Raw genomic sequence first — 72,089 nt, 5'->3', positions numbered from 1 at the left:
AAGGATCAATCAATGACAATCAACAACCAAAGGTTGTATTATGCTAATTGATGATCTAACACACAACCTGTATTATTTCAATTATAAAAATAAAACAATATAATGCGGAAACTGAAATAACACAGACACCAAAAATTTTGTTAACGAGGAAACCGCAAATGCAGAAAAACCCCGGAACCTAGTCGAGATTGAATACACATTGTATTAAACCGCTACAGACACTAGCCTACTCCAAGCTAACTTCATACTGGACTATAGTTGAACTCCAATCAGTCTCCCACCGATACAAGGTACAGTTGTACTCTACGCCTCTGATCCCAGCAGGATACTGCGCACTTGATTCCCTTAGCTGATCTCACCCACAACTAACAGTTGATGCAACCCAAAATCGCAAACTTGATAATAAACAAATCTGTCTCACACAGAAAAGTCTATCAAAGGATAAATCTGTCTCCCACAGAAAAACCCTAGGTTTTGTTCCGTCTTAATATATAAAATCAAGGTGAACAGGAACCTATTGATAATCCAGTCTTACATTCCCGATGAACAACCTAGATTAATCAATCACCTCTCAACAATCCTTCTTGACTACACAAGAGGTTTGTCGAGGAATCACAAACAGTGAGACGAAGATGTTTGTGACTTCTTTATCTTGCCTATCGGAGAACTCTCACGATCTCAAGCCAATCAAAGATTGGACTCTACGATAGAAGATGATGCGCGTCGTTTACACAAAAAATTAACCAAGATATTTCCCACTAATTAACCGGTAATATAGCGGTACTAAGAGATCGTTCCCACAGAGAGTTGTGTAATTGATAGGTTATTTAATTCAGCAAAAATAAAGTAAAAATGGGGGATTGGATTGATGAAAGTAAAATAAAAAGATAATAATAAAAGAAAGATGATTAAGGAATCATTCGCCGTCACTGAAAAGAAACTTAATAAAAGTACTTGCTTATTTCTTGTAGAATTTCCATTATCACCAACCGTAGAATAGCAATAAGCTCTGTTATCCCCGGAATTCCTGTTGTCACTGGATACGGAAGCGTTCGACTATCAGATTCTATCCATCTGAGCCACCATGAATAAGCTCTCAAGGTGTAACCCACCGAATGCATTACGTTTTGTGAATTAGGTTGATCCTAGCATCAGACGCATAAGCTCGGTCTGCTTACTAGTGTCATCTCTATACACAATTGCTTAACAGAATCCCTCTGTCAGCTTTTGCGATGTACTACTTGTGTATGAAATTGAGTGACTATTACACGTATCACCAATCCCAGTACTAGTAGAAGAATTATCAACGGGTATATTCAACTGGCCAATTGAATAACCCAATAATAATCTTAGACACTAAAAATAATAGAGACAATCGACAAGAAAATTAAACTCAAAATAAACTTGTGAAAAAGATATAAAGTTCCATAAATCAGGAGTTTGAAATCATACATTAATCAGTAAAATTTATCTAGACTCAAAATCGGTAGTATTTATCCAAGTGCCGATTTGGTGTATTAGAGCGCAACAAAGAAATATAAACACGACTTCTCATCCATTTGATCCTATGATAACTCCATATAAAGCTTACGTGTCTTCTTCTTCATCGTTGGTATATCCAACGTCGATGCTCCGCAGTACACGCAGTCGTTACTATCTCCAAAACGCGTAAAGATTTCTGCAAAAGCACTGCAAACATGGTCCCATCACACGTCTTCTCTCTCCGACACGTGCTCTGCCTCATTCTCTCTTCTGCTTTGTACGTGCAAGTCATCATTTCTTCTCTTTCCCTGAACACAGCTAACCCCCAACAGAACTCAATTTCCTCGTCGAGCTTCACTGCGTACTGTCATCATCATTCCCTGCTCGACCCAACTTCCATCAAACACCATCAACTCTGCTATTCCAGCAAACTTTCTCGAGCAACAATCATCATCGCGAATAGTTTCCTACTTCAACTCGATCATTAGTCATGATCAATCTCTGATCGAAACAGCAGCAACTCATTCTCGATCCTCGCTGACTTGAATTCCTTCACCAAGCTCCTTGCTCTTCTTCTCTGCATCTTCACCTCGACCCATGTCGTCATCGTCGAGTTCAATGGAAGCAAACGAATAACCCACTGCCAAATTCGAGTATGAGTGATTCATCGAAATCAGGCTAGTACCCAAGATTCCTATAATCTTCAATGACCCACTGATGTCCGCCAAATCTCGAATATCACTTTTCCAAAATCCATCACCCCCTTGATCATCATGATCATCAAGTTCCGATTGTCGTCGCCTGCACTCCATTTTGCAACAGTGAAGACGAAGTGCCCCGAGTAATGAAGGCGGGTTCCTTCATCAGATTTTGAATTCCTGCTTCCCCCTTTGTACAAGACCGAACTGCCTTTAGCAGTTCCTTTGATACTTGAATACGCCTTAGCAGAGTGACTTCCCTTAACGTACAGTGGGGTTTCCAATAACACTTGTCCTGTAAAATGATCATTCTGCCCTTTAGTCTTCTAAGTTCTTGTTTTGCTCACAACTTCTTCATATGAACTCAGAATGACTCCGCTCTTTCGCCATTGTCTTCGTATTCTTGTCCTGTACAAAGTGATGGCTGGAAACCCTCCATTTTAACGAGTTCCACTGGGTCTTTGGCCCTTCTTCATTTGTGACTTCACTTTTGTAGCTATTTCCACTTCTTTTTGGATGATTCATCTAATGAAACACAAATAAAAGAAAACAAGCATAATATACAATAATTTGCAAGAAGATCAAAAATTACTAGCATGGAATTGACACAATGTATGTGAAATATGCACTTATCAGAAGATGCAAGATCAGATCACACAACTACGATAAAAGTAGTATCGGTCTGGCTTCACAATCCCAATGAAGTCTTTAAGTCGTTAACCTGGTTTTAGAGAAGAAAACCAAAGGTTAAAGGAGAATCGACTCTAGAGAGCGCACTAGTATCACACGGACGTGTGGGGATTAGTTTTGCACAATTTTAGATGTCTCCTATATATAGTCTTCAAATCAGGGTTTTGCCTTAGTTATAAAGCAATCCATATTCACTGTTAGATGAAAACCTAATTTAGATTCAAGCTAATATTTCTCAACCGTAAGATCGAAAACTTAGCTTGTCACACAAGCTTAGGTAGACGTTTACTGGGTTTGTGAAAACCATGCCCAAACGTGTACATGTATGTTGGTTCAACATAGTAACCCAAAAGGTTAACCATATGAGCATTTCATATTAACCTAGTTCTTCTTCACCATAACTAGTTCAATTTACTCAAATGAACTAGTTAGAGAGTTGTTCAATTGTTATGAGATCTTATGTAACTACACAAGACACAATTGAAACAAAGATGATTCGATTCGATGAATCAGCTCATGAAGTTTATAACCACGGTTTGCATAAAGCATTCCTTAGTAATTTAAGTTTCATGTTCAGAGCACATCTTTAGATCATAACCACTTAAGCTCACAAACAAGTTCGCGGACTTAAGGCAACCGACAGAGTTTTCCAAACTCAGCAGAAAATCTCGGCAAAGAGACTTCCGCCCGTTCGCTGACTAAACACGCAAACGAGTTTTTGGAAAATCCCAGCAGAAATTCTCGGTAAGATAACTTCCGTCAGTTCGCGGACTTGGAAAAGCCAATTCCTCCGGTTTCTCTCAATCAACAAAGTTCGAAAACTTCGGATTAAGGAATACATGGTTATGTAATCTAAACTCTCATTCCAATCATTGAGACATTCTCAGAGGACGTTATATAGTCGTTATTCACAGACCGTTTCACGTCAGAGCAATTCTCAAAGTAATTGAAACTTTTCATGACTTTCGTCACTAGGTGAAGATAAACTTAATCAAAGCGAAACGCTTTACCAACATACGATTTGGAGAAAAAGATAAGTAGTGAATACCCAACTCGAAATGTCAAATGTGTATGATCCAGTCTATATAGCATACGACTTTTTGTCTCATAATAAGTAGGAGATAGAATAGATAGACTTTTGAGTGATAGATAAGTTCAAGTCTCCACATACCTTTTTGTTGATGAAGTTCCACGATTCCTTGAGTAAATATTCGTCGTTGTATGATGAATCGCCATGAAGTCCTTGAGCTCAACTACACTTTTCTATCCTAGTCGAAGACTTATCTATAATAGAGTAGAAATCAAGACTCATAGTTTTGATCACTAACATTGACAAACCTGCTTGATATAGCAACACATGCGAGGTTGACCGATCTATGCTCTAACAGTTAATTTCAGAACAAAAGAAGGAGAAGTTGATAATTACCATAAAAGTGAGAAATCATCAAAAGAAGAGGATGCTGGGATAAAAATGGAAAGTGAAGAGGAGACCAGCATTAATAAAATTCACGTGAAAGCAATCAAAGAAGCAAAAAGGCACGAATACGTGAAGCAATGCAGCAGGGGAAAGTTCCAACCAGGAGAATTAGTTATGAGCGAAATACCACCATATCACAAACAAGGGAGAAACAAAGGGAAAGTAACATGGGTTGGACCTTATGTGGTGAATAAATATGTCGGTGATGGGATGTACAAGTTAATGGAAAGAGATTGAAGAAACATGGAGAAAATGGAGAGTAGGCTTTATAACAAGAAATACCTAAAGCAGTATTACAGATAGGATGCGCGACAACATCAATTCAAAGGTACTACCTAAATGCGAAGCAGGTGAAGAAGTAAAAGGGTTGGAGTAGCAAATAGATTATTATAAAGTATTAGTAGGATATCCCTATGTGTGCGAATAAATAAGAGAAAAAAAATCAGAATTGTACCAGCAAAGGTTATTAATAGAAAAATTATATTTCTTCTACAATACATACTCCTAACATACAAGTAGAAGAACGAGGAAAAAATAAGACCTCGAATAAGACCTTACTAGGGGGAAATAAAACTTAAAACCTCTAATTAGGGAGGCTAGGTATCCAATTGTGGCATGCAACCTAGTTCGCACTTGTACAAGAGGCAATATAAATAATCCATAACGCGCGTCATTTTTTGGAAAAAACCTAGTAATGCATGGCTCAGGAGAAAGCCATACCAACCCTGGAACCTGAGTCATGGATATTGGGGGCGAAATAAAAGCTTATCCGGTAGAGACTCCTCAATCGAAAGACTAAGGTACTAAGTTCTCTATCATGGAGTGTAGAAACTCGATCAGGGGGTCGCGGTACACGGTTGAGTCAAGATTGTCGGGGGCGTATGGAGCGTACCTCGGTCCCCAAGATACCCCACTTAGGGTGCTGTCTCGGAAGAGACCGCGAAAACAACTGGTTGCTGCATCACTGGATTGGAGGAGCCCACCCCAACCCGGTAGGGGTACACCTCCTTGAAGGGGAAATCAGGGGGAAGATAAGGACGACACCCTCCATTACGGAGCTGAATTGTGTCAAAAGAGTTCAATATCATGGGACTATATCTCAAACGAGGGTATAGACCTGTCGTATTGGCGCGTAAAAGCATCCTGCAGAGGCAATAATATGAATGATGATAAGGCGAGATCAATGGGTCAATGCGCGAAAGCATAAAAACCTCCTGCGATTTCGTCGCGCGACCAGAATGAATACCCTGGGGCAAAGATAAGTCCTATTAACAGGGGAGGCTGATTAACATTCGTGAATAACCACAAAAGACCACACTAACATTATTTTTGCAGGGAGAAATAAAAGCAGCTATAAAGGTATGATCAAAACACAAAATACAACAATAAATGATTTAAAATTACAAAGGTATTATACATAATTAAGGATCTAGCAGAGGCAATTGCACTCTCGCGAATAACAGAGGCAAGAATGGGATTTTACACAACAAGATTATGTTATTCGTGTTAGCGCGATAGCCTTGCGTTAAGCATAATAGAGGTAGATAATTCACATATATATGATAGACTCATGCAAATATTGTTATATTCGCGCCAGTAAGTTACTTCTGGAATAAAATACGTAAATTTATTAGAAAGGAAGATGCTTTGCTTTTGATAAACAACCAGGAGAAGAGTAAAGAAGCTTAAATAAGAAAGGGAGACAACATCTATTGAAAATCTGAAGAACAACCAGTATATGTACAATACATAGAGAAAGAAAGGAGAAAGAAGACTACTTTCCGCCAGCGTCATCTTCTCTAGCTTCAGAATCATCACCTTCCTCATCGGTATCTTCATATTCGACATCGCTATCAGAGATGTCAGAAGTTTCTTAATTATCTGAAAGATCCTTAAACTCATAACGTGAAGGAATAGGAATATGATGTTCAACACAGAGCTCGCCCACTTACCCTTTAACAACCTCGTCACGTATGCGAATTGCGTCTTTGGTTAGATTGGAAACGGTGACTTGGAGCTTCTTCTTGAGTCTGCAGTACTTGGTGTCACGAGCAATAAACTTCGCCTCCAGTCTTTCAATCTCGGCAGAGGACTTCGCTTGAAGACTTTCAATATCCTTCAGATATTTCTTTACCTTTTCGAGGAATTCTTTCTCGAGAGCTACAAGGAGACAATGAAAAGGGTCAAGATCGCCCATTAGTAATTTAAGAAACAAGAGCAGGGGCAGAGTTATTAGCGAAAACAATGAGAAACCTTCTTTTTCGGAAATGATGGTTTTAACCAGGGATGCATGGTCAGATTCTAAACTAACATTTGTAGCCAGCTCCTGCCTAGCATTATCAGGGACTTTAGCATCCCATTCAAACTCTGCATCATTCTCTATCAGAAGGCGAGAGCGAAGTTCATTCTCACGAGCGAGAAGAGTATTCTTCTCTCTTATGGAACGGGCCCTTTCTATCTGAATCTTGAGTTGAGCTTCGTGAAAGTGCTTCAAAGACTTCGCAGAATTAGCAATTACTTGATCTTTCTCAGTGATAAGGGTATTCTTTTTTTCTTCTACAACTCTAATTCTCTCTTTATCCTCACGGGCGCGACGTTGAAAGGTCCTATTAGAAACTAGCATTGGTCTATGATCACAAATGATGGATTCATATTTCAGCCTCAACTCATTCCAACTAAGATTCTCTAAGCCACGCATGGGAAAATTATCCAAAGAAGCATTAAGAAGCTCTAAAAGGGCATCATTATCATCAGGAAGGTTAGCCGCCTCTTCGGTCAAATTATAAAGTTCTGCAAGTATAAGTAGTTGAAAAAACATGAAGATGAAGCAAAAATCATAAGGTGTAAGGGAGCGAGAAGAAACACACCAATTAACTGATTATTCCTTTGGCGAAGTTCATCTGCGTCTCGCGTTTTACGCGAAAGCTCATCCTTAACCTTCTGACACTCATCCCCTAAGGAGCTAATTTTTCTACGCGAGTCAGCGGCAACCGCATGAGAAGCTCGCGCAATCTATAAAAAATAAATGACAGGAGAATTAAAAGTAATGAAGATGTGAAGAGGAGATATGAACTCAAAACAAGATTACAGGGGAAGGAAGAAACATACCATAGAACCCATGGCGAATAAGAATTCTGGAGGTATGGCTGATGAAGATCCTCGCAGAGATTCATGACTTAAAGAAGGAGCATCACATATGGTAGATATCATTTCACAGGTGCGAGTTAAATCGTCGTCACCAGCGGAAGAGAGGGAGTTTTTAAAGATAAGGGATAGCTGAGCCATGGGGGAAACTGAGGCAGGGTCATCAAGAAAAGGTGGCTCTTTCCCATGAGAGCAAGAGACAAAAGGAGTAGGAGAAGAGGTAGTGGAAGAAATCTTTCTTTTCTTCTTGAGATTCGCTTCCTTGTTGTTATTCTTCGCAGTAGACTTGGAAGCAACGACTTTGCCCTTGGACTTTGTGCGAGTAGGAACCTCCTCCTCATCCTCAGAAGAGTCTTCATCACTAGCGCCGCTAATATCAAATCCGTCCACCTTCGCACACAGATAAAGATAAGAAATAGAGGCAACAATATTGTTAAAATTTTGAGTCAAAGTATTTCTTACTACATCAGTGATCGAACGTAGAGCTTCTAGTGTACCTTGCCTCTCATAAGTCTTAAAATCTTTCTTCAACTTGGTAATCTGGAGATAAGAAAATTAATGAAACAAAAAGAAAGAAAATAAATAAAGTGAAGTTGGTAAACAAGCGAAAATTAGAAAAACATACCACAATATCTCTCTCAGTCCAACTGAACTCCCAAGGGGAACAAGAAGAAAAACCCTCGGGAAGAGGATTAATCGATTTATCATCACCAAAACCAATAATATAAGGACCCTCAAAGAGGACTGGATAAACGTCCCAGCGATTGTCATTAGATCTTCGTGCGGTGCGGTTAGTCTTATCGTGAAAGTAAACATCTCGCATAATCCTTCTGTTTTCCGCGATGCCATCCTTCCTTGCCAAACGAACAGCCCAGCGGGATGATTCATTCTTCATAATAACAACTTTGTAGTTAGCGAAGAAGCTGTCGACAGTGTAGTCAGAAGGGATGATTTCCAAATCAGCACACGCTTTATTTTTATATTCTTTCGGGTAAAGGTATCCTAATCCAGCTGCACGGCGAGCGAACTCCACCATGATCCTGATAGAATCCCCACTCAACTGAAAAATCTCACGCTTGAAATCATCATGCGATAAAATTTTATAAAACAAATGAATTCGCGGGTCAAGAAGAGGAATAGGGAGACCGACGAGGAGTTGTCCTAGGGAAATGATGATCTTTTGATCATTCCATTGATCAATCTCAAACCATATAGGGTTAAGTGTCAAAGTAGGTCCTGATAAAGGAGGAACAGAAAGTTTAAAACCTTTATCTCGGAATTCAACTTCAAGCCTCTCAAAATCCTGGACCATTTTCCACCCTGCTTTGTGCCCCATTGATTTTCTTATAGAATGAGATTGTAAATATCAAGTTAATTAAGATGATCAAGAAGGCGAAATGATACGATGAATGGGAGATTGAGGCGAAGAAGAGTCAAGAATTAAGATTAAACGGAAAAGCAACAACAGTAAGAAAAGAAAAGTTGCAAAGGTTGAAGGAGAAGGAAGAGAGTAAAAGAGAAGAATGAAAACGAGGGGGGGTGATAAAGGATTTTATTTTTTCCCCACGAAATCCGCTTTTATGAATGCATTAATGGGTGAAGAGAGATGAAGCGACAGTTGCAGGGGTTAATCGCAACGTGTCCAAAGATAAGGCGATAATAACAACACGTGGAGCAGTTAAGACCGGGATCTCGAAATATTGTCAGTTAAAGAATGTGAAAAGTTGATAGGGTGCGGCAAATAGTGAGTACATGAGCGAAGAGGTGTTTAAGAACAAGTTCTCTCATCGCTCTTTCTATAATAAAGATCGCTAAGAGAAGAGGCAAAATGTAGGGGAAAAATATCGCGTACCAAATAATTATGCGAAGCAACTATATTACAAAGGAGCGAGCAGCAATCGCATGTAGCATATCCCAAATGACGGAATCAATGACGTCACAAAGTCACAAGTAAAGTATGGAAGTTGTGCGAAGAATAAGAGCACGTGCGAGAAAATACAATTTAAGCGTGCGAAAACGCCGCGTAAGATCCGAAAATAGGGGCTTTATTAGTTGTCCTCCACTATGTAAAACTCCTATATATAGGACCAACCACCCTTGTGTTAGAAGATAGATCTTTTTCGGAGAGTTGAGATAGAACCTTAGAAGAAAAAGTTATTTACTCCCCGAATTAGGATTTTATCTTCTTTCTTTGTATTGATTTCTAAACGTAATAAAAGTTCATATTAATGTTCTTCATGATTTCATAGTTTATTCAATACATTATTGCAGGGGTGTAGTATTGGGATTTCTCACTACTGCACATATGATATGAGATAGCAATACTTTTTTTTGTTAGAGAACTAAGATCCCATAGATTGATTAAGGTAATATGGGCCGGTTAGCATCAATGTAGGTGTCTTTACATTTAATAACTAAGATCCCAACATAGCTGACAAAAAAAGTTTCCATGAGCACCACACCTTTACTTAGGGCTGCACAAAACCGATTCAACCCACCAACCCAACCCACACCTTTCTGAAATTACCCGCACCCGACCAACCCATTTAGGAGCGGGTCGATTATGGGTCACAACATCAAAATCCATCGTATGGTGGGTCGACTGTGGGTGACAACTTCCCTCACCCGACCCAACCCACCCACCCACCTAAATATTTCTAAATTAATGCTAACCACTAGATTACCTATCCTAGATGAACCACATCCATTGAAGTGATAATATATAATGCCTAAACCTAATCATCGGTAGCTTCTCTTCACTGAAGAGTCTTCAATCAGTTCCCTTCAACGGCAGTCTTAGAGGCTCAGTTTATTTTTTCATTTTCTCTTCGCTTTGTAAATCAAATCACAGCATCACCAGCAACAATCAATCAACATCGTCACCAGTAAACCAACAACCAAAAGTGGGACTAGGAATCATTGTAATTTGTAAATACTAATTAGGGTTTTGTTTCCTAAGATTGATTTTGGGTTGGTTTATTTTAATTGGGTTCTTAATGTAGTGTTCATTGTATTTTATGGTGGGTAACCCACCACCCACCCGATCCAACCCACCGTAATGTGGGTCGGGTAAAAATCGACCCATTGTAATGTTGGGTTGGTTGCGGGTGACAACTTTTGTTACCCACCATCAGTGGGTTGGGTGACGGGTGTGGCCAAACCCGACCCAACCCGACCCAACCCTTACTAATTGATCTCAAAATCTTTCCGGTGGAGTAAAGGACGTGTTTAACTATACATTTAATATACACATATCATCTTTTGTTGTTTACTTGGTCATTAGTTTTAAAGGATTTTTAGAATGCGAACTTATCAGATGTCATGAAAAATGGGCATAAAGTTCACTTTGAACCTCCCTCAGTAGTTGGTAGTTTTGTTTCCACTAACTTGTTTCTGTTTCAATTGCTTCGTTTTCTAGTTAATTATAATGGTAGAAGAGTACCAATAAAACCTGTCCTCCCAGCTTACCCTACATACCAAATATAGATACTTGCATTACCTAAAAGAAGTCTTAATCAAATGAATTGAATCCAAAGAGATTTTTGTTGGAATAACGATAAGGTCAAGAGCAGCAGAGGATATATTAGAGCTTGAACCAATATGTGCAAGCCTATTTCTGAAGGCGGGTTAGGAATTCAAAAACCACACCATTTTAATATATCCCTCCTTACAAGTAGGCTAATCACAGACAATGATCAACTTTGGGTGCAAATCCTAGCAGCTAAATACTTCCCAAACTCGCACCCTCTAGAATCTACTAGAACTTATTGTCTATTTTGTATCTGGACAAGTATACAATAAGGTCTAAACCTAATCAAGGGTAATTTTGTCTGGCCATTAAAAAATAGAGCATCTGAAAAAAATTAGGAGGACCGATGGATACCAAATGCTGACATAATTACCCAACCAACCATTATACAAGAATCAACACCAAAATTGGTCCAGGAGATGATAAAGGAAGATAATACTTGGGATCAATAAAAACTGGACAAATACTTTAATCCAGACGTCGGAGCGAAAATTCAAGCAATAACGCCGAAGAGATAAAAACAAGAAAAAAAAATCAAATGGAAGCATCATCATTTAGGAAATTTCACTGCAAAGAATATCTACAACTTTTTAATCTACCAAGATCGAGAAAATGATAACTTAACGGACTTTCCCTGAGAATTTTTTTGGAAAATACATGCTATCCCAGGAATAAGATTATTTATGTGGAAATTATTGCAAAAAACGCACCCCACCTCTTCCAGGCTTGGTGCCCATAATTCAGCTATAAAACCCTCATTGTCAGATGTGCAATTCTCAGGATCATGAAACTAAACTAAACAACATCTTTTCAGATCTTGTCCTTTTGTTAGAGCAATATTGTTCGATTTATCTTTAGAAGCCATTAATACTAGGAGTAGCACAATCTCGATTAATGATTGGATTAGAGAGGTTGGTTATCAGAACCTAATTTGTCACAGTTTTCGGAAAAGATAACAACAATCCTTTGGTTTATTTGAAAACATGGATGCTCGGTAGTCTTCGAGAAAATCAATCCCAAGCCAATAAAATTGATGAATCAGATTAATAGATACCTAAACTCTACTCCTAAGGTTGTCCAAAAGAAATTACCCAAAAGAAAGGGACTTTAGTTAAGAATAGTTGGTCCGACATAAACACAGATTGGATAATCTTTATTGATGCATCATTTAGAAAAGAAGGTTCTTCTATGGGTTATACTTTTTTACTGTTCTCACTGGATCATGAGACTTTCAGGCACATATCGACGGGTTCCGAGTGGGCTACATCAGCTTTTCATGCGGAAACAAAAGCCTTACTAAAGGTAGCCACCTGGTTAAAGGAGAACATTTTGTCCAGTGTTTCCTTAGTTACCTACTGCAAAGCTTTGGCAGACAACATCAATAAGGTAAGTACAGAAGCCCCTTGGACATCAGAAAACACTTTATAAGAAGTCAAGACAATCTTATGAGAATTACCCCAAGCTCAACTAAAGTAGATACATAGAAAACATATGCAAAGGAAGCAAGAATAAAAGGCAAGAATAAAACGTCTTCCATATATATCTACACATTTGCAGCGAAGAATTTAAAAATCTGGCATTTACTCCGATGCATTGATAAAAATGAAAAATAATAAATAAATTTTTCCATAGAAAAAGAAATCTTAAAGGAGAAAAAGAGAAAATCAGAATGTCCTCGGGTTCTGGTTGACTTTAATGGCAGTCTAAGACTTTGGCCCCCAAAATATTTGTGTCAACAACTCCACCACCTATAGACTTTAGGATCAGGGGTTACCTTATTAATCAGGAGTCACGTGCCATGTGTCGTGTCGTGTTGTGCCAACGATTTAAATGTGTTGTGTCGTGATGTGCTTTATTAGTCAAAAGCTAGGCACATCACAACCTACTGGCACAGCACACGAATAAACGTGTTATGCCGTGTTGGCACACGTGTTATAAACAATTTGAAATCACTTAATGTAAACATTAAGTCGGACATTATCTCGAAAATTTAAATAGACAACATATCATTTGAAATTATTTCAAGTAAAATTAACAAGTTTATTCGATAAAAGAAATAGCCAATCAAATATAAAATTGGATCATTGTCATGTAAATTAACGTTCAAGTCAAATATAGGTAACGACATTATAACAACGATATTGGAATATATTTTCCAATATTTAGGTATTATATGTGTTGTTATAAAAATAAGGCAACATAAAATGTCAAAAATTAGGTAGAGTAGTGACTCTTTTGTGAAATACACACAAAATATGATGTATTATGCTTTGTTATCTGGTATATTTGTGCATGCTATGACGTGCTTTCTTAACGTGTTGTGCTGGGCTGGGCCACGTGCTTATCCGTACTGCGTGATGTGTTGTGTTATTGAGCCTATTAAGCTAACCTATCACAGCCCACGAAACTAACATGCTGGACCATGATGTGCTAAATCACGTGTTGGACTGGGCTGAGCTCAGATCTTAGCGTGCTGGGCTGGACTGTGCTCGTGCTGGCACAACCAAATTTACATCTCTAGGAAACCGTTGGGATCTGGGCGGTGGACTCTCTCTTCATGCGTATACTTTATCAAGTAGCACGAATCCCTAAGTGGTGGTTTGCGGAGTATAGGTGATAGGAAGAGGACCACCAGTCCACCACACTTCACAAAACCACCCAAAACACAGGTTTTAGAAGCCCAAAGTGCACATCTGACATCACATGCGGATACCAACGCAATAACATACATAATACCCCAAATAAATCACTTTGCTTCCCAACTTTTTTTGTTTGTTTTGTTGCCTTGACACTGTAGTAATTTCCTTGGCAAGAAGAATATTCAGTTCGCATTTTTTGTTTCATAGTTGTCCTGGACCTACACGGTGCCCATGTTAGCCGAATTTGCCCCACAGTCGCAATTTCGAAAAGGCATTACGCATTTCGATCAAGATAATATGAGAATGGATTTGTCAATTTGGGAGATCAGAACTGTCGAGGGACACAGACAGGAACTTGATCATCCCCAGCACATTGTAGTGGAATACAACTTTTTTGCTGACAGGAAAAATTATGCATCGAGATTTTTATGAGGGGCACACAAGGTTTCTTAAGAGGATGCAAAGGTGCACAAACAAGCAAATGGAAGTTTCTAAAGCAATTAAAAATCAAAGAAGAAATCACACAGATTAAAGAGTGTCCAGGACCTTTTGGATAGAAGTACCATTGAACCCCATGTTAGGGACTGGCAGCATCATTGGTCGACCAAAACTTAGTCTCACATTGAATGCGCAGAGCACCGAGTTAGGGATAATTAAGAAACCTGTTTTGAGGCATACTGATTTTTTTTGAGGCATACTAATTCATTATTCCATCTAGGGTGGATTTATAAGGGGTGTTTAAAGATAGCGCAATTACATATATATCCTTAGACAATTTAAACTATTAGAGTGTCCTTATCCTCAAAAGCCTAAAATCAAAAATCAAAATAACCTTTAAACTTAAACATCTTTGACTTCAATTCAACCAAGCAAAGGAAACATGAATCGAAGTGAGCGACGTTGGAGTGCGAAATAAAAATCTCAATTGCTCTTAGATGTATTTGTAACAAACCCATCTTGTTTTTGATTGAATTTATTTTGTTTGATCGATAGATTATGATTTCAAAGATGAAATTAGGGTTTTCAGAAGATCAGTTCGGCTGATCTTGGAATATCAATTTTGAGCCGAACCTAGTATATGATTTAGAGAAACACTATGTTCGGCTAATGCGATTTTGCTAGATTTTGTTCGAATCAGCCGAACCTAGCCTTCTTCTTCATTTTAAATTTTCAAAAGATCAGTTCGGCTGATCTTGGAATATCATTTTTGAGCCGAACCTAGTATATGATTTAGAGAAACACTATGTTCGACTGATGCGATTTTTCTAGTTTTTTTCGAATCAGCCGAATCTAAAGTACGTCAGTTACAGAGTGATGTTCGGCTGATAACTTGTCAGTCGAACCTCTGTTTTTGAAAATATAACTAGGTTCGGCTAACAACTAGTACATTTTCAAAAACAGAGGTTCGGCTGACAAGTTATCAGCCGAACCGTTCATCTCGTCAATAGATCTGGGTTTTAAAAATTCAATTTTTTGACAGATTCAACTTATAAAAATGGCACTAAACCTCGTATAAAAGTCTACCTCTAATTTGAATCACACATTTTGGTCACTTCTAATCACTTAAATCTAAAAACCCAAGTTTTTTTTCGCTTCTTCTTCTTCTTCCTCTCAAAAATCCCAACTCTCTCACATAAATTTGATTTCTCTACTAATGTACCACTAATAATTTAATTTTTAATCAATCCTTAAAATTCCTAATTAATCAAATCCAATCATAATCATTAACACTAATTATGTAAAGGTAGTTATGTCATTATCAAAAAGGGTGGATAAGGGGTGATGTTGTTTTTTATTTAGTGACCCTATTTTGGCATTATTTAGTAGGGAAAATTAGGCACAGGCCCAAAAAAAAATAACATTCTCATTGTGAGGCCCACAATTAATTTTAGGTACCGTGACACCCATAATTATTTCTGTGACACCCATAATTATATGAAATTATTGAAAATGTCTGCATGATGGATTATGCATCCGCATGACGGATTATGCATCAAGGGTATAATTGGCAACGCAACTTGGATATAACATATCTAAAAATCCGCGCCTTGGAATTTTACAAATTTTATATCGTTGGAAATCTTTTTAAGAGAGCTACGCAACGAGTACAAACAAGAATATCAAATTTTATTTTTTCACGAAAAAATCGGAGGTGATCATCATTTTAGGCAAAATTTTCGAAAACTTGATACATAACCATTATGCAGCCACCAAAAAAGATGCATAACACATTCTGCAGACGCATAACGAATTATGCAACTATTTTATCCACTGCATAACAAATTATGCATTTGGATAACAAAATTATGCATCTATAACAAGTTGTGTAACCATTGTTTTGGTTGATTTTAGTGCGTGCATAAAAAAAATGATGCATAATGCAGTATGCATCTTTATTTACGGATGCATATCAGGTTGTGCAACAATTGTCTCGATGCATAATGTATTATGCAGTCATATTTTCGGATGCGTAACAGGTTATGCATCCATTTTCACGACTGCATAACATGTTATGTAGATATTATTGTAGGTGCATGACAAGTTATGCAACCTTATTTTCTGTTGGTTTCAATACTAAGAAAAAAGTAGATGCATAACTGTTATGCAACCGTTTTTTGGACTGCATAACAAGTTATGCAAAAAAAAAAACTGCAGAAAGTGTTATGCAACCAATTTCGAGAATGCATAACAAGTTATGCAACAAATTTTGTAGGTGCATAACCTGTTATGCATCACTATTCACACCTCCATTTTTTTCACCAACGTTGCAGATCCGTTCAATCTAATATCAAGACGGACTGGTACCCAAATCTCCACATCCTGTAGGCTTATAAATCAGGTGAAAACTGCTGCCAAAACCCCCTTATACAAATCCCAAAAGATCACTGCTAATCAGTCTACACAAGCTCTTCTTTCACTGAACAACACACCGACAAACTCCCAACTGCAGTCCCATTCTCTTGGCTCCCCTGAATTCGAGACAAACTCATGTTCCTTCTCTGTTTCATCTTGAAAACTCTCTCCTAATCTTCCAAGAACAACCAACATAACTTCACCACCATTCAGCCACAGAACAGACCAGGATGCAACCCAAATCATCCCAAGAATCTTCATAAGCTCAACCCAATACTCGACCCAAACTCCATTCATAAATCTTGTACCGCCAACTCCATCTCTTTCCATAACTGCCATTGTTTCAAACCATCTCTGCCTCGTACTTTGAAGCTTCAATTATCTCTCAAAACCCATTGAAAACTTCCCCCAAAATCAATCACGTAACAGCTGGACTTTTCTCAGCCGCTTCGTCAAACAGCTGCTATGCACAATTTGATGTTGTGTTGCATCTAGGAATCATTTTCTGTGGTTCTCCAATTCTTGCAACAAATTCAAATACGATGCAAACCCATAACTGCTCATCATTCATAAACATCAAAACAGTTCAGTTTCTCCTCCAATCAACACCAACAGACCCAAAATTGAGCTAACAGAATGACCATGTCTCATTCGTTCGTACTACCTATTTCTTGTTGTATTCAAGCTCAAGAACCCTTGCTTAATCCTGCAAGAATCATCCCACCAGAAACCATAATTTCAATAACACAAAACCCTTTCATCCAACTGGTTTACGTCTTGAAACTCAACCTAATTCAGCCATCACCCCGAGATCCATCTGCCACACCAATTCGAACCAAATACCCCCATTCAGCATCCATAAATCTTCCATGTAATTCCCATCTCATTCATTTGCAAACGCAAGAAGAAATGTAGCCTCATGGCTTGAACTGATGAAAAACTATACCACCTTCTCTGCTGGTGACTTTGGTATCTAGAGAAACCTAATTCCATTCCATTGAAATGTCCCCAGCAGGCACGCGTGTACAGCTCAAGTGGTGAAATCCACACCAACTTTCTTTCTGCAGAGTGCACAAATGTGTGTAGTTTTTCCTTTAGAAAAAAGAAAAATCGAATTTTATAAATTATGGGTTCTAGAATAATTTTTTATGTGAAATTGGGGGCGTCCGTGAACTTTTCTGGACGTGGATTTCACAGTAGAAAAAATCTGAATAATGGATCTGTCTGTAATTTTCACTATTTAGTATGCCTCAAAAAAATTCAATATGCCTCAAAACAGGTTTCATAATTAAGGTCAGTAAGGCCCATTAACAAAGCCCATTGCAGAACATCCCAAGAATCTCATTGATCCATTAAGAGGAGTTACAACATCCCATTCTCTGAACATTTTATATGACCTTGAGTACCTCCAGAGTATATATCGGCAGAATTGTTAATAGACCAACTAACTGGATTTCTAACCTTCTTTGTCTAATTGTCCTTGTTCTTCAGCTTTATTTTTCTTTGGAACCTAAGTCTGTAAAGTGTTCTATGTTGACACCAACTATTTAACAGTTCAAATCTTACTTGGAAAGTGGCATTGCCAGCAATTAGGTCACGTAAGTGTATGCACTTCTTAATCCGAGCCTCCACCATCTAGGACAGAACATGAAACACCTTGTTAGGAAAACTGGAGGACACGTCTATCATTTCCAAGCTCAGATTATAATAAGTTGCTTGTCAGTTTCTTATAGGAATCCATTGCTGTGAATCCTGCTGTTTTAGAACATTGTATCATGCTATGCAGTTGTTTCTCACACGCGTTCTTTTCTCTCGCAGGTTTTTCTCTGCAAATTGAATAATATTGTTTGGTGTGCTTTTTTTTTTCCCTTGCCAGAGGCTAATTATACAAATTTGTCAAATTTGTTCTTCACTTGAATAACTCCATTTTCACAGCCTGAGAGATCACTTGCTTGTTCTGTTCAAGTAATTTTTAGAAGGCAAGCCTCTGCCAGAAGTCTCTGGTTAGCTGCTTACTACAGGTGATAAGATTGAATGGCAAGCCTCTTGGAACGTGATATTTCGTTTCCTTTTCTTTGTTCCCGATACTAATACAATGTGTTATGAGATGAATACTCTGCTTAGAATTAGATGCATTTAGCTGATAAAAATTAAGATGAAGTGCGCACAAGTTTGTGGACTATTTACCGTTCTCTCCGAGTGATTCTTTGCTTTGAGTTGAGTTTGGAACCGTTTCCTTAATTGGTAAGCTACGTAATTGGAATTCCAATATGCAAGGGTTTTGTGTTTTATAAGGAATCGGTATACCTTATTGGCAAGGTACGTATTTGGGACTGCACTATATATATATATATGCACACAACGCCAACCTTCACCTTGTATATTGAAAATTGCAATAGCATAGCTATAACCATGAAGATACTTTCGAAGATATATTGCAAAAACAAAAGCCCCATGGCAACGCTGGGGAGCCTTCCTGAAGATATAACCGCGATTATACTTAGGAAGTTACCAGACATATCGATCGCTCGATTCAGAAGTGTATGCAAAGACTGGGATGAATTCCTCAGAAACCCTGAGTTTTTTTAATAATAAGATGCATCATCAACATGCTATAGAAACCAACAAGTTTAGTGTCCTACTTGAACCATGTAGTGACTCTTCTTACTACGGGGATCACTGTTATTATAGTATTCACTCCGTTTCTAAAAAATAAGCAAGTTTGGTTTTCACAAAAATTAAGAAAATCAATCATTGTAGCCACTTTTTCATGTTTTTTCCTAAAATATCCTTTGGTCCCCACTCATTTGTTATTAGAAAAAGATGAGAGAGAAGTGGTCCCCTTTTTGTATTAGGAGAGAAAAAGGAGAGAGAGAAGTGGTCCCTTTATGGGTATAGTAGTAAAATCATAACATTTGATTTTCCACATATGGAAACAAACTTATTTTTTTGACATACCCAAATAAGGAAACCTTCCTATATTTTAGAAACGGAGGGAGTATAAATTTTAATGTAAAATCCTCATCTTACCATATGCCTGTTAAAGCTGATACCCCTCCTGAATATGATCCATCTAGTATATGGGACAATTTTCCACGGGAGATTGTTTCATGTGATGGTGTAATCGGCTTACTAGTTACTAGACTTTGAGAAAAGAATCTGCTTGTGGAATCCATCAACTCGAGAATACACGTTTATGAACCATCACGAATCCTACGACAGAAACATCTTTTCCATATACAAAATTTGTTACGATTGGAAAATTGATGATTACAAGTTGTTCATGATAGTTGCTACAGGCCATGGTAGGTCTGAAGTTTGGGTTAGTAGATTACGTTCAAAATCATGGAATAGAGTTGGAGACATACCTTATGGTATATCTGATATTGATCTTTGTGTCAAGCCTTTAAATGGAATCATTCACGGGGTGAGAAACTATAAAGTTATAGTTTCGGTGGATATAGTTGAAGAGCGAACCAAAGAATTACAGATACCTAGTCGCTGTCTGGAGGAAAAAGCAACGAGTGGGTATGATTATATGGAAGTCGGTGTTCTCGGAGATGAACTTTACCTATTAGTTAATCCTAGACATCAGGGAAACATTGATCTCTGGGTGATGAAAGATTATGGAGTTGTAGATTCTTGGACCAAAATTATCACCATTTCGGAATATCAAACAGGATTTGAAAAATTAACGCCACTGGGGTATCTCAAGAATGGCGAGATTCTATTAAAGGGTGAACGTTTGACAAGCAAGGATTCTTTAGTCTTATATGACCCCAAAATCGGAAGACTTGTGACTTTGGATACCCCCGGCATGCCCGAATATTTCCGTGCCGCGACTTTGGTTGGAAGTCTATTTTCATTGTATTCGGGCGTATTCGTAAAGGATTAAGCCCCGTTTGGGATTGCTTTTTTTGAACCAAAAGCACTTTGTAACAAACTTATAACAAACTTTTACCAAAAATTATGTTTGGTAAATTTTTTTCAAAGTGCTTTTGCAGAGAAGCACTTTCATTTTAGGACTGTTTTTAAAAGCTACTCAGCACTAGCTTTTAAAAGCTGGAAAAGCAGAAACTGTTAGGGCTGCACATACTCCGGTACGGCCCCGTTCTCCTATGGAACCGGTCCCTGTACCTGGTGTTGACCGGTACTGAAATTTGAGTATCGATACCTGTACTTGTACCTGGTGTTGTACCGGTACTCCGGTACCGGGTTTTTTACCTGAAAAGAAACAGTTGAAAATACTAAAAATAACGTTTCCAATTTTCCATAAGTTCAATGTTTCATAAGTTCATAATACTAAAAACAGTTCATTCTGTTACATATTTTCAATTTCCATAAGTTCATAATACTAATTAGATTATTCTAAGTACTTGAACAGCTAAATTGCATTGCTTTGTTCAGCTGAACCAAAGCACCATTTCCTCACCAACTCATCCATCCAGTCATCAAAGCACCACTTCTTCACTGCATTGCTTCTGTTAAGCTGAGCCACTACCTGCAACTACCAACTCCTTATGTACCTTCCTGCCTGCAACAACAACCATATATACCATTAAATTTTATCCCCACAATATATACTCAGCATCCCCACATCAACAACTTCAAAAATGCATCATTTCTTAAGAGATTGCAATCAGTACTACTTTCATATGCATACAAAGAAAGTTGTTTCTACTCCTTTGTATAGTTATTGTGTCCTGTCTCGAATAAAGTTTTCAAGAATAAGTTTAAGGAAGTTGTTACATAAGAAAACAACCTTAAAAAAAGACTACACAGAAAGCTACCAACCTTGTTGTTGGGATTTTTTTGGACATCTATTCAAATGCTTTTGTAATCCAGCAGTGCCATTTACTTCATTGTGAGCAGCCTATCTTCTGTGGCAATGATGACATTCAGCATGAGTATCATTTATCCTAGTCATTTCCAACCAAACACTTGATCTCACTTTGCCGTGCTTCTTTTTGCTATCTCCAACTTCAACTGCTTCAGTTGTACTTGTTGGAGTTGCAGTTTCAGTTTCATCATTTGTGTGAGATGCAGCTTGAGAGGATGATCCAACCTCTTTGTGTTGAGTTGTACTTGTAGTCGGAGTTGCATTTGATGTGGAATCTAACAAACATAAAATACAAACACAATATTAGACTGAGATAAAATAATGCAATGTAAGGAAAAACATTAACTGAGTAACTGTCGAAAAGCAAGAACATACAATAATTGAGGTAAAAATTCAGACTATCAAATTTCAGTCATTATTAAATAATGGTGATTTACTAATTTGTGAGAAGATGTAGAGTACCCTGCATTTGCTACTCTGCTAGTTAAATGAATCTGTAAAAGCTTTCAAAAGCAATGAAACAAGACTAAAAGGGTTTAGAAACAGCCATGTATTTTCATTCAAAAGCTCAAGCACCAAATTACAAATCGAGGGCATCACTGTTACTCTGCTAGTATTAAAAAATAATAGAAAAGAGAAGTTCAATCGAGACACACTAAAAACCCCAAATCAATCTCATACAGAATTGATATTCAAACAAACCCTAAAAACACCAAATCAATCTCATACAAAACGATATTCAAACAAACCCTAAAAACCCCAAATCAATCTCAAACAGAACAATATTCAATCAAACCCTTAATCAATTTCAAATCGATTCAAACCCTAAATCAATCCATGAAGATTCAAACAAATTGAACAAGAAGATGCAGAATAGTTACCTGAGACTCAGATATGGTGAGGAAGAAGAACCAATCGAAGTATCGAACAGAGAGAAGAGTTAAGAAGAGATGTTGTTGCTGCTCTTCGAGAGAAAAAAAGAAGAAGAAGATGAATGAACTGATTCTCGAACTCGATAGTCTATTAGACTATACCTAGTAAGGATGGTGGAGATTAAATCTATATCTAGATCTTACGGCTCACATTAACCGGTACTTATGGTCCGGTTCAAGTCCGGTCCTCCCCAAGAACCGGTGTCTGTACCGGTGTCTGTACCGGCTACACCTGTTCCGGTCCGGTCCCGGTCCGGTATTTCCGGTTCCACTCCGGTCAAGGTCATCTCAACCGGTTCCTGTGCAGCCCTAGAAACTGTGGACCCACATAATTCGATTTAATTGATTCTCTATTTTAACCTTGTTAATTTATTATAAAGACAAGTTTTATCCTCAAATATTGTACATTGAACATTATATTTCTAACTTTTATTATATTTCTCTATTTTTTTTAATTTTTTATTTAAAATAATAAATACAATAATAATTAAAAATTATTAAAAAAATTAATAAATATTAAAATAATAATATTTTCTAAGTAAACCATAATCCTGATTTTTTTATTAAATAATAAAAAAAATAAAAAATAAAAAAAATATTACTTGTATTTTATTAAATATATTAAAATTAGAAATATAATTTCTTATAATAAAATTGTATTTAAAACTAATTTTTGAAATATGTCTATTTTCGTCATTAACTACACCACCAGCACTTTTAAATACTAGTTTACCAAATAGAATTTACAGTTTGTTAATTGCACAATGCTTTTTAAATTATATTTTACCAAATATCATGTCAATTTATTTCCACAACAAGCACAACAACGCATTAACACAACAGAAAAGCGCTTTTCTAAAATCCACAGCAATACCAAATTAGCCTTTATTCAAAAGTTCTTGAATTTGACATTTCTCCAAGAGAGAAAATTGAAAACCCTATCTAGCCCCTTAGAATGTTTTCTGCTCAGATTTTCCCCGAAGGATCCAAGAAGTGTGAATTTGGTGTTTGACCCTCTCTTACTAAGGGAATCCTACAAGGCCTGAGGTGTAAGCAGCAGCAACTATTGCTCCCTAGATTGGTTCAAACAACCACAAATTTAATCTCTGCATTATACAAACCTATATATGCATCTATTTTTTATTATCTTTTGATGGTTCTTCTTTAAAATTTAAATTCACTAATGTCTATGTTTTTTACTCTCTCCGTTAGGGCACATGTTTCTATAGGAGTATATTACTAATTTACTAGTAATGACTTCCATTTGCTGGAAACGTTCTGGTTCTGCGCTTAGGATGTTTACATGCATGCCCATCTTAAACTCTTGAACTTTGCGCACAACTTCCCTCTGAATTATGAGCCACCATGCAATCGGCTATTATAAATATTATCAGGTACAAACAATCTTAATAAAAATACGCCAATATTACATGAAGGCTTTGGGTGCTGATCCATGTGACCTGAGTTGTTCAAACATGCCTTTTTCCAAAGACCGTGTTTCATGATCAGGTCAGGTGTGTCAGTATGGTGCCCTGAATGATGGCACATCCACATGTGGGTGCCAAAATATAAAAAGTGTGTGCGCAGATAATAATCTCTGGCATTTCTTCTTATCAGACAGGCGCAAAGCCCAATTTTTCATTTTCCTGCGTTACTCTTTCCAATAAACGATAACAAAATTAAGGGTTTCATCAGTTTTTAATGGATTACTTCAAGATTCTCCCTCCTGGTATCACACTAGAGATTTTGACTCGTTTGCCAACTCAATCGGTGCTCGATTGTAAAATTGTATGCACGAATTGGAGAAATGTCATATCTCATCATCCATCATTCTCCAAGATGCAGTTACATCATGTCAATCATACTGCTGCTGAATCTGGTAAGTTGGGTTTTCTTGCTTTGACTTATAGGCGTAAATTACATTATTTTGAATATGATGAGGGTCATGATCAGTCAACAAATCCCATCCAGAGAAATAGAAGAATTGCTTTTACCCGTCCGTTTGAGCATTTTCGTGCGAGAATTGTTGGTTTATATAATGGGTTGATTTGTTTAGGAACTACAGCCACCAATCTGTTTGTATTTGTAACCCTATCACAAGAGAATATCTTATGCTTCCAGAAATTAAAAGAGATTGTGATACTGATGGGTATAGTTATGAGGAGAACAACTTTGGTTATGTTTCATCAACCAATGAGCAGGACCGTCTTAGGCACTAGGCCATATAGGCGGTCGCCTAGGGCCCCAAATTCATGGGGCCCAATTTTTTTATTTTTTTTAATTATAGGTAATATGTGACAGTAATAGGTGTTACAAAATAATTTTCTACGATAATTGTTACTAAATGTTTTGAAACAATTTATAACCGTTACTAATTACTAAATTTTTGATTTTTGAATCAACAACCCATTTTGGGGGTTTTATATGCTAATTTGCAGGGTTATAACCTCAAAATCCAATCAAAAAGGCTTAAACTAAATACGTAGATGTGCATCGCCTAAACTAAAAAGTGAAGTCTTTCTCTGATTAACCCGTAAAAAGGCCCCATAATTTAACTTCGCCTAGAGCACTCCAAAACAGTAAGACGGCCCTGCCAATGAGTACAAAGTTGTAGGGTTTTATAAGTTCAAGACTTATTTATATGTCCATATATACACTCTGGGAAGTGGCAATGGGTGGAGAAACCTTGGGAAGTTCAGTTTTGGATACAGGGTATGCTTGAAATATCAGGTTTTCTTCGCCAATGGAGCTCTTTACTGGCCCGACTAAAAATTTGAAGTTATTGGTGCGTTTGATTTGGTTGAGGGAAAGTTTTGTGAACATCTTTCACCGCCTCCTTTGCTACCATATGGTCATTGGTATTGTCGTATAATAGGGGTTTTGGATGGGTTCTTATACTTTGCTCTTGAGGACGAAGTAGACGGATTTCATCACATATGGCTATTGAAAAAGAAAAATCATAATCATCACAAGGAAGAGGGAGAGAAACATCAATCACTGGGTTGGAGTAAAGAGTTGAGGATTGAAAGACGACGCGAATCATTAGCCGCTACCAACAATGTTGGTGTTTTAACTTACGATATTTACTATCTCAGCATCTACGACACAAAAACTTCAACCTTTCAAAGGCTTGTGAAGTTTAAGAATGTCGTTCTGTAAGTACTCCCTCACGAGAACACCTTAGTTTCGTTGAAAGAATTAGGTGAAGAAAATACAAAAGTGATGGAGTCGACTAAAATTGAGGAGACAAAAAGCCGTGAGCATCTACAAGAGGATCCTGACCCTGAATACATATACCTATAAACTGGTAATTTTGTTGAGTTTGATTTTGAATTTGGATAACGAGTAACATTTGTATGAACCTGCATGCTGATATTATCTTTTTTTCTTTGCTAAATAAATCATTGTATTGAAGAAGGAAAATTACAAATGTTGTGGTAGGAAATCAGGATAGATTCCCCACCACTCATTACAGATATTAAATCTTCTACAATGTTTCGCAAATTTATCAGCAATAGAATTAAAATTTCTCTTTAAATGACTAGTTTTAATGAAGGAAAATGAGTCTAACAGGTAATAACAATCATCCATGATAGTTGAATTAAACCAGCATAGGTTGTTATCTTTATTCTTCAGATAATCCATAACTTTTTTAGCATCGCTGTAGAGACTTATGGAGGTAATTCCTTTGCTGCGAAGCCCAAGTGATTGCTTCTAGAACAGCTAGACACTCCGCCTCTTCAGGATTCCTTGCTATGCTTTTGGAATATTTTCATCCCTTGAAGTTACCTGCACTTGCGGTCATATATATACCAATGTCAGATATATTAGTATCTTTATCATATGACGCATCACAGAAAACTAAAGTACAATCTTCAGGCAAATTATCCAAAAGGGTTGGATTAGTAACATTAGGGACAGAGGCCTGCATACTAATGGCACTATTTCTCTGATTATAAGTATGTCATGTGACAAAGTTAACAGTCTCAGTAGATAATCTCATAGCCAATCTGGCAGTAGCAGAAGGCTGAATAGTTTTCTGTTGAAACACTCTAAAGCATCTGTCTCTCCATATACTCCAAGATGTAGTGAAGATTTCAATCTGTGTGTGAACATCACGGTTATTCATTAACCATTTTCTTATCCAGTCTTTGATTGTAGGATTAGTAACAGCATCCTGCAAAATCAAATACCCTTTCGGGGTTGCAGACCATATAGATTTTGCAAACTGGCAATAAAGAAGCAAATGTTCATTAGTTTCATTCACACTATTACTGCACATACAACAATAGTTATTATTACCAGGCACATATTGAGATAATCTTACTTTGGTAGGCAGAATATCAGAAATGCATTTCCAAAGAAACAATTGGACTTTAGGAAGGAGCTGAGTTTTCCACAAGGCCTTAAAAATAGGGTCAGGAGGAGGGTTAACAGCGCCATTAGGATTAACACTAGTTAAAACCCTATAAGAAGACTTCACAGTGAAGTTACCATTATGAGAAGAGGTCCAAATCAACCTATCCTCACCAGTCTGAGGTATTCTTATCTGTTTAATTCTATCAGCATTTTCCTGAGTACAAAAATCATATAGCAATGGAACCTTCCATTGCTTAGTTTCCTGATCTATAAAGTCAGCTACAACAAGATTTGGATTAAGGTACTGACTGCATAGAGTAGAAGTAACATCAAGAATCCAATTATCCTCAAAAGGTTTGATGCTCCTACCATGTTTGACCTCCCAAAAAGAAGAATTTTTCACAATATCTAATCCTTTAAAAATCCTTTTCCATACCCAAGAGGAATCCTGATTTTTTCTATAATGCAAAGGATGAGAATTTATGAAATACTTACATTTTAGAATCCTAAACCACAACTCATCAGAACCATGAACTAATCTCCAAGCAATTTTCGAAAGTAAAGCTAGGTTAAATTTTTTAAGGTCACGAAAACCTAGCCCGCCTACATGCTTATGAGTGTAAACACCTTGCCACTGTTTAATATAAATACCTCCTGGATTGTGTTTTCCCCACCAGAAGTCTCTCTGAGACTTTTCCATTTAATAAATAACATCATATGGAATTTTAAAAGAGTTCATATGGTATACAGAAGAAGATTTAAGAATATTCTGAACCATAAAAGACCTTCCATCTTGATTAAAATGCTTGCCTTTCCATTTAGCTACACTAGTATCAAAGTGATCAGCCAAGTAAGAAAAGGATTCTGATTTATTTCTATTAGTGAAGAGTGGTAAACCTAGATATTTATCATTTAGGACAATCTTCTTCACTTTAAGAGTTCTAATGAGAGAAACGCACTTATCTGGATGTACTTTTTTGCTGAAAAAGCAACCAGATTTCTCAAAATTTATCATTTGACCCGAAACAGAACTAAAAATATTAATAGCATCAACTAAATTTTGGGCTTCGTAGTGTGTTGCTTTAGTGAACAACAAACAATCATCAGCAAATAAAAGGTGGTCCACACTAGGTGCCTCCTTAGTGACTCTAGCACCATGAATCCAATGTTTCATCTCACAAAACATCAAATATCTGGAGAAGGACTCCATGCACATGATGAAAAGGTATGCAGACAAGGTATCACCTTGTCTCAGACCCCTAATTGGTCTATAAACATTGCATGGAGATTCATTCAATAAAATAGAAATGCTAGTAGTACTAACACATTGGTAGATTAGATCACACCAATGATTGAAAAAACCAAAAGACTTTAAAACATCAATCATAAAGGACCATTCAACCCTATCAAAGGCCTTAGACATATCAAGTTTAAGGCCCATGATACCATTCTTAGCTTTAGTTCTTTTCATGGTATGAACAATTTCATGAGCAATCACAACATTGTCATGAATGTTCCTACCTGGCACGTAAGCATCCTGGAAAAGGTGAGATGATTTTGCTAAGCAATGGTTTCATCCTGTTAACTATTATTTTGGAAATAATTTTGTAAATGGTTTTACACAAAGAGATAGGCCTAAAATCAACAGGGGATGAAGGGTGACTTTTTTTGGGGATAAGGGACAAAAAAGTGTGGTTCATTTCCTTTAGAATATGTTTGTTTGCAAAGAAATATTTTGTGTAGTTCCAGATATCTTGTTCCAGAATATCAATGTTTTCTTTGTAAAACCCAGGTGGAAAGCCATCTGGACCTGGAGCAGTCCAGGATTTCATTTGTTTAATTGTGGACCTAACTTCCTCAAGAGTGATTGGTTTTAACAGTATGTCATTATCCTCAGCTGTAATGCATGTGGAAATGCAGTTGAGGAATTCTCTGTTCTGGAAAGGATTGGTAGTGGAAGCAATGCTGCTGAAGTGATTGACCAATAGATCCTCTAGCTATTGTATGTCATTAGACCATTGGCCATTACTTAGCTGTAAGGATTCAATGTGATTGAAGTGTCTTTTCCTGTTCATTGAAGTATGATAAAAACTAGTATTTTTATCAAAACTTTTAATGTACTCAGTTCTAGACTTTTGCGCATAGAAATCCTCTTGAACCTTCTTCCAGTGCTCGATATCGAGTTCGACTTGTTTGATTGCATCCATGTTCTGAATAATTTGGGGTTGATTATTCAGAATATGAAGCTGTTCATTTAGGTGTCGAACTTTGTGATCTAAATTACCAAAGTGTGAAATATTCCACAATTTCAATTCATATTTCACATTACGAAGCTTATTTGTCATTTGGTAAGCATTAGAGCCTCTAGCATTAGTTTGATAAGCATTTTTGATAAGGTATTTACAAGTTGGGTCACTACTCCAACATTTAAAGTATCTATAAGGTTTGAAACTATTTTGAGACTGTGGGTTAGTCACCAAAATAATAGGTATATGGTCCGAGCCAATTGAATCAATATGGAATACCTTAGCATTACCATAATGGTTGAACCATAAACCAGTACCCATAACTCTATCAAGTCTAGCTCTAATTATTTTATCATCAGATTGTCTGTTAGACCATGTATAAGGTGTACCGGAAAAACCCAAATCATTTAAGTCAGAGCTAGCTATAGAATCTTGAATAAAAGGAAATTCAAGGATACTAGGCCTAGTATTGGTAGATCTCTCATGGGTGTGCAAGGTTATATTCAAGTCACCCATGAGAATCCATGGTTGATTAACCATAGTACCAATTTCTTTAATGTAATTCCATTGGTCTTTCCTCTCAGTATAATAAGTTGAACCGTAGAGAAAAGTGACCAAGAATTCAAGCTTACTAGCATCGTATGAAATTAAGACATTAATCATTTTACTGTCTTTCTGTACCAAATCACATTGGAAACCACTCTTCAATAGCAGTGCTATACCTCCAGAAAGGCCAGCGAAAGAATGGCACCAGACATTTGGGTAATTAAAACGCTTAAGATACTGATACATTTTAGACTCAATGTTTTTGGTCTCACATAGAAAAACAACATCTGGGTTTTGAGCTCTAATTAAATTCCATAAACTATTCCTGGTGTTAGGATTGCCAAACCCTTGACAATTCCACGACATTAATCTCATGTTTTGGATGAGAGAATTGTCTAAGCTTAGATTCTTATAGTTACCAAGTACATGAAAAGCAGGATTATTCAAAGGAGAAATTTTAACAGAACAAACACCAGTCTGAACAAAGTAGTGAGTTGTAATGACTAAATGAGGGGCAAACACAAGATTAATCAAATGGTTATCACCAAAGTTCAAGGGAAAACTAAGACAATCAGAAATCCAAGAGATACCAACACAAGCAGAACAAACAGGGAAGCAAAGAGTTTTAATGAGGAAATTATAAACCCTAAATTGAAAATTACTAATCAAAGAAATATGGGATTTAAACTGGGATTTAGGAGAAAAATTAAGAGATGGTCGATGAACAAAATTAAAATCAAATAGGAGTATAGAAAAAACCTGATTTGAAGTACTTGTGGTTGATTCAGGTGCAAGGAGATGGTACATCAAAGGGTTTGGTTCTCTGACTCCATTCTCAACATCCTCCATGTTCGAATCGTAACCTCCAATGCTAGAATCTCTGATCTCTAAATGAACACCTCTACCATTGATATTCATTTGGGGCATTTCTCTGAGATTGAGGTTAGGGTTTTGAGCATTCATATCTAGATAAACATAGTTATCTTCGATACCAGAGTCTCTACTTCTTTTATGCTTCCTCGGGTCAAACTCATCTTCATTCGGATCAACCGGCCCATTTTGGTTTGCACTTTCAGGCCCATTCACACCTTCAGTAACATTAGAAATGTTGTGCATTGCCTCCACCAAATGAGCGTGTTTTGCATAGTATGCTTCAAATTCAGGTTAGGTCATACCAAAGATAAAGATATGCCATGCACGTTCTTCACACATTTCCTCATTGTGATCAATAGTAAAACAATCAGGGCAGATTTTCCTGGGCTGTTTATCGAAATGATATTTAATCCACACCTTTTGTTTAGCTGCATTGAGTAACCAGTTTCCTCTCTTTAATGGTTGGCTTAGATCAACTTCAATTTTTGCAGAAACTACTCTTCCTCTTTTTGTATAGCCTCTGCTTCCTTCTTGAATTATTTTCTTTCCAATATCTTGGCATAGTTTGTCGAGAATTCCATCATACACATGTTCAAGAGCAAGACCTTTGAACATTACTGAGAATACTTGATGTGTAAACTCATATTCCTCGAGCGGGATTGAGTTATCATAAATCTTCAGCACCACAAGATGTTCATAGATAATCCATGGTACTTTTTCTAAAACATCATTAACATCATCAGCTGTTTTGAATTTGAAGACGAACAAATTCCTACCCATAGTGTTGATTTCAACCCTTCTATGACGTCTCCAGATTATATTCACATCCTTCTGCACCTTATCAAAATCGATATCATCTTTTGAGATGATCTTGCCAATTAGGCTGTTTTTCCATTGGTCGGCAGCAACATCAATATCTGCTTCAGAGATTAAACACCCTCTTGCACGGTTAAGTTGACCTTGACTCAGGTTTGAGTCTTGCAGTCTCTTAGTGAGAGCAGCTACTTGTAGCCTAGAACTTTGAGACATTTTGATGGAGATAGACACACAGTTTTTCCCTGGAGAATGAAAAACTCTTTTTGTGGATGCAGTCTTACTTCCGAAATACCCCAATATATACATTCTCAATATTTTAGGGTTTAGCTGAAAGTTTCCTAAAATATAGAGATATTTGCCAAGATAAGGATTATTTGTTGAGATATTCATATAATTCTGTTTATTAGAATCCGCATAAGAATAAGCCTTTAATTTAGGCAGGTGAAAGCCGAGATTTTGAATTTCCAGTAATTGCGCCTTTGATACAGGTAGGTTGAAACCAGAAATTTCAATTTCCAGAATTTGCGCCCTTGAATCACAATATTTACTGAAAATACCCTTGAAATTGTGGAGGTTGAGCAATTGAGGATCTTGAATTTGGTATGAAGAAAGAAGGGAAGATTGATTTAAAGAATCAATGGTAGTGAAACATAACGTTTCATGGTTCAAACTATGATAGATCAAAATGGAGGATATCACTATGAGAAGTGAAATGATTGCCCTAATGGAGGTGAACATGTCCATATCTTGAATATGGCAACACTACTATTTTAATGAGTTATAGAGATACCAAACTGCACCACTGCTCCTTTAACAACCACAACAGGTACACTACATCAACCAAAGCACTACAAATCGCACAAATTAGTTTTCCATGAAAGATACTAATGAGGAGATAAATATTGTAAAAAAAAACATGAAAGAGTTAGAAGCAGATCAAACACAGATATCAAAATAAGCGATTAAACTTATAAAATCAACATGCAATAACAATTCAAATAGACTAAGAGACACATTTAGATCATGAAAAACAAAGAAAGATCGAAGCCTGATCTCCTTACTTTGAGATGGGTTATTAACCTTGGTACATCACCATTCCAAAAGCAAATACGGTGATACTAAAAAACAAAACAGATAATCTACATGAATAATAATGAAATTTGAGGTTATTCGTTTTTACATTGACATTAGGCTTTACTTTACCTGTTCGGACTCCTACTTTAATTTAGAAAACATGACTTTGTTTGAGATTTGTCAAGGAAATTTAACTTTAGTAAACCAGTATTTGTGGACTACTGGACACCATTTTTGTACAACGTTACCAGATGAAAACCAAATTAACACCGCACAGGTGTATTATTTACTCTGGCAGTTTTGACTATTGACCAGGATTGGATGCTAAGTGGGGGGTACACGAGGCGGAATCGATAATTTTAAGCAACAACACTTTTTTTTTGCTGATATTGTCTTAGTTAGTAATATAGCGAGACTGCTGGTATTTTATCTTTATATCATACAGCCAACTTTATGGGATCGTATGTCTACTTTCTTACTTGAAACTATATTTCTTTGTTAGCTTTGCATTTTGTTCGTGACCTGACCTTTTCTGAATGGGAGAGTACAGTTGATCTATATTTTAGTGACTGCTTTTCTTTACATATTGGAGTCGAATAAGTAAATGCAGGCACTGCGAAACGCAAGAGGTTTCCAGTAGCACGAAGGAATATATTTTCATCTCACTTCTTAACATTCTTTGATTGATAATTTTAGGGGTCAATTTAGAGTTGTTTATATTTATGTCTAGTGTATTAATTAGTTTAGCGTTCATTAATTAATAAATAATGCAGAAACAATAGTCAACTAGGCAGAATTGGCTGTGATGACTGGCATCAATTAGCAAGGTTACTTGCAGACTACTGTCGGGATTTAGAACAAGGATTTCTTCAGTTAGATCCCAGGCTGCACCATTAGCCACCACAAGCTCAGTCACATTTGCTATTTCTTCCAACAATACTAGCTTAGTTGATTTTATTGCACTTGAACAAATATGTATTAATTGATCAAATGTAGTCATTATGTGGCCTAGCTGTCGGAGCATCTCATGCATTGATGGTTTGTAGTACCCTGCTTTTGTAGTTTCATGTGGAGAAATATTCGTGAACAACAGGTACTATTTTACCCCCTGCTTCCATTAAACACAATGAGAAGGCACATTTTTTAGGGTGCTAACTATCATATACCATACGTTGCCATTATGTCGTTAACCACAACCAACTTGATTGGTTTGTCCAAAATAATGCTACTTTTCCATCTACATGGGAAGGATCAGTTAACAAGTTACCTTGCAGACTGCTGTGTAATTTTATTTGGGTCAATGTGGCTAGTGATGACTAGAACTTAGAACAGGTTGGTTCAGGTCATATTACACAAAGTCCATTCTATTCTGGAAATGAATGCAGCATACTTCTTTCCCCACAGAATCCATGACCTTTTGAGAATACTGCAGATATTTGCTTCAAGTCTAAAATTGTTGTTGCTCGTTAATTTGTCTCATTTTTTGCTTCAAGTCAGTTTAAGACTTGGGTTTCATTTCTAGCCACAAGAATTCTTAATGCGTTCTTAACGCCACAAGTGTTCTTAATGCGGCATCATGACTTGTTCCTTGTGCAGAGATTGTATATTGGGTATCTAGCAGCTCCTACCTATAATCTGCCAAGAAAAAGCCTAAGTTATTTTCTGGCAGTTCAGTAGCTTTTTTGACCTTGGATTGAGTGTTTTTGTTTTGGAATAGTTGCGGTTACCTCTGACATTAAGGTTACAACATCCGATAGGCAATTGGGTCTAGTGCAGTCCTCAGGTGATGGCTTAGCCAATTAGGTAAGAGGGTGTTGCATTCTGTACTATTTGAAGAAAGCAGAAAGCCCCCTGTCGGAATATAACGAAAATGAAAATTGCAGTATCTGCAGCTGTAGTTGCATTCCTGAATAGGGAAGCAGAAATGTGTCTTAATAGGATAGAGGCCAACTGACCAGTAATCTCATTTTGTAGAAACAAGTAATTTTTCTTTGTAACATTTCTGTGGGATCCCACTTATTTTGTTTATGGATTTGATATGCTGACTCATATGACAAGTAAACCTGGAATACTAACTTCAGTAAATCAAATTCAGATTTAGACAAGAAAGAAGTTGGTAAAAGCAGTGAAGACAAGAAAAAACTAACTTGTTACTTCCCTTGTTTTTTTTTTTTTTTGCCATCATCGAGGTGATGTACTCTTGTACCTTTAATGCGACGTGTTGATGGTGCATCTGGAGCAATAAATCTGTGAACAGGTGTTTGTCATCTCATTTCTGGTTTCCCTTATGCCATAACATATTCCGTAAGTCTTTTCTGTTTATCTATTTTCTTTCTTTGGGGTTATATTCGTATTATACAGAATCTGCTGAGTTTCTCATGCTAGATATTGAAGGGTCATCTGATTTCTAGCGTTTGACAGGTTGGTCCTGTTGGAACAATATTTATTAATTATTATTTTAAAGTGTTTAATTAAATAAAATTAATTTATTGTTTTGTTTGTTAATGAAAAACTTATTAGTCCCACATTGTGGAGTTTCCACTTTTTAGTTGTTTTAAGAGACTATATAAGCTTTTTAGTCCCACATCGGAGAATTCCTCTTCTTAAATTGTTTTATTCCATTATATAAAGAAATTCACTACTTTTGTAAAATCATGGGAAAGGGGTTGCTCTATATTTTAGAGGGACCCCTAAGGGAAAATATTTTATAGCGTTTTTTAAGCATTCGCGATTTTCCTTAACGGTTTTTTCGGAGTTGCCAAGCTCAAGTTGAGCATCTACTACATATGCTAGTAGTAGGTGTATTAGGGTGTTTTATCCTGGAGATATCCGTCGTGTGAGGGCTATAGCATCACTCTTGAGTGTAGCCGGGCGCTAATGTCTTAAGGACAGCGTGTTGAACACGTGACTCACTCTATTTTCCAAAGTTTTGCCTTGTTGCTGTTGCGGAGATACGGGGAGCTTGTTCGTTTCGTCAAAGCAATCACTTCCATTATAAAGGAGCTAAGTATCAATAACTTTTGCTTATTTGTTTTTTATTTTTTTTTTGATTATTGCACCCAACAATCTTAAGACATTAGTATTTGTAATAATCGAAAACGATTGATTGGTTTGTGAATCATGGATGTTAATTGTGGAGTGAAAAACAAAAACGAATTTCTGGTCAGCTGTATAGTTTCAATTTTATCTTTTAATCTAGAAGGAATTTTTTGACACAACGTAGTAGACATCCTGATAGTTACCCACGTAAAATTTCAGAATTTTTGGAGTTGTAAAAGTATTTTTTTGATATTTTACAAAACAGAAAAACGTTTCTGAAAAATTCTGACGAGCAGAAAATTGTTGTTAACTAAATTAATTTTTGTGGGGTAACCATGAGTTTTTTGAAACGCTGGTTCAAACGAAGTTTGTATATATAGATGTTATCTTCAAAACTTGTATTTTACTTTCTGATTTGGAATTGTGATTTGTGAATAAAGGTGTCATCTCCGAGGGACATGGCTAATAGCCGCATGTGGTTGGAAACAAATCTTCCAAAGATGGCAAAGGTGAGAACATCGAACGCAACTCTAAGCATGGTCTTCATGATAAAGGTATATTTCGTAAACCTGAATCCGGAATTACTTTAGTTAAGGGTGAGTGTTATGTAAAATTCCTGGCCACGCGGCAGTAAATTGTAGACAACATAAAAACCTTAATAAGTAGAAAGTTAATGCTAATTTAGTTGAAACAAACTAGAACGAGTTTGGTGGCATGATGTCGGAAGTTATTTTAATAACCAATGTGAGAGACCAGTAGGTGGACTCTGGAGCCACCAAAAATGTTTGTTGAAACAGAGACTTGTTCACCTCCTATCATAGGATAGGGGATGTCGAGAAACTCTTATTGAGTAACTCATATGCAATAGAGGTTGCATAAAAGGAAAAGGTCGAGCAGAAGCTCATATCTGTAATATTCTCACATTGAATGAAGTTTTCATGTTCCGAGCATATGCGAAAATCTTGTATCTTGTTCTGTTGTAGATGGAAAAATATTTAAGATCTTAATTGAATCTGGAAAACTTGTTGTAACTAGGCAGTGATTTTTTAAGCAAGATTTATAAGACTTTGGGTCTATATAAGCTTAACGGAAAAACTGATGATGTGAACGTAGTTGATTCTTGTGATATCTTTGTGTGATTGATTGTTTACGTGGTAGACTTGGAACCGTAAACTTATAAGTCAATGCTTAACTGGCTAGCATAGGCTTCGTACCCAAATTTAGTTTGGATTTTGAACACAAAAGTGAAATCTGTGAAGAATCAAAATATGCTATAAAATCTTTTAGCACAAATGTCAGAGTAATTCTAAGCCTTTAGAATTAATTCAGTTAGGCCTAGTTGACATGAGTTCAACCCAAAACCACTGTGGTAAAAGATGGTTATAACTTCCGTAGATGATTGTACAAGGTACTATCTTGTATACTTGCTTAGGATAAGGATGACGCCTTAGAATCCTTAAGATGTATAAACTTGAAGTTGGAAACCAATTAGAAGCCTTGAACATAACAACCGTATCCTTAAGGAGATGATAATTTCCATGTTGATTAGTTCAGGATTACCTGCGGCCTTGTGGGGGGAGTCCTCTTAACTAGTATATCCTGAATAAAGTACCCTTTTAAGAATCAGATGAAACTCCATATGGTTTATGGAACGGTAGATGACCTTCTTATGAATGTGTCAAAGTGTGGGGGCGTTTGACTAAGATTGTAATTCCTCTTCCTAAAAGAACTAGATTGAAACCAAAAATGTTGATTGTGTTTTCGTATAGGGTATATTGAGTATACTTCTACAAATAGATTTTTGGTTGTGTGTTCTGATTTTTTCTGACATTGGTGTGAATATTATTACGGAATCTAGGGATGCTGAGTTCTTTGAACATGTTTATTCTAAACCTGTACCTCATTAGAGATGTGTTGTTGATCCCCTAGATTTATTTTCAAATAGTCAAACTTTTTTTTAAAGGAAGATGAAGTTGATGTTGAGCCTAAGAGTAAAATAATTAGACTTGAGACTCTTATGAAACCGACTTCATAACATGCCTAGCTTAGTCTGAGCCACAGACTTGTAAAGAAGCCTTGATATCTACTGAAACCCCATTCTGGTAAGAAGCTTCATTTAGTGAAATGGACTCAGTCCGTTGGAACCAGACTTGGGAGCTTGCTAGTTTACCTCCAGGTTGTAAGACCATGGGATGTAAATGAGTCTTTAAGAGGAAACGATAGGTAGATGAAACTGTGGAAAAATATTAAGCTAAGTTGGTAGCTAAAGGCTATAAACTAAAAGAAGGTGTCGATTTCCTTGATTCTAATTCAATTGTGACGGAAATTACTTCCGTTGAGATACTAATTGTTATTGCTGCCATAAAGAACGTAGAGATACATCAGATGGATGTTAAGACAGTTTTTCTAAAACCGTGAATTAGGTAAAGAAATTTACATAGATCAACCTGAAGACTTTGTAGTGAAAGGTTGGAATACAAAGTTTGTAATTTAAAAATCTTTGTATGGTTTTCAAATAAGCACGTAAACAGTGACATGGAAAATTTAATCATGTGATAATGGATAGTGGATTTAAATTAATGAATCTGACAAGTATGTTACAAGTAACTTGTTAAGGATGTCTGTGTAATTGTATGTGTATGTTGATGATATGCTTGATACAAACATAGATGTGATCAATTCCACTAAAAACATGCACTGAATGAGAACATTGACTTGAAAGACTTGGGCCCTTTTGATGTAATCTTAGGGATGAGGATTAGAAGATAATCAAACATTTATAAGTCTTAGTCGTTCTCATTATGTTGAGTTGTGCTTAAGAGATACAATCAGTCTGATTGTAAACCTGCTTGTACTTCGTACGATTATTCTTGTAGTCTCAAGAAAAATAAGGGTAGTGGAGTATCTTAACTTGAATACTCAAAAGTTATAGGATGTCTGATGAATTTAATGAACTGTAAGAGTCCAGACATTGCCTATATTGTGAGTAAGTTAAGTGGATATAATTGTAGTCCAGAGCAAGAGAATTCAGATGCACTGAGTAGAGTATTATGGTACCTAAAATACTCTTTTGATTTATGAAAGGTATCTTGTTGTCCTTGGGACTTTATGATGCAAATGGATAGTTGACTCAGAGGAGTCTAAGTCTACGAGTGGATATGGTTTCACTCTAACATGTGGGTTTGTTGTTGGAAGATTTCCAAACAAACATATCGCTCAATTCATTATGGAATCTGAGAGTATTGCGTTAGATAAAGCATGAGAGGGGGCCGAGTGCCTAAGATGCTTTTTAGAAGACATTCCTCTTTGGCATAGGCCTGTGCCAGCTATATCTATACATTGTGTTAGCCAAGCTATAATAGTTAAAGCTAAGAAATAACTAATCTCAATCGGCGTTATTTCCATTGATTGGATAAAGTCCAAGGAGAATATCGCGCAATCTTTGACGAAAGGTTTGTACAAAGAGATAGTTAAAAATGCATCGAGGGGGTTGGGGCTTAAGCTCATATATTAAACTTGCCATGAAGGATACTCAACCTTGCTGACTGGAGATCCCATGATCAAGGTTTCGAATGAGACAACTAATTTGTGGTGGGTAAAGGTAAACACTATCAGAGATTTTCATTCTCTGTCCCTTCCCTATGGTGTAGACGTGATAGTGTGACTGCATGTGGAGGATGACTTTTAATAAGTCTTAATGAGTTCTATAGTTTCAATTTAAGATTGAAGTGGGGTGTAGCAGTAACACTCTTTATGGAAACTCACCTATCTGAATGAGGAAGTGGGTCGCTTCCTGTGAGAATATGAGCTGATTCTCTAGAGCATTCTGAGAAACAGGATACGTCCAGGGCCAAAACGGACAAAACGGCACGAGCTTGGCAGCAATCTTGGAGATATCACCCGTGGTTGTTATCACGAATTACATCAAATGCTAGCAGTTCAAGACATAGTTCACTGTCTCTAGCAAGTAATGGTAATATCTCACTAAGCAAAGGTTCAAGACCTCATGGACACCTCTGCCTAAAATGGTATTTCCTGCGTTTTTTATATGATTTTCATTTTGATGGTTTTGGTATTACTGGAACTTAGGACCTAAAGGTCACTAAGGTTCACTAGTTCATGCTTTTTCACTTTGGTGAAAGATACCTATAGTCTCTGTGAGAATAAAGATGAAAGCTCTCATACTATATGATTTTGCAATCCATAGTATGACCCTGGGGTCAACACACTTTTGTGTGAGGAGAGGACGTAAATGACTAGTATGATTTCAACACTACGTTCCATAGTCTGTTTGGATCGGATTGGTTGGGTGTTATTTACCAAGATCTATCTGTGTTTTCATGTTTTATTGAGTTTTCATTCATGTGGGGGATTGTTGGAAAATAATTATAATAATTTTTTAAAGTTTTAATAAAAAATTAATTTATTGTTTTGTTTGTGAATGAAAAACTTATTAGTCCCACATTGTGGAGTTTCCACTTTTTAGTTGTTTTAAGAGACTATATAAGCTTTTTAGTCCCACATCGGGGAATTCCTCTTCTTAAATTGTTTTATTCCATTATATAAAGAAATTCACTACTTTTGTAAAATCATGGGAAAGGGGTTGCTCTATATTTTAGAGGGACCCCTAAGGGAAAATATTTTATAGCGTTTTTTAAGCATTCGCGATTTTCCTTAACGGTTTTTTCGGAGTTGCCAAGCTCAAGTTGAGCATCTACTACATATGCTAGTAGTAGGTGTATTAGGGTGTTTTATCCTGGAGATATCCGTCCTGTGAGGGCTATAACATCACTCTTGAGTGTAGCCGGGCGCTAATGTCTTAAGGACAGCGTGTTGAACACGTGACTCACTCTATTTTCCAAAGTTTTGCCTTGTTGCTGTTGCGGAGATACGGGGAGCTTGTTCGTTTCGTCAAAGCAATCACTTCCATTATAAATGAGCTAAGTATCAATAACTTTTGCTTATTTGTTTTTTTTTTTTTTGATTATTGCACCCAACAGGTCCAAGGCTTATTTTTCTAGAGCTGGAAAAGCCGAGCTAATCAAAAGCGTAATTGAAAGTCTGCCTGTGTATATATATGCTCCTTTTTGAGATGCCTGCTTCTAGTGTTCAGCAAGTTGAGAAACTTGTGCATAATTTTCTTTGGGACGATGATAAAAGAGTGGGTAGGAGAGCTCGTCTGTCGTAAGAAGAAAGTTGGTGGTTTGTGTTTATATCAAATAAAGTTAATAAATGATTCTCTCCTTTCAAAATGGATATGGAGATCTTCTCATGAGACAGATGCACCATGGAGGGTGATTGTTAGCGAAAAATACTGGTCTTCTAAAGGCTTTATGGTACATCTGTCTGGAGGGGTATCATGTGCTAGAGCTAATAAATTCAAGGATAATATCACGTACAAGATTAATAAAGGCACTTCTGTTTGCTTCTAGGAGGATTCTTGGCCCTTTGAAGAATCCTTGCAGCTGAAGTTCCCTGAAATTTTCCTCAAAGTTAGATCCAAGGTAAAATGGTGGGGGGAGTAGGTGTTTACAATGGTGTTGACTCTAAATGGCTGCTGCAAGGCCCTAGAAGACTTTATGCTACTGCGAGAGATCAGCTCGATCAGATTCAACCCAAACCTGAAGAAGTTTCTTTCAACTGGACGGAAGAAGATGAGATGCAGTGAAAGGTAATTCCAATAAGACATACTCAGTAAGCTCTTGTTCCTCATTCTGTCCTCTGCGTCTACAGCCTCTCGCCAGCCAACTATTTTCCGATTACATTTGGATGCAAATATTATTGACAGCCTACCGATAATTAATGTGTGTCAGAGGTGGTCACTCTCTCTTCATGTGTATGCTTTATCAAGTATCACTCATCCCTAAGTGGTTTGCCTAGTATTGGAAAGGACCACCATTCCACCACACTTCTCAAAACCACCTAAAATACTAATCCAGAGGTCCAAAGTGCACCCTGACATCACATTGGGACACAATGGCATATAAAACCCAAATAACTCACTTTGCTTCCGACTTTTTGTGTTTGTGTTCTTCGCAATGTAGTTATTTCCTTGGCAAGAAGAATATACAGTTTGCATTTTGTTTAAGAATTATCCTGGACCTACATGGTGCCCATGTTAGCCGAATTTTTTCCATAATGGCAATTTCGACAAGGCATTTGGCACTTATATTTAGATACTGCGAGAAAGGATTTGTCAATTCGGTAGGGAGACGGACAGGAAATTGATCAAGCTCCAGCACATTATAGTGGAATACAACTTTTTTGCTGACTGGAAAATTTATGGATCGAAAGTATCATCAGGAGCACACTAGGTTTCATAAGAGGATGCAAAGGTGGACAAATAAGCAAATGGAAGTTTCTAAAGCAATTAAAAAGCAAAGAAGAAATCACTGATTAAAGAATACGCATGTTACTCATCATCCATTTCCGAAAAAAATAATAATCAAAATGCAGCATAATTTACCACTGAATATACCGAGTTAGGGGTCCTTCCAATGGGATCAGGATTCAGAACCGATAGTCTGCAAATTTATGAATTGGATTCTTTTTTATCTCAAACTGTATAGAAACAGCTCCTTGGTTCATCTTATCTTCTTTTTCACGCTTCATTTGCAGTTTTTCCAATGCCATTCACATTAGGAACGACAACACCAGGCCGAGACATCCCCATGTATCGGGTCTGGCTGAGATTTCCTACATTCACGGAATGCTCATGCTTTTTGCTTCAAAGCTTCCCTGTAAGTTTCCAATAGCTCAGTCTTAGCACGCAGATTACAGGCATGCATATCAATTGCCATATCTTTCTTCAGTAACTCTTTTTACAGGCTCCCAATCATGCTAACCCGATGAACATTACTTGCAACTTAATCTAGCTGTTTTCAGCTTAACCTTATCACCTGTAGTGGGTAGAGCTAAACAAAGACTTCTGGCAGAGGCCTGCCATCTAAAAATGACTTGAAAAGAACAAGTGATCTCTCTGGCTGTGAGAATGGAACTTCATGTGAAGCTCCTCTTATCGTTGCAAACGATAAGATGTCACCATATGCTTGTGTCCATCCACCAACCTGAAGAAAAAAAACAAAAAGAACAGCAAATTAGTCCGTCATATGGCTGTTTAGCATTGCTTCTTGTAAAATTGTTAAAGAAATTACCTGTTGACCTTCAAACCAAGCTCTGTAAGGTGCAGTGACATCTAGTCCTAATTCCTTGGCAAGTCCATGGACTAGTGTCCGGCTTCCGGTTAATGGGATATTAGAATCTTGATCTCCACTGTAAAAAGAGAAGAAATGCAATTGTGTTTACCACCGATTCTTCCAATCTCTATAAAATGAATGTCCCAATGAAATTCAAGTCTAAAATGAAGCATACCTGTAAACCAGAACAGGTATTCCAGCCTTGACAATGGAACCGACAATGGAGATTGTAGGTATCTCTAAATCAAGTAACTCATAACCCAGTGAGCTGCAAAATATATATGGTAGACAAACACGGTCAACAACTTGGACAATTTTTCTTTATAAAAACATGCTATGAGGTGAAGAAGATGGCTTACTCGTTGCAAGCAATCCATTTGTCAACTCCTGCAAGACGAGCATGGAATGCAAACTGAACATCTTTTCTGTTCAAATAATTCACCGTCTCATCATCGATGCATACATCTATCTTCTTCCCATGTGACTGTCACATTGAAATTTGAGCACAATTAGAGACTTGACAAACTTAAGAACATTACCAACTGGCATTAGCTCAGTTGGCAAGGACACTGACTCTCTGGTCACTAGCTCCGTTCAAAACTTAACAATAATGCAAATGTGGATTCTACTCACTTGGGGTGTAATAACTTTGGACTGTGAGAGGACTGATGGTATACAAACATCGAGCGTAACATCGTATGGGTCGATGAATCTGCTTGATTCTTTTTTTACTTGACTCATAACCCTTGAACAAACAGGTGAAACATAGCCTCTGTAGTACTCACTCACATATCTTGAGTAGTTACAAGATGAAGTGAAAAGATTGTATGTAGAATCTGATATCAATCCATGAGACCAAATGAATTCCGCTCTTGAGTTAAAATCCGTAGCGAATTCTAAAACTGGGTTTCCCAACTGCAATTAAAACACACACAATTCAGCTGGGAACAACAAAGAAGTCATCAACATTCCCAATCAAATGCACACTAACTGGATTTCACTACTTACTGCAATTCCTTTGAGATTAAACAACTTCTCTTTCTTGTTGAATTGAATCATGAGTTCGGCTAGTTGCGGAATGTAATGGCCTGCATAACTTTCTCCGGTAATGAACAAATCTCTATGCTTGTACTGTGGGAACTTGAGAAACCATCTTTGCAGAAACACAAGATTGTCTCTGGCTTCAACACCCCAAAAACAAAAATTGCAAAGTCAATTTCAAATTTTTAAGAACAACCCATTTCTAAGAACATGAAAAGGAGTTGAAATCACCTGTAATCTTATCACCAATGGTGGCAGTATCATCATCCTCTGAAGTAGTCTCAGTAGTATAAGAAAACCCAACTCCAACTGGTGTTTCCAAATATAACATGTTTGCTTCTGAAAATTGAGACAGAAAAGATTCAATCCAGACATGAAAAAGGGTTTCATAAAACTGAAAAAAGATTCAATCTTTATGCATCAAAAGAACAACAAGAAGAAAAAGTTGAATACCTTTGTTCCAACTATACTCATTTCTCACAAGCACATTTCCATTAGGTCTAAAAGGTCCATTCTCAGAGAATGCTCCAACTCCAAGAGAAGAACAACCAGGACCTTAAACAAAAAACAAAAACCAAAAGAAGAATCAGAATCAAAAATCAAAAAAGAGAAGAAACTTTTTGATCTTTATAAAAAGAGAGGAAAAAAAAAGAGCTTTTGTTTTTAAATTACCTCCATTTAACTAGAGAACTAATGGTTTAGAAGCTGGATTGAATTCTGCTTCAACAAAGTAATAAAACAATGCCCTTTGTTTCTTATCATCTAAAGTGACATAACCTGAATATTGCTGAAAGTTTACAGGAGGTTGACCTGGAAGTTGTATAATTCTGTCAAAGAATGATGGTGATGACACTACAACCTCCATTGAAATGAAGAATTGAAGCAGAATTACAATAGCAACAACCATTTTCACTGTTTTACATGAGAATGAAGAAGAATTAATTGTGTGGGGTGGGTTTCAATTGGAGTTACAGAATGAATGAATGAATGAAAGATTGTGAAGCTAAATATAAGAAGAAACTCAGAAGAATGAGGGAAATGAAACACAAAGTGAGGTCATAGTGAGATTTCTTTTTTGGGGAAATTCAGTACTTATTGCTAAAAATGTCAACTTTTGATTGTTGTTTAGCAGTCAAATTTCTGTTGTTTGTTTTTACACTCAAAAATTTTAATTCCTTTTAAGAAGATGAAAAAAAAACAGTCTGTTATTAAAAGAAAGAAAGCGACTTTACAGTCATGCGATAGCTTTTTCTCTATCTTCTTCTTAAGTTTTTAACGAAGATGATGAGGCTGTTGTCCCTGTGCTGTGTGCAACAAATTGAAATCAATCAAAAAATCTCTGAAAATTTCAAAGGACCTGTATGTGAGGAATACAAATCACTTCTCGGATATTTACAACACAAAATTGGTTAAAAAGACCAAAATCAACAATTCCTGGGTGAAATGGACAGTTAGATTTTGATACTGTTTAAATAGACAGGACGTATTTAAATTTTTTTTTTATTTTTAATTTACACAGGACGTATTCTATTTCATCCTTGCTATTTTTTTTGTCATTTTATCCAAACTATTTTTTACTCGTCCTTTTGAACCGTGATTTAAAAATATTTAGATAAATAACCCATTTTCCGTATTTACAATGCACAAAATCAAATTTTGCATACTTTGGTGAATATAATTTGGTGCGACCAAATCAATGTCTGTTAGTTAAGTCTAGAACTTGCTTGTTGTACTCACTCCCCGATACAAGTTCAGATGCTTCTTTTTCTCACGCGGCAAAAAGCGATCTGTTTTGCTTTTCAACTTTTTCTCTGCATAGCTTCCCCTCGCTAGAATGGTCCTAGAGAATTATTATAATTGGTGGATACGAGGCACATTCCTAAAAGTTGCAATGAGAATGAGAAAATGGGTAGTCTTTCTTAATGACTCAGTAATGGTGCGGGTACATGTTGTCAAAAAGTTTTCGACTTCTACACTAGTAGTTGAGTTTTTTTTTTTTTTTTTTTTTCTGTCATTTTCCACATTACTGGTAACAATATTTTATTCATTTCCCAGGACGGGGTTGGTGGTAGATTTCCTCTTTTATTCTTTTTGCTCCCACAGAAGCATTTGATAAAATGAAAACCAAATTCCTTTTGGTAACAGTCGTGGTAATTTCTTAATCTCTTGTATACAATTGAGCTCCACAGAATGCATCCGAGGCTTCTCTTCTCCTCTTGTTTTTGAACTTCCATAAATAGCGACAAACTGAAAAAAGAAATGTCCCGTTATTCCAAGCATTATATTCTCTTATTTGTATTGTAAAATCATAGCAATACATAGTGTTTGTACTTGGCTGTGAGATGTCTTGCATCATCATCATCATCATTATTCTCGTGGCTTGTAAGGCTAAGCTAAAGAAGAATCAGAAGTATATAACTTCACATGCAAAGAAAAGAAAACCACAACACGGACATACTATACACTTTTTTCTCTCCAAAAATCGAAAATGACTTCAACAGAATCTATCATTTTCTCTCCAATCTCCCATCCATATTCTGCACCTTATGTTGTTTCCGATTCGGTCATAAGGACAATAATTGTGCTAGCATCGACCTTTAGAGGATATCTATGACGTATCAGTACTCACCAGCCCCTGGTGACAATATTTTCAGCTAGATAACGCTCCTATCCAAATATGGAATCCTACAGACAATATTGATGCTCATGGGAATATGGAATATGTCGAGAAGATATTTTCTGGCTAGATAACCCTTCAAAAAATCTGATTGTAGCTATTATCACAATATCTTAAACAATGCAGGATTATCAGACTTAGGTTTTATAGGTTATGATTTTACTTGGAATAACCATAGAGATGGAGCTAGCAATATCCAGGAAAGATTAGACAAAGTTGTAGCCAATTTAGAATGGACTTCTCAATTTCCTAACTATGAACTATCTCATTTGGTGGCAGTAGGCTCAGACCATTACCATATAGTTTTAAACTTAGATACTAAGTGTGCTAAAAAGGATTTTACTTTCAAGTTTTATGACACATGGCAAAAGAAAAATACTTGTGTGCAGACTATAAAGGATTCTTGGAATCATATTATCAGAGATTCATCAACTGATTCCTTAATTTTGAATCTTCAACCGCTTCAAAATAATCTTACTTTTTGGGAAAAAAAACATTTTTGGCTTACCTTCTAAACAAATTAAAAGAGTTTTAAACCAAATAGATAACCTTAATAACTCTTTGCATGTTTTTCAGAAAGAGGATAAGATTAAGGAAAAACTCTTTGAATTAGAAAAGCTTTATGACACCCAAGAAGCTATAACAAAACAACAGTTTAGGGATAACATGATTAAACCAGGAGAAAAAAATACTAAATTTTTCCATACCAAAACTTTAAAAAGGCGCAAATGGAATAATATAGAGTGTGTTAGAAAAAGTAATAATGAAATAACTTTCAAAAGTCTTGAGATTCAAGATACTCTGAAAGATTTCTTCTCAAATCTTTCTTCAGCTCCCTTGCCTTCTCCTCTACCGAATCCTGTTATCTTCTGAAATATTTTCCCTTGTGTTTCTTTGGAGGATAATGTTCTTCTCAATTCTGTGCCTACTGATGAAGAGATTTGGGCACTTATTAAACAGCTCAAACCAAACAAGTCACCAGGCCCTGATGGATTCCCAGCAAGCTTCTTCAAGCTAAATTGGTAAACCTTAGGAGAACAAGTCACTTCTGCTATTCAACAATTCTTTATCTCTGGAACTCTGCACCCAGAATTCAACAAAACCTTTCTTTTTCTAATCCCTAAAATTAGACATCCTAAGGACCCTAGTGGCTTTAGACCTATAGGGTTGTGTAACACCTTGTATAAGATTATTGCTAAAATTCTAGCTAATAGGATTAAACCTCTTCTAAATAATTTCATTTCTCCTTTCCAAGCAGCTTTTCTCTCTAAAAGGCAAATATCTGATAATATCATTATTGCCCAAGAGATAATTCACTCCTTTAAGAAAAAGAAAGTGAAGCATGCTGGAATGGGAATCAAAATTGATACGTCTAAAGCATTTGATAGGGTTGACTGGGGTTTTCTAATCTCAGCTATGAAAGCCTTTGGTTTTGATTCAAACTTTTGTAAGTTAATTTTCCAATGCATTTCTACCTCTTCAATAGCCGTCCTTCTCAATGGAAGTCCTGGGGAGTTCTTTAAACCAACTAGAGGTCTTGGGCAAGGAGATCCTTTATCTCCCTATCTCTTTATAATTTGTATGGAAATTTTCTCTAGAATGATTTTAACCAGTGAAGAGGAGAAAACTATTCATGGAATACAAATTACTCCAAAAAATAGTCTTCTCTCTCATCTTTTTTTTTGATAATGATTGCCTTCTATTTATTAGAGCTGATCTTAAAGAGTGTCATAATATCCTAGCCTTAATTGAAACCTTTAGTAAAACTTCAGGTCAATTAATAAATTTTGAAAAATCTGGTGTTTTTTTCAGTAAAAAGGTTCAGCCAAAGCATCAAAGGATGATTAGTAGGCTGTTAAAGATAAAAAAAAAGAATTGATCCAAGAGACACTTATCTAGGAACACCTCTTTTCATTGGTAGAGCTAAGATTCAGCTTTTTGAAAGAATAGTATAAAATATGGAGCAAAAAATACAAGGTTGGATTGGTAAAACTTTAGCTCAAGAAATTTTAGCTCAAGAAATTTTAGCTCAACCAATTGGTAAAATTGGTTATGAATAAAGCAATTTTAGCAAGTATGGCCAGTTACCAAATGAGCTGCTTTATTCTGCCAAATAAAATCACTAAGATAATAGATGACTTGCAAAGAGACTTTTGGTGGGGAAAATAAACTAATCATAAAGGATATTATCCTATATCTTATTCTTGTCTCTGTAAACCTCTAAAAAAAGGAGGACTAGGATTTAGAAATGCCCATAAATTTAATTTAGCTATGATTACTAAGTTAGCTTGGAGGCTGTTAACAGAACCTAAAGCCTCATGGGTGACGCAATTAAAACCTAGATACTTTTGAAAATCTTCCGCATTTAAGGCCAAAATTCTTTATTTCTTTATGTTGTGGTGGACAAATGTTTATGTTAATGGTTGGACAAATGTATTTTTAAGGTTTATGGGACATTTTTTCGTATTTTGGACAAAAAATATTGGATTTCTAGTTGTTGAATGAATGGTTTGTTTAGCTATGTAAAGTTCAATACTTATGCCGGCAGGCTTTTTTAAGTTACAGTGCCGACCACATCAGGGCCGGCAAGGTTTTGAACTGTCAGACTACCGGCCCTGACACCAGAAATTATTTGCATACCAAGGCGGCAGGGTAATCAGATCAAAACCTATCCGGATGCTCCAAAGCCGACAGGGTATTATATTATAGACCATGTCGGCTATGTGTTATAAGAAATACCTTCTCCTGATGCCTAAAATCATCAAAGGTCGGCATGGTTATAAATTATGTTCCTTGCCGACCACATCATGGCCGGCACGCTAGTGACCAAATACCGTTCCGACGGTTAAACAGAAAATTTCATGTTCTCCTGATGCCTAAAATCATCAAAGCTAGACATGGTTATAAATTATGTTCCTTGCCAACCACATCATGGCCGGCATGCTAGTGACCAAATGTCGTTCCGACGATTAAACAGAAAATTGCATGTTCTCCTGATGCCTAAAAGTCATAAAGTCGGCATGGTAATAAATTTCCTACCCTGCCGGCCTTATTATAGTCGACATGCTAATGACCAAATACATTTCTGGCGGTTACAAAGAAGAAAATGATCTCCTGATGCCTAAAATCACCATAAGGTCGGCATGGTAACAAAATTTCGACCCTGTCGGCCGAACTTTGTCGGCATACTGAGGAAATAAAAACCGTGCCGACGGATTCAAATTTCAAATTTTTGCAAGTACAATTGCATTGATTGACTTGTACTTATACGCTATAACGGCCAAATTTGGGCACCATCCTATAAATACACTACTTATCTCCACAAAACAACACACAACTATTTACATATACTCTCCAAAGCTCATATCATCATACACGCCATCTAACTCACCCAATAGCTCTCTACATATAACAATGGCTTCATTTGATTCTAATGAAGATTTGGCAATCACCAAAGCTTGGTATGCGGAAAAACGACTTAGACGTCAATCCTCCGAAAGGGTGGATTCCACAACCTTTTGGGCTAGGGTACACACCAAATTTTTGGCCAAGAGTTTGGGAATCCTAATGCAAGAAGTGTTCAACAAGTCCACGAGAGGCATCTAGTCATCGAAAACGCGATACTTGCTTTTTTAGCTCTCCAACCTCGGATTTTTAACACTCTCCCCTTCACCTTGTCCATTGCACAATTTGTAAGTAATGTTGTGGTTTTTTTTTACGTAACCCATGTTGTTTTATCTTCCAATGAAACACCACTAATAAATGTAAATTTGTTTTTGTGTTTTTGTAGCATGAAGTCGTGAAAGCGCGCTACTTGGAGGAAAAAGGGGAAGCATTCGCGTTCGATGCAAGCTATCACTTCTTGGCAGAAAGAATCCCGGAGGATAACTCGGACTACTTGGATGTTGTATCGTCTTCGGAGGAGGAAGATTGATGGCTTTAGAAGTTTTTGTATTGGTTTTGTGGGTAGATCTCTATGTAAACCCTCACGAGACTATAACTCGTCCACTAAGGTCGCCTAGGGGTTCAAGGTAATAAATCAATACCATGCCGACTACATACGCATTTATAACAGGCTCATGTGCATCAAAAAATATAACAGCCGACACCTTCTTCATTCGTATACGTTCCCGGCCATAATAAGTCGGCATTGTCTTCATTCGTCGACCTTGCCGGCCTAAAATGGTCGGCATGATCTTCATATGTCGACCTTGCCGACCTTTCATACTTTCAGAACTGAAAATGTGGATTTCTTCTTTGATATTGAGTATGATTTCATACAACAGATTTGCAATCCCTTTTTTAGAAGTGTTTCGGTTGTGTGCTTCATTTTCGTTGCAAGAGATATTCTCAAAAAAAAAAAAATCATCAAAAATCATCCCACAAAAGTTCAATCAAAAACAAAATTTCATAACTTAAATTCATAAGTTTTAATCTGTTCAATCAATCTAAACTCAATTAATTAATCTAATCGAAATTTTTACTGTTAATTAAACAACGACATATTAGCCATTTAGAAAATACAAGGTTAAGGGGTGACTTCTTTTACTTTAAAATGTCTTGGATTTTGTCTCATTAGGTATACCCCAATTAATTTGGGTATTACCCCAATCAAGCCAGGAATAATAAGTGGGAGATCAATGAGTCTTTTAAAAGTGTGATTATTTGCAAAATGTACTGTTTTGTTCTATTCGACTTACAATTTACTAGTTACTCGACGGCTACCGGATGTTAACGCAAGGCGGTTAGCCATTGGTGGTTCATGGTTATATGAGTCAAAAGTCTAGAATTTTTATGAGAGCGTTTGAAACTTGCAAATCGGATAGCATATGAGAAGCTACTTTACGTACTTAAGCCGAAGACCGAAAAGTAGTCTGGAAAAGAAACTCAGAAAATGCTCCTGATTTTAAATCCCACAACACAGGGACGTTGGGACTCATTTGAGTCTTTACTGACCCCAATGTTTTGAAGCTTTTTTTTGTCCGGCCTATTCCTTATTGGGATCAACCTCGGGATAAAAAATCGGTGAGTATATCACTGCTCGAAATTTCATATGTAATGATTTTTAAAAGTGAGAAAAAAATAAAAATAAACTTTGAACCAAAAACAGCCTGGCGAGATTGGGGTATATCCAACTTAATTTGGGTATACCCAATAAGATAAAATCTGGTCATTATGAAGTAATACCAAGCCACCCCTTAACCTCGTATTTTCTAAATGGCTAATATGCCCTTGTTTAATTAACATTAAAAATTCTGATTAGGTTAATTAATTAAGTAGATTAAAACTTCTCAAATTATGAAATTGAGTTATGAAATTTTATTTTTGATTGAACCTATTTGGGAAGGTTTTTGATGAAAAAAATTGTTTTGAAAAAATCTTTTGGAACGGAAATGAAAGCACACTACCTTAACACTTCTAAAGAGGGGATTGCAAAGATGTAGTATGAAATCATACTCAAAATTAGATCAGAAATCAACACTTTCAGTTCTGAAAGTATGAAAAATCGGCAAGGTCGACGATGAAGACCTTGCCGACTTTTTATTTTTTTTGACATACAGGAGACGACAGAAAAAAGCCGGGAAGGTCTTCAAAAAATACCCTGCCGGCTGTTGAAAATACCCCTCCGGCTGTTGAGAAAAATGTATTAGTCGGCAAGGTTTTCAAAAAATATCCTGTCGGCTGTTTATTAGTCGGCAAGGTCTTCAAAAATTACCTTACCGGCTGTTGAAAAAATTTACAGTCACCACGGCTATTATGAAAAGTCGGCAAGATATGCATGTCACGACCTTGCCGGCTGTATTGTCCGGCAAGGTCTTCAAAAAATACCATGTCAGCCGTTGAAAGAAATTTACAGTCGCCATGTCTATTATGAAAAGTCGGCAAGATATGCATGTCACGACCTTGCCGGCCGAAGACACAGAAACCATAATTTTTGATTTCTAACCTAATATAACAGTTATATAACAACCAAATCACACAACACATTGATGAGTTTAAGTTTAGACATCACTTAGAGTCTTCTTTTCGCCGGTCAATGTTGGAAAATCAATGTTGAAGATTTTCGATTGATGGAAGAAATGGAAGAAGATGAAGGGGAAGAGCAGAGAGATTAGAGAAGAGAGATTAGCGAAGATTGAGAGTTTTTTAATTTTAGGGTTTAATTTTTAGTTAATTAGTTCAAGGGTATTAAAGTAAAATCACCAATTTTTGACCACCCCTTAGCAAGAGCATTAGGTCCATTTAAATTTGGGTATTACCCCAATTAATCTGAATATACCCCAATCTCGCCACGAAAAAAAAAGGTGTTTTTTATTTTTATGAACCGCTCTTGCTTTTTGAAAAGCAGAACTAACACACAAGCCCTTAGAGCATCCACAGTGGGCGAGTATAACCAAATTTATGGGATGAGATCCTAACACAGTGGGACGGAGTAAAGATCAAATTTGGACCAAAGATCAAATTCCAGACCAAATATGGTCGCGACCAAATCCCAAATTCTAATATAGTCGGGCGTAAATTTAAAGTACGCTTGATGCTGGGCGTAAATTTAAAGTACGCTTGTTAACGGGCGGAGATTTAAATTACGCCCGATGAAATTTTAATTAAATAAAAAAAAAAGGAATGAGGCGGACTTTTAAAGTCCGCCTCTTAAAATTTGCAAAGTATGGGGCGGACTTTTAAAGTCCGCCCGATGGAATTTTAATGAGGCGGACTTTTGAAGTCCGCCTGTTAAAATTTAAAAGGGATGGGGCGGACTTTTAAAGTCCGCCTGATGGAATTTTAATGGGGCGGACTTTTAAAGTCCGCCTGACGAAATTTTAATCATGTACCGTTGCGTCACACCACGGACTAAACCCAAATTTTGGTCTTTTTTTTTGATCTTTGATCTTTGGTTTTGATCGCACCACTGCAGTTGCTCTTATAGTGTATTAATAACAATAGCCAATTACGAAATCAAAAACAAAGATATTTTACTACATAAAAGTTAATTTATTTACTTCGAATAGTTATTTTTATGTTATACACCCAAACAAACTCCGAACTCTTTTTACTCGTAGAAATCAAAATTGAACTTGCTAACTTGTATCGAAACGTGCTGTAGACATGTATAATACTTTGTCCTTGATGGAGATCTTTTGAGTTGTATCCCAAACTAACAATAACATCAAAACGGGTTACAGATATAGATATACCACCGCTGCTATGGTAGGATAATAATGTGGAAAGTCAAAGGCAAACAACTATAGGCAACAAAAATTCCACTGCTTTGGATGTGCTTCATTATTCCCTTATATCTTGGGAATTTGATAGATGGGACTTCACCTTCTTCTTTCCTCTTTTTCTTTTTCATATTTTCATGTCTCATTATTCCTCACTCGTGACTCGTGATCATGGTTTAGCTGCTCTTCGGCCATTTTCTCATTACTTTTCACTTGAATAATCACCAAATTTGGAGACCATAGGAGAAGGTCATGTAGAGTTGTGTATCCTTTATATAAATCTTTTTCATATTTTAAGTGTCTCGTTTTTTACTGGGAACGTGACTCTCAAGCAAACCTAATCTTCACGCTTAAATTATGATGAACTAGATAAATACTCATTTCTTCAAGTGGTGGGATGAATGATTTCATTCCAATAGATTAAAAAAAAATGTAAAACCAAGCGTTGGAGAAACTATGTGTAGTGGCATAAAACCGCACACTACATCCATTGGTATAGAAGATGAATTAAAATTAAGAAAAGATGCACAACAAACATAGACACAAAGATATACGTGGTTCGGTATGATTACCTACGTTCACGGGGTGAAAGGATGAATGCTATTATTTCTTTTCTTTGATTACAAGGTGTTCTCTCCTTCTCAAACGGTGTAACTCTCAAACTCTCAAATGTAGTGTCTTGTTTCTCTCCCTTTTAACCTGCCTCTCTCTCTCGACCAGCCCTTGTATTTATAGGCCAAGGTCGAAACACAACAGAATTACAGTGTTGGTCACATTACATAAGTTTAGATGTTTCCTATCGGGCCTGTGTTGGCGCTCTCCCATCTTTCTGGTATGGACGATAGAGTCTTGGTGTTTGATAGTTCTTCACCCGAGGCCGAGTCCTGATCGTCTTGTTGACACAATGTCGCCCTTCTTTCTTATCGTTCCATTGTTTGACCAGCTCCCTTTGTCTGACCGAGTGCTTTCTGATCGTCCGTCCGACTTGTCAGAGGATAAGGGTCACGTCCCATCCGGCAGCTGTAGGGCCATCACGTCCGACCCACGTGACACCTCGCTCTTTGCGCTATTTGGTTCTATCCTGTGCTTCGCCGCTCTTTCCTCTTCGGTGTATTATAGCTTAGGATCTTGCCACCTAGACCTGTGGATTATTTACACCTACATTTATGCCCCTTCTTTCGCTCGTGTGCTTGGCACGAGGGAAAGAAAATCGTTCCATCTTGCCACGTCCTTGAGCATGCCGAGAATTCCTCTATGCAGTTCCCCACTAAACATCCCTTTATGACTTGTAACCTCGGCGTCGGTCAAGACACTTCATCTTATAAATATCTCCCTTTATATTCTCTTTCCTCTATTCGCCATTTTCAGAGAAACCAAGCGATGTTCTTTCTTCTTCACCTTCCTTCCTTGCCGGCGCCATTAACTCCGGTGACCTTCTCATCTTCTCAGTTTTCATCTTCGTTGTTTCCGTTGGTGAGGTTTGCGACAGTCGTGGTTGGTTCCTCTTTTTACTTCTCTCTTCATCAGAGTTCATATTTCTCCGTTTGCTCTCTGCCATGGCTACTTCTTCTCCGTCAATGACTGAAAAAAGGTGCGTGAGTGATACCTTCTCCGAGAGCGATGTTGTTTCTCTTGATTCCTTATTTTGGCTTGAGAGTCCTTCCCATCACGATTATCGTGATATAAATTCCCTTTTTCCTGATGATTCTCCCTATTTTTCATGTTGGGATGATAAGAGATTCTCCAAAGACTTGTCTGATGATGAGTTTATTGAACAGTTGAAGGAAGAATTTAGTCTTCAAAACTATGAAGTGGCCCTAGTCTTGGGCCAAACGGGTGTGTTGAAGAAGACCGATGTCGATAAGCATGAGCAGTCGTCCGAGGTGGTCATCGTCACTCGTGCGCAGTTAGAACTTGGCCTTCGCTTTCCTATATACAACCTTTCCATCCCTTTCTACTATGAGGTATTGTCGCAGCTTCGTCCGTATCGGGCCTTGACTCAATGGAATGGCAACACTTTCCGTCTGATGAATGAGTGGAGAGACCGAGGCGAGGGTCATGGATCGACGACCGATTGGTCGACCTATAATCCTGGAGACGCTCCCGATTACACTTCTGCCAATTTTATCGTGAACTACCGGAGCGGGACAGCTACCAATGGCGACCTAGCTGGTTTTGCTGCTAGCCCTCACCGTCAGAAATCTATGCCTGAGGGTGTTGACAGATTGATGCTAGATGCTCATCCACTTGGTAAAGGTTCCAACAAGCGTGCTCGCCACACCAATGACCGACACTGGGACCGAGTTCTACTTCTTGTTCGCGGCCAAATTTTGCATGATAGCTTTACTCCTCCTCAATTTCCTGCAGAGCCTTATCCATTCTGGGTGATTAACGATGATAAGGTATGTTTCTTTCTTTCCACTTTATTTGATTCCTGCTGTATCGGCTTGGGGTACTGATTACTTTCTTGTCGTAGGTTAAGCCTCAGAGCGAGTCTACCAAATCGGCTTCTATTTCCAAGAAGAGGAGTGCTGGCACAAGGGTCGAGGAGGATCAGGGGAAGGTAACAAACATATATCTTTTATTATAAGTACATGTACTTTCCCCTGTTTTTTGGCTTCACGTGTTCTGACGCTGAACCTTGTGCAGAAATTTCCTAGGCGCGAGGATGAAGATGTTGGATGGTCCGATACTCGTGGTAGTGAAAGTTTAGTTCCAAGGCGTAATCCTCCTCGGGAGAAGGTGGCAAAGGGCATGGTGTTGAAAAGATCGGACGTTGTGATCGATATCCCCGATCAAGATGATGAGGACGATATATTCGGGGACGATCAGCTGTTTGATGAGGATGCTGGTGGCCAGAAGGAAGCGGAGGTTTATGTGGAGACTACTGTTGTGACTCCTGTCGTGCAATCTGGTGATCAGGGGCCGACCCAAACATCACTCCAAAAGTTTCCCTAGAAGGATGTTGGGTTTCCCTCGGGTGTTCAGACGTCCTTTACCATATCGGGCCCTATTTGTGATTCACTTGGAGCATTGCACTCTGAGGAGTTCAGCTCCTATACTGATGAGAAGATGATTGTTGTCGTGCCCCTGAATCGTGATATCGCGCCGGTCTTTGATAATTTGGTAAGTGATTTGTTTGCACTTTTCCTTTGGATGTTATCGGACCCCACTAATCTCGTCTTGGGATGGAATTTGTAGGCGTTGAATCGGTCGAGGTTGGAGGCTGCTCTCCGTCGACAAGAGATTAGGAAGTTGGAGGCTGCTCTTCAGCAGGAGAAGGAACGATCTCGTGATCTAGAGATCAAACTCGCCGATGCACAAGGTATATTGTTTGCAATAGTTGTGTTGATTGAGTTTTTCATACCAATGTCCTGAGTCAATTATTATTCTTCTAGCCGAAATATCTAGTATAGATCTAGACGCTTATTCGGTGTATAGGCTTATGAAGAGAAAGTGGGATATCGAGAAAGATCTTGTGGAGAATCTTCGACAACGAATTTCCAATAAGGATGGGAAGATAGACCGACAGGAGGCCGAGATCCAGCAACTCAAGAGGAATTAGACCGATATCGCCTGTTTAAGTATGTCCCTGAAGAGATAGATAACTTACGGACCCGCTTGGCCATCTTTCAAAGACTTGCTGGTGATAAAACGTTACTAACCGATAATCTGGAGAGTCAAAATGGTTCCCTTAAGCTTCAAAATCGAGATCTTCATGAAGATCGGCGACGAATTTTGAGGGAAAAAGCTGCGGCCGAGCAGTCCAACCGAGATCTTCTTGAAAGGACCAAGGGTTGCGATAAGCTGTCCAGTGACCTAGAGTGTACCCAAGCCCAGTTATCGACGCTACAAGTGTCCTATAACCGTCAGAGGGCCGAATGGAGTGATCACAAGAAATATTGCCCTTCGAATGAGTTCAATGAACAATACTATAATGAGTTAACCTTGAAGCTTTCTAAGGCCGAGGACGAGTTGGCCAAGTCCGTGGAGTCGTTAGAATCTGTATTGCCAATTCTGTCAGGTCTCTGGAGTCCACGTTGGGGCGACCTTAAGACCTAGTTATTTTGTTGTTTTTACTCCGTATTCTGTTATGTTCTGTGTTTAATATGCTTATAATGTTTTTTTGCAGCCGAGCAAGGTCGTGTCAAAGATCTGGAGCGATATGTGCAAAATCTCGGGCAGGAGGTGGAGCAGTGAAAAAAGGCCGAAGGTGAGGTGAAGGTTAAGCTCCATGCCGCCGAGGCGAGGTCCGAGCAGCTTTCTCACCAGATTGTGGACGAGAGAAATGCTCATCAGAGCGAGCTTGCTGAGGCGATCAAGGCCGGTATAAACGAGTACATCGCACAAAAGCGCCGCGAGGTTACTCAGAGAAAGGGGGAGCCGGTGTTGTTCCACCCAGGAGTTGATCATGTCTTTTGTAGTGCTGCACCACTAATTTTCCCTTTGTTGTGGGTTGTAATTCGTTTGAACACTTGACCCATGCTTCTTTGAATAACTTCTTTGAATGGGGTGTTGTGTCGCCAAGCTTGTTTTTCTTTTTTCTTTTCCTTGATAATTTCCGCCTTTATCATTATGTTGACGATGTTTAATTTTATGGTTGCTATCTTGTTGTTTGTGCTTCGTATCTGCAATTGATGTCACATGCATTAGTATTAGTACCTTTTTTATCAAAAACACTCAACAAGGAGGGTCATCGGGCCCAATGCCATGTCCCAGCCGAGGTATCTCATCACTATCTTTTAGATTCGGTGGAAGGGTTTTAGTCGTCCTAGTTCTAGGCCCGATAATCCCGAGTGGTTATCGACCAACCAACTCGGGCAAGTGGTCACGGACACCTGCGATGGGGGTAACCTTTCAGATGTAAGTAGGTTACCTAGCTGAGAAGAAATTGTATCTTAACAACCTTTGGTATCTGGCTTCCAACCACCAGCACCCTTAGTCTACCTCGGCACTTGCACACTGCCACTTCCCCGAGTATCGAATAGCCAGTCGACTGTAAGTCACCTCGGCACTTCCACACTGGCTTTTCCCTGAGTACGAATGACCATTCGAGTGTCAGTCACCTCGGAACTTCCTCACTGGATTTGCCCCGAGTACGAATGACCATTGGTCTCTCATGTCATATTTCCTACCCCTCGCGGTTTTAAAGAAATGAATGACAAGTATGTTTACCTGTTTCCCTCGAGCGCCTCATGGGTAAGAGAGTTTCAGATGTTGAGAGTTCCACGGTTAACTCGGGTTTTTCGCCCGGTTTGAGTAATCGATAAGCTCCCTCGCCAGCTTTAGACACGATTGTGTATAGTCCTCCCCACCTTGCCGCTATTTTACCGACCTTTTTGTCACGTTCCCAATCGGCTAGATATTTCAACACTAAATGCCCTGGTTGAAACTCTCTTGGTCGAACTCGTTTGTTGTATTCTCGTTGTAATCTCCTTTGGTAATTCTTCATTTTTTGCAACGCCATATCCCTTGTTTCCTCCAAGTCATCGAGCTTGGACAATATTAGATCTGCCGATATGTTCCGCCTCCAGGATCCAGTTCTTGTGGTGGGTATCATTGCTTCAGTTGGTAGTATCGCTTCGGTTCCATTGGTCAGCATGAAAGGTGGTAGCCTCGTTGCTTCCCTTCGAGTGGTTCGATAGGCCCATAAAACATTGTAGAGTTCTTCGCACCAATCACCGTATTCTCCATCTAATTTTTTCTTCATATTGTCGGCGATAGTTTTGTTTGTGATCTCGGCCTTCCCATTACTTTGAGGGTATATGGGGGTAGCCTTGCTTTTTCTGATGTTGTAGGTGTTAAATTGTAGGTCGATGTTTTCTCCCTGGAGCTGTTTTCCATTATCCGAGACAATGGCCGCCGGTACTCCGAAACGACATATGATGTGCTCCCAAATGAACCTGAAGACGTCCTTGTCACGGATATGTCTCAGTGGTGCCACCTCCACCCATTTAGTGAAGTAATTCGCCGCTACTATTAAGTATTTTCTCTGCCCCGACCCACATGTAATGGTCCCACGATATCGATCCCCCACTTTGCGAAGGGCCAGGGGATTACTACCGAGTTTAGAGTTACTGACGGTGCATGTATCTTCTTACCAAACCGCTGGCATTCTTCGCAAGCTTGCGCCATTTGTTTTGCATCATCGTTCATATACGGCCAGAAGTATCCCATCGTTTTCGCTCTCGCTGACAGACTTCTTCCCGAGCTGTGGTTTCCGGATTCTCCATAGTGTAGTTCATTCAAGATTGTCTGGCCTTCTTCCTTACTTAAGCATCTTAAGAGTGGTCCCAGGTATGATTTCTTGTATAGGATTCCGTCTCATAGCTCGTAAGCGGCCGATTTGCTTTTCACTTTGTTGATCTCGGGTCGCCTCTTTGGTAACTCGCTTGTCTCCAAGTATAAATGAATCGACTTTCTCCAATATCCGTCCGGATATCTGTCGGTCGTGTTGATATCCACGTCGATGTGCTGATGTAGTTTTTAAGTGGTAGTAAAGTTCGTTCAACTCGGATTATGTAGACTCGATTTTAGACTCAAATTAAAATAGAAAACTTAAAAAGAAATTGTATTCAAGTTTATAAAAAGCACCGAGACTTTGGATTCCACCAATCTCCAATTTTTATGTGATTTAATCTAGTCAATATTTATGCAACTCTTTACGTTTAAAGTGATTCTAATATTTTCGCCTAGACAAGAAGTTTCTCAAAACAATAGTTGTAAATCCCAAGCATGGACCATAAAAAGATTTAACCTAAGCATGACCCATCAATTGAGAACACAACCATTAATCAGAATCATATATTCGATTTCAGTTCAGTGCAAATAATCATAAAAGAATTACGAAAATTAAATTAAATAGAATTTACCACATAATAATTGGAAAAATGGCTTCCTCCGTCGCCTCAGCAATGGGGTTTAGCTCCTCATATTAATCACTTGCTCAAAATATTTGTTTATGGTTCAAAAGTTGATTAAAAGATGAAAAATTATAACTCTGAATATTTGCAAAGGTGTATTGGAGTCGCAAAACGAATGACTGACTGTTACAAAGAAGTTACTGTAGCAGAGTTACAAATTTGAGACGATGTTCTTATTTGCAATGCTTGTTCTTCAGCAGCAGCAGCAGAAACACGGGTTTTCCTGCAACTTGATCTTATCAGCTCTGTAGTGTTACAAACTTCTCTGCGACTGCTCCAATGACTTCCTTTTTTTCCCTGGGACTTAAACACACCTTTTATACTACTCAGAAACCTAAAAAATTTCGATAAAAATTCTCTCTTTCTTTTCGTGCAAGTCACGGAAATAATCTTCTCTGCCGACTTGTTTACGCGTTTCTGAGCTTTCCAAATCATCCCAAACTCTCTATTAGGTAAGTAGCTATCTCCGGAAAGATTATCTCCGGTTTAATCTCCCTGAAACTTCAAAAATCAGGCCAGCAGAGACCCGTGTGTAACTTCACCTCTGTTTTGCTCCAACTAGAGTTCTAGCCCAATTCAATCCATTCCAGCGCTCATACCAAGCCTGTTATGCTAAATCACGTCTAGCCCAACAAATTCCCACGATTGATTCTCCCTAAAACAGCCTAGAAATCCAACCCTAACTCTGGTATGCAAACTGGTTTTTTTCCCGCCAATTTTTTCTTTTGAATTTTGAGAAGAAATTGGTCTCCCCCTATCCAGAGTGGGGGTGCGAATAGTAGATGCTCTGCAGGTATGCCCCTTAGTAATTAGGTTGTCCCTTATCCATGGTGAGAGTCCAAATATCAAATGTCCTCCGGGGGTGCCCCGCACAACTTTTCGAGCCGATTTTTCCAAAAATGTTTATTGGCCAAAAATACCTACACACACATAAAACACCGTAATAAGTACAAAAATGAGCACTATCAATTATAGAATCGAGACAAATTAGACACAAAAATGTGTCTATCAAATACCCCCAAACTTATTATTTGATAGTCCTCGAGCAAAGATAAAATCCTAACTCACTGACGCAGGCATCGTCGATTGCATTTAGCGTATGCAATAAGCCTTTAAACCCCTAGGTGGCCCTAGTGGCCGAGTTATAGTCTCGGGAGGGCTTACAAGAGATATACCCACAAAACTTTTACACTCCAGACCCTAGCTATCTAGGCAGAACCTTGGAAGGCACTAAAGAATCTCCTTGGTTGGCATACTTATTGACTACAGGAGGAAGTACCCTGATGCGAAATTCCAATTGTTGTACACAAGTTTGCACTCAAGCATACTAAAATTCATATAAAGTGACAGAGATCTACTGAGATAGTCGCACTATGGACATCAATATCCGGAGTCAAAACTAATCACATGCATAGATCAAGAAGATGAATATATAGAAAAACATAGATGGTTTTGATGTTTACTAAGTGACCGGCGTTTCCCATATCTGTCTGAAGGCCTCCGCCAAAATGAACCTATCCTAATGGATTGAGATACTAGTCTGACTAATATCAACACAACTAGCATATACAAGGGAACCAGTGATCAATAATCCTAATTCTAGTTCAACACAACTGGCATATAAAAGGGTACCAGTGGTCGACTTTATTCACTTTCATTTTATTTCATTTTTGATCTTTTTTTTTGATCCGTTTGGTCTAATTGATCTGGTCTTTTTTTTTTTCTTTTTTTTTCTTTGTAACTCAATCACTCTAATTCACCCTAGCATTGGTAACAACTTGAATCGTGGGCCCCACCTATCACTTAGAGAAACATGGTTTAAAAACAAAATAAAATAAAAATAGAACTGAAAAGGACTCAACGAGATATGGTGAAACTATCATATTATTTCCAACACCTGAGCTCTGTGCTTTTATGAATAGACTCTTCTAGATGTTTCCATCTAATCAGATTGGTTCCTCAACTCCTACGATCAAAATGCTTCCATCCACTTAGATTAATTAGTGCAATCCTCAATAGCATAAATTTCTAGGTTATGGAGTTTATTTATTCATACTGCAACTAAAAAGTTTCTCCCATACCCCCAAACTTAAATCTAAAATTGTCCTCAATGTTCTAAAGATGAAATTAAAAGCATGAACAAGGAGAAAATGTTACCATTTGAAGCAAAAGAGATAAGGAAAGATATTACCATGTTGCATGAGATTGGGTTACCTCCCAAAAAGTGCTAAATTTAAAGTCTTCAGCCAGACGTCAAATACCAAAAAATGGCTAATTACCTTTCAAATCATATATCAATAGTCGAAACAATTGTGGGTCAACAAAAGCAAATAAAATTGCCACAATTATCAGACAACTGCACCAAATCAGAAAAATGAACAGACATAACACATCCTCATCCAAGGTTTCCTGCATGACAACTGGGTTTTGATGTTGTGCCCATTTGGGCTTCATATGAGTGTCTTGACAAATTGACTCATTCGAACAACAAGTCTTTAGAATTTCCTCCTGGACAGTATCAGGAGGATCCGGTTGCGGAGGCGGAAGTGACTCAAGTAATACCTCAGGTACACTAGGCTCGAATCCCAAGTTAGGGACTTCTAATGGAGATAATTGACCATTACTACCCCCAAACATAGGGTAGTCAGTATTCTCGGACAAACCTCTAACTATTGCTTGAATTTCTGGATCCTCAGAGTCTTTAAAATACTCAAGAGCTTCTTCTAGTTCATGACCCCCAAACTTAGGGTCAACACTACTCTCCGTAAGGCCTAGCACTATGGCTTGAATCTCAGGGTCCGTAGAGTCTTTAAAGTACTCAAGAGCTTCTTCTAATTCAAAAGTTTGGTTACCTAACTGACTCAAGAGAATTTCCTCATCAAGTTCATCTAAGGAATCACCAAATAAAGTGTCGTCCCAATTATCCTGAGTTAGATCCTGAACTAAAGTGCTAATCATATTCACTTCTTCTAAATCATCGGAAGGTTGTCTATTAACATTAAATACATTTAGTTCATTGGTCATATTACCAAAGGATATGTTCATAAGTCCGGTCCTACAGTTGATGACAGCGTTAGCTGTGGCTAAAAATGGGCGACCTAAAATCACCGGTATTTGAGCACTAGGATCCTGAACAGGCTGAGTATTTAGAACAACGAAATCCACTGGATAAATAAATTTATCAACCTCAATCAGAATATCCTCTATGACACCACGAGGTATTTTGACAGACCTATCAGCTAATTGCAATGTCATTTTAGTCGGTTTCAACTTACTAAGACCTAGCTGGTTGTATACATGATAAGGGGTAAGTTCAAACTAGCTCCTAAGTCAAGCAATGCCTTATCTACTGAATAATTACCGATCACACAAGATATGGTGGGGTATCCAGGGTCTTTATACTTAGGGGATGTTTGGTTCAGAAGGATTGAACTTACCTGACCAGCTAAAAAGGCTTTCTTATGGACATTAAGCTTACGCTTTCGTGTACAAAGGTCCTTAAGGAACTTGGCATAAGCAGGCATTTTCCTAATTGCTTCAAATAAAGGGATGTTAATGTTTACCTGCTTAAATATCTCTAATATTTCGTTGAAAGTCGACTCTCTCTTTGTTGGAGCTAACAACTGTGGATATGGGGCTTTGGGTACAAAATGAGACCTGTCGGGAACCACATTGGCATCACTAGAAATTTTATCGGTTTCTTCAGTTAGTGGCTCCTTCTGGGGCTCATCTTGGGAACTAGAAGGTGGATCTACAGTATGTCCACTATTAGGCATGGCTACCTTATTGTCTACCGTTTTACCACTCCTAAGGGTTGTGACAGAATTCACTTGATTAAATGGTTTATCTCCTCTAGGATTGGGTATCGGTCGACTAGGGAATTTACCTTTTTATCTTAGAGACTCATTGATCAGACTAACCTGGTCTTTCAATTCAGAAATGGCCTGACTATGTTCTTGTCCTATCCTATTACTAGCTTCTATGCTTTGTGAAAGCAATTGACGCATATTTTCAGTATTTTGAATAAACGAGGTGAGAGTTTCCTCTAGACTTAAAATTTTCTTATCAGACTGATTCTGAAACTGAGTTGATCCTGAAGTATTCTTAGTATAGCCAAAACCTGGGGGAACATTAGAATTACTAAACTGACCTTGGTCCTTAGACCATGAAAAAGGTTCGGATGGTTTCTCCAACCAGGATTATAGGTTTCTGAATATGGGTCAAACTTCTGACGGTTATCAAACCTAGTGTTATTATAGAGAGCATTGGCTTGCTCTTCATTGTTCTGGCATTCCAAAAAAGGCTCTACTCTACCACTAGTTTGACCCAATTCTAAAGCTTCTAACCTTTTTGCTATAACAGCAATTTTGGCATCTGATTCATAGCCTCCTTCTACCCTATTAACGTTTCCTCTACCTAGAAGAATTGTTCTCTTGGGTTCCCTACAATATTCCCATTGCTGGGTCTTTTCGGCGATTTCATTCAAAAATTCCATCGCCGCATCAACAGTTTGGTTTTCAAAACCACCAGTGCATAGAGACTCAACCATGGTTGTTGTCGAATAATCCAAACCCTCATAAAGGATTTGAACTAGCCTAACCTTTTCTAAACCATGATGAGGACATTAGCCTAATAAGTCATTGAACCTTTCCAAATACCTATATAACGATTCTCCCTCCTGTTGAGAAAATGTGCAGAATTGCGTCCTAATAGACGATGTTTTGTGCCTAGGGAAAAACTTGTTCAAAAAGGCAGATGTAAGTTGTTCATATGTTTCTATTTAACCGGAAGCCAAACTATATAGCCACGATTTGTCTTTATCTTTCAGGGAAAAGGGAAATTTTATAACCTAAGTTTCAAAGCATCATCATCAAGGTCTCTAATCTTTAGGTTACTACAAATTTCCTCAAAATCCCTAACATGGAAGTATGGGTTTTCATTTTCTTTCCCTAAAAAGATTGGGAGCATCTGTAGGGTCCCAGACCTAAGTTCATAATTTGCTTCAGTTACGGCTAACCTGATACAAAAAGGACGAGTAGTCCTAGTTGGGTTCAACAAAGCTTTCAAAGTTGCCATTGCTGGCACTATCGGGATATTTGGGATTCTATGCAATCACAAAACAAGGCTGACTCAACCAAATCAAACCTAATTTTCTAGCAAACAAAAAGCATGATGGTTCCACTTAGATTGTTTCTAGACCAACTTCTATTCTTTCGAAAAGGAACTCGTTACAATCTGAGCAAACCCCTCTGGAATCAATCCGAGTCAAAGTAAGTTGAATCGAGGCGAGGGAAGCTCAGTGGAGCTTTGATACCCAAGGCCTCACCGGTTAGAAGGCGGCGCAGTCACGCATTCAACTCAAAGAAACCATCATGAACTTCGAAGTATGCTCAAAAGAGTAACCAATATTTTTCGAACGACTTTCCTATTAAGCTCGTTACCTTATCGATCTCGTTCTAGTCAAAATTTTAGGATTAAGTTCGCGTTTGGTTTCGTTTTCCTAAGGCGGCAAGAAGAGAACGGTGATGAAATCCGAACCCTTATCTTGTATGGACAGTCCTTGCCCTTTACTAGGAAATTAAAGAAGTCGTTTTCAAGTCCTCAGCATATATGCAAACGAAGGAATACAGTAAACCCGCTGACAGGGGATTCGCGGGTGTTTCGAAAAACTTACCTCCCGTACCAGACGGGCGAAGAACCGCTGAAGTTGACTCGGGCCACGACTCCTATGTCATGTACGAACCCGAGGGGCCGAGGCGATATCGTAATCACCGTCCTTCTCTGCACACAGTTTTTTTGTTTAAACCAACCCTTCCTTAGGGTTTAAAAATAATAATGTCCCAGTCCAAAAATAAAGTCCAAAAAGTGTCCAAAAATAAAAAGAAAAATTACAAAAAATAAAACCATATTTACAGTTTCTAAAAATAAAACAAAATAACTATATACAAAATCTTCTTCTTCACTCCTTTCGGATTCCTCTTTTCTTTTCTTCTTTGGCGATGCTTTCCTTTTATAGCACTTTTTCTTTCCTTGTAGCTTCTCTCGAAATCTGAAAAGAATCAAAAAATACCAAAGGCGTAAAAGAGAACAAAAATTCTAAAAGAAATAAAATAAATCTAAAACCTAAAACCTAATACAAATCCGCGTCGGCGACGCCAAAAATTAATGTAGTTTTTAAGTGGTAGTAAAGTTCGTTCAATTCGGATTATGTAGACTCGATTTTAGACTCAAATTAAAATAGAAAACTTAAAAAGAAATTGTATTCAAGTTTATAAAAAGCACTGAGACTTTGGATTCCACCAATCTCCAATTTTTATGTGATTTAATCTAATCAATATTTATGCAACTCTTTACGTTTAAAGTGATTCTAATATTTTCGCCTAGACAAGTAGATTCTCAAAACAATGGTTGTAAATCCAAAGCATGGACCATCAAAAGATTTAACCTAAGCACGACCCATCAATTGAGAACACAACCACTTAATCAGAATCATATATTCGATTTCAGTTCAGTGCAAATAATCATAAAAGAATTACGAAAATTAAATTAAATAGAATTTACCACATAATAATTGGAAAAATGGCTTCCTCCGTCGCCTCAGCAATAGGGTTTATCTCCTCATATTAATCACTTGCTCAAAATATTTGTTTATCGTTCAAAAGTTGATTAAAAGATGAAAAACTATAACTCTGAATGTTTGCAACGGTGTATTGGAGTCGCAAAACGAATGATTGACTGTTACAAAGAAGTTACTGTAGCAGAGTTACAAATTTGAGACGTTGTTCTTATTTGCAACGCTTGTTCTTCAACAGCAGCAGCAACAGCAGAAACACGGGTTTTCCTGAAACTTGATCTTCTCTGCGACTGCTCCAATGACTTCCTTTTTTCCCTGGGACTTAAACACACCTTTTATACTACTCAGAAACCTAAAAAATTCCGATAAAAATTCTCTCTTTCTTTTCGTGCAAGTCACGGAAATAATCTTCTCTGCCGACTTGTTTACGCGCTTCTGAGCTTTCCAAATCATCCCAAACTCTCTATTAGGTAAATAACTATGGAAAGATTATCTCCGGTTTAATCTCCCTGAAACTTCAAAAATCAGGCTAGCAGAGACCCGTGTGTAACTTCACCTCTGTTTTGCTCCAACTCGAGTTCTATCCCAATTCAATCCATTCCAGCGCTCATACCAAGCCTGTTATGCTAAATCACGTCCATCCCAACAAATTCCCACGATTGATTCTCCCTAAAACAGCCTAGAAATCCAACCCTAACTCTGGTATGCAAACTGGTTTTTTTCCCGCCAATTTTTTCTTTTGAATTTTGAGAAGAAAGTGGTCTCCCCTATCCAGAGTGGGGGTGTGACTAGTAGATGCCCTGCAGGTATGCCCCTTAGTAATTAGGTTGCCCATTATCCATGGTGAGAGTCCGGATAGCAAATGTCCTCCGGGGTGCCCCACACAACTTTTCGAGCCGATTTTTCCAAAAATGTTTATTGACCAAAATACCTACACACACATAAAACACCGTAATAAGTACAAAAATGAGCACTATCAATTATAGAATCGAGACAAATTAGACACAAAAATGTGTCTATCACGTGCACCTCGGGTGTCTCTGGTATAGATGGGGCGAGGAGTTTCATGACACGAATACCCTCCACAATTGGGTTTGTGAGCTGGGATGCAATATATTCCAATGCGTCCGAGTGTCGATTATCTTTTCTGCATATGTGGCGAAATTTGATGCTGGGGATCTGGTCGATATAGAATTGGGCGAGCTCCCAGTACTTCTGCAAAATTGGGTCGTGGATGGCGTATTTGCCTGTGATTTTTCGGATCACCAACTGCGAGTCGCTAGTTAGTCTTACATCTTGTAGGCCCATCTCGACGATTAATCTTAGGGTGTGAATCACAACTTCATACTCGGTGACGTTGTTTGTCGCCTTAAATTCCAATCTAAACGAATGGACCATTTTTCGTCCCTTTGGTGTGGTAAAGACTATCCCAAGTCCTGATCCATCTTTGTTCGACGCTCCATCGACGAATACTTCCCAACGTGGTGGGTTACTTGCTTCGAGTAAGTCGGTCGGGTCTTCTCGATCTTCTTCCATTCCGGGTATGTCCTCGACCTCATCTTCGTCGCTTAGTGGAAAATCTGCCAAGAAATCTGCCGCTACTTGTGCCTTTACTGCTGTCCTCATTTCATAGAAAATGTTGAATTGTTTGATTTGTGCCCCCCATTTGGAAATCCTTCCTGATCGGCCGACATTGTCTAGTACCGCCTCAATAGGCGATTTTGTGAGCACGCGGATCCGATGGGCTTGGAAATACGTCCTTAGCTTCAGGGTGGCGAAAGATAGCGCTAGAATCATCTGTTCCATCCTTGTATAATTTTTCTCGGCCGGACTTAATGTTTTGTTTATGAAGTAAACAGGATTTTCCTCGCTCCTTTCATTTCGAACTAAGACTGCACTGATAGCATATGAAGTTTCTCCGAGGTATAATGTCAGGACCTCCAATGGCTCGGGTCTTTGTAATACTAGAAGACTTGCAAGATGTAGCTTAATATTATGAAACGCCTCCTCACAGGCGTCCGTCCATTTGAATTTCTCTCCCTTTTTAAGAGTGCTAAAGAAATCCTTGCATTTGTCGGACGACCGAGATATGAATCTCCCCAATGCTGTTATACTTCCGTTCAGATTTTGTACGTCTTTTATTGTGGCTGGTGACGACATCTCGAGGATGGCTCTAACTTTCTCGGGATCTACTTCTATCCCCTTTGGATTGATGATATATCCCAAAAATTTGCCCGACGTGACCCAAAAATCGCATTTGGTCGGGTTAACTTTCATTTTATATTCCCTCATCGTCCGGAAAATTTCCCGCAGGTCTCGGATGTGATTCTTGTCTAGGCGACTTTTTACTAGCATATCGTCGACATAGACCTCGATGGTGTTGTGGATGTGGTCTTCAAACATGTCGTCCACCAACCTTTGGTATGTTGCGCCTGCATTCTTCATCCCAAACGGCATCTTGGTGTAGCAGTATAGGCCCCTTGGTGTGGAGAAGGAGGTGTGTTTTTGATCCTCGGGAGACAAAGGGATCTGTTTATACCCCGCGTATCCGTCCATCAACGTTAGTGCCTCGTACCCCACTATAGATTCCACCAGTTGATCGATACTTGGGAGAGGGAAACTGTCCTTCGGACAAGCTTTGTTCAGGTCGCTGAAGTCGATGCAGATCTGACTCCTCCGTTTCTCTTTGGTACTACGACCATGTTAGATATCCACTATGGGTAGTGCGATTTCCTAATTATTCCCGATTCCTATAACTTCTTTAGCTCCTTCTCGGCGTCCGTCTGAAATTCTGGCGCGACTCGCCTCATCTTTTGTCGGGCCGGTTTGAAGCTTGGGTCGTTCTTTAAATGGTGACAGCATACCTCCGGGAATATGCCCTCCATATCGTGCACGCTCCATGCGAACGCGTCCATGTTCTCCTTTAGCACCGCCACGAGCTGGTTTATTTGCTCGTTTGATAGTAACGACCCGATCCTCACTATCCTTGGTTCTTCTACAGTCCCCAAATTAACCTTCCGAGTAGTTCTACGACCGAGAAGTTTGGTTTTGGTTCCTTCATCGGTGTCGTCTCCTTTAATTGCTATGAAGGTTCGCTTCCTTGTGTTTCGTATGCCATGACCGCCTGCGAAATAACTTCTTCCAAGTCCTTTGCCGCTTTGGCTTCTTTAGCCTTGTTCTTCTCTCTCATTTGTCGTGCTCTCCGCTCCTCATTTATTTGGGAATCGACCTGCATGCACTGTCGGGCTGCCTGTGAATCTCCTACGACCTCAGCTATCCCCTTGTACGTTGGAAATCGTAGCCTCTGATGATAAGCCGATGCCACTCCTTTGATTTCCGCGATCCACGGTCTCCCGATAATAGCTTCATAGGGAGAGGCGACATCGACCACACATAATGTAGTTAACATATCTAGGTAACCACCTCTGTCCGATACCCTTAGGGTTACTTTGCCCTTTGGGATGGTCACGGTCCCATTAGAACCGTAGATACGATATGTCGATGAGACGAGTATATCATCTGACAACTCCATCCTCTTGAACGTGTCGTAGAAGAGTACTTCGACTGAGCTCCCACTATCCACTAGTATCCTTCTTACCCCCCATTCCTCAATCAGCAGGGTGATAACCAAGGGATCACTGTGGGCTTGGTCGTTCATCGGGACATCCTGAGCCGAGAAAAATATGGGTCGCAGCATCCAGGGTTCCATCAGCAAAGTTTTTGCTACACTGAAAATTTCCTTCCCATTATGATCCCTCTTATGGATTCTAGACATGATTCCATGATTCAGATTGTACGTTTGAGTGGCCAAATGCGAAATCGTGTTGACAAACTGCGTGAATTTGTCGATTCTGACCTGGTGGACAGGTGCATCGGGCGTAGCGGTTGCCTCTCAGGTAGACATCTCGAATAAGGTGTTGCACAACGTCTTTTACTTCTCGGCAGTTATTTGTAGAGTGGCCTCGATATTTATGATAATGGCAATACTCTGGGTGATCCTTGGTCTCCTCGAACTGTATCCCTCTTGAAGCTGGGTATATGATGTCACTCCTTTTCTCGACCTCTTTGAAGATTTCTTCTAGTGGAGCATTCAAAGGGGTGTATGTTCTCTCCTCGTGCCTCAGCCTCTTTCCTTTAGCTACCCATTCCTTCTTCCCATTTCCTCGCGTAGGTGGGATCGGTCTCTTCTCGGGCCGACGTTGAACATCGTCTGATGTCGACTCGGGCGCCACACTAGCCTCTTGCACTCCCCTATCCCTTGATTCTTCCTGAATTTCTTCTAGGGCGATGAAATGCTCTTGCATTTTCCTCATTTCTTTCAATGTCTGTGGTTTTTCAGTAAACATGGCTATCCAGATGGGGTCCGACCTCCCTAATGTGTTTTTGAACCCGAATATCTACTGGTCGACTGGTACTTTCCCAATTTCTGTGCACAAATTTGTCCATCGATCAGTCAACGTCCTGAGTGGTTCTCTAAACCGTCTGGCCAAGGTGAATAACCCGTTGACCCTGGGCCGAGGTCTGCTGTTGTGCATGTAAGTTTCGAGGAAGGATCGACTAGAGTCTCATAACTATCGACTCTTCCTGGTGGGAGATTGTAGAACCACTTCCTTTCCTCGCCCTCCAGGCTCTCCGGGAAGAATTTACACGTTACCACTTCATGGTTCTTCCATTGGATTAGGGACATAGTGTACATCTTCAAATGCTCGACTGCGTCTCCCGTACCGTCGATCTTAGATGGAAATGTGGGGAGCGTGCACTTGGGTGGGAAGGCCCTTAGTTCTAGCTTTTGGGGTGAAAGGGGTCCTCTCGGCCTCGCTTATGACCTCGGCTAGCTTATCTTCTTCGCCGCTTCCTGACAGCTTCCTTATCTTTTCTTCTAACTCCCTTAGCTTGGCTTCGATTGCATTGTCGTACCTTGTGTTCCTCTGCTGATTATTCCTCTCGTGCCTCTCGTCGTATGTTGATGAATCTTCGGGTGGACTATATCCTCTGATAGGTGGTGTCGGGGGTGGTCCTGATCAACCGGAATTGCTAGGTCCTACCGCTGGTGGTACTCCCCCGGCTCGGTCTTGGTGAACCGATGTCCCTCGGCTTGAAGACCCTCTCGACCTCGACCTCAAGTTCCGTAGATGATAGGTCTCAAACTCTAAAGCTAGGTTCCTCTGCTGAAGATCCCTTAAAGCCGCCTCTTGCCTTCTTTGACTTTATAGAATTG

At 38.2% G+C, this 72,089-nt stretch overlaps 2 protein-coding genes, 1 long non-coding RNA gene and 1 pseudogene across 3 annotated transcripts; 1 reads left to right on the top strand and 3 right to left on the bottom strand.

Moving 5' to 3' along the window:
- The first annotated feature begins 19,795 nt into the window (after positions 1-19,795).
- LOC113296212 (F-box/kelch-repeat protein At3g06240-like) lies at positions 19,796-20,407 on the top strand. Its single transcript, XM_026544536.1, has one exon. The coding sequence runs from the start codon at positions 19,796-19,798 to the stop codon at positions 20,405-20,407; it is 612 nt and encodes a 203-aa protein (XP_026400321.1).
- A 5,252-nt stretch (positions 20,408-25,659) lies between these two features.
- Positions 25,660-30,417, bottom strand: LOC113299935. Its single transcript, XR_003335268.1, has 2 exons — positions 30,195-30,417; positions 25,660-26,073 (listed from the first exon to the last, which is right to left on the bottom strand). It is a non-coding gene; the product is annotated as an uncharacterized LOC113299935 (long non-coding RNA).
- Positions 30,418-41,647: 11,230 nt separating this feature from the next.
- LOC113293549 lies at positions 41,648-44,585 on the bottom strand (annotated as a pseudogene).
- Positions 44,586-69,953: 25,368 nt separating this feature from the next.
- On the bottom strand, positions 69,954-70,646 carry LOC113296211. Its single transcript, XM_026544535.1, has one exon. It carries the CDS (start codon positions 70,644-70,646, stop codon positions 69,954-69,956), a length of 693 nt encoding a protein of 230 aa, XP_026400320.1.
- Positions 70,647-72,089: the final 1,443 nt, after the last annotated feature.

The sequence above is a fragment of the Papaver somniferum genome, chromosome 7 (genome assembly GCF_003573695.1).
Source record: "Papaver somniferum cultivar HN1 chromosome 7, ASM357369v1, whole genome shotgun sequence".
Classification (NCBI taxonomy): Eukaryota; Viridiplantae; Streptophyta; class Magnoliopsida; order Ranunculales; family Papaveraceae; genus Papaver; species Papaver somniferum.
Note: the sequence above shows the minus strand (reverse complement) of the source record. Positions and strands in the feature narration are given on the sequence as shown.

What these genes read in the sequence shown, in the direction of transcription:
- LOC113296211 (XM_026544535.1), bottom strand. Translation starts at nt 70,646, where the DNA reads ATGTCTAGAATCCATAAGAGGGATCATAATGGGAAGGAAATTTTCAGT.
- LOC113296212 (XM_026544536.1), top strand. Translation starts at nt 19,796, where the DNA reads ATGATAGTTGCTACAGGCCATGGTAGGTCTGAAGTTTGGGTTAGTAGA.